Source organism: Mya arenaria, chromosome 3 (genome assembly GCF_026914265.1).
Source record: "Mya arenaria isolate MELC-2E11 chromosome 3, ASM2691426v1".
Lineage (NCBI taxonomy): Eukaryota > Metazoa > Mollusca > Bivalvia > Myida > Myidae > Mya > Mya arenaria.
Genome location: NC_069124.1, coordinates 57942239 through 58014327, shown reverse-complemented (window position 1 = coordinate 58014327; position 72089 = coordinate 57942239). Strand labels below are relative to the sequence as shown.

Genomic DNA, 72089 nt, shown 5'->3' with positions numbered 1-72089 from the left:
AATGTTGCAGAATAAATTAGCCACACAAGTATCAGGTAACATGGACCAAGGCATCTACTATGTTGCAGAATAAATCAGCACACACAAGTACCAAGTAACATTGACCATGGTATTTACCTGTTGCAATCATGTCTTCTTGAAATGTTGTTTGTTGGCCAAATTTCACAGCACATGCATGTGCTATTGTTGAAGAATAAATCAACACACACAAATACCAGGTAGCATTAAACACTGCAGCTACCTGTTACAATCATGGCTTCTCCAAATGTTGTTTGATGGCCATATTTCCCAGCACAGGCATGTGCTTATGTTGCAGAATAAATCAGCACACACAAGTTCCTGGTAACATGAACCACTTCCTGTACCTGTTACAATCATATCGTCTTAAAATGTTGTTTGATGGCCATATTTCCCAGCACAGGCATGTGCTAATGTTGCATAATAAATCAGCACACACAAGTACCAGGTAACATGGACCACTGCATCTACCTGTTACAATCATGTCGTCTTGAATTGTTGTTTGATGGCCACATTTCCCAGCACAGGCATGTGCTAATGTCGCATAATAAGTCAGCACACACAAGTACCAGGTAACATGAACCACTGTACATGTATACAGCATTAATTTCTTACACAAGTGTCCTAGCCACAATTGGAAGATATAAATTTTAGCTGTCTTTAAAGCTGCACTCTCAAAGATCACAGCTTTGCATATTTCCGCCCCTAAATTGATGTTTTATGCATTTTTCTTAAACCGTTAGAAACGGTTTGAGGCATGCAACATTAATTTGGAATGGAAATATGAAGATTTGCGATCTGATCTTTTGTCAGCAGTCTTTTATCATTAGTTAGCAGATATTTACGCAAAAAATTTATAATTCCAAGACAAAAAATAAAAAATTAGGAAAAACGGTATATATGTGAGAGTGCAGCTTCAACTTGCTAATATTTTAGTGTAAAGCATTTGAGGTAATGGCAAATTATGCTGTAGTTTTGTTATTTGAATACGTTCAACTTTAACCAATTGTTTATCTCTTTTTCACTTTTTTCACAAAGTGTGCTTAAACATGAATATTGATAAAACATTCTTTGTGTAATACATCTTTATAATCTACATGTTATGTTTATTACATAAATCTAATTATTCTCTGACCTTTTTGCTTGATTCCTTTGACTTGACTTGATGTTTGATGAAAAATTAATATTTGGGGTAGACTTTTATAAGAATGTATTGTCATATTGATTAATACTCGCTTCTCATGCTGTTTAGCAATGCTCCAATGCTATTAGTTATCATTAACAGTAATTAGGAAGCTCATTTCATGAAACTGAGGCCCTAATTGGGTCTTGGTAATTAAGGAGTACCATTTTGATAAATGATTTCACAGTTTGAGCTAGAGTTATTAGTTAATTTGGATGGCTTTTTAAAATTAAATAATGAGTTTGATATCGGCAAATAAGATGGTAGTGAATATTGCGTAACATTACATTTTTTTTTAGATATTATTGTATTAAAATTATTACGTAATATAATAATGTTAACATGTGCAACTGATATAAAGCTTTATAAACGTATTTGCGGCTCAGTGACATGGGTTGAATTAGTTAAACAATTCATTTTAACGTTTTAAGTAAAATATTTTTGAGAAGAAATGTAGGATATTTGTGGTATTAGCATTTCCTGCAAATAAATAGTCATCGCAAAAAACTAGATTTTTATAATTAAATACATTGTTAAGTTTATTTGATAGTAATACTGCTATGAAAACATGACGTTTTACTGTAATCTGGCATACACAGTAACTCGATACAAAGTTCGTGTCATTTACGGAAAAATATTTCTATATTATTTCATAGTTTATTTCAGTCTCGTCAATACATATATAATACATTTCTAATGTAAAAACGGTAATAAAAAGTATTGCCACTCACATAGGAGTTATAAGAGACTATTATCTTTCTTTTACATAAAATAAAGCTACGTTCTTTTACACTATATACAAATGTATAACATCAGTAATGTGGTGGATATGTGAACGTATGGCTGAAAATAGTTATTTGTTCTATTATATGCAGCCCGATAGTTGTTCATGGTAATAAATAAATAACAGTTATACCAATGAGATAAAACAATACATCTTCAGGTTGAAAGATGAAAATAAAAAGAACTCATCAGTCCTATGTTCACATATACAAAATATTAGATCTAAGATTTAGAATATTAAAACAGGTTTTGGCAGTTACTTTCACTATATCCTTGTTGGAGAATATAAACAATAACTTACTATCATCAGTTTTTTAACTAAATGTACTGTCTAATAGATTTGCTGCGGAAAATAATTCTTGTCTTAAGGTCTGGTATACATGGCATTGGAACAACACATGCTGTTCCGTTTCAACAGTGATATTACAAATAGGGCATATTCGAGATTCTTCTGGAATATTTTCGTATCTGCCTGTCTCCAATCTGAGAGGGGCAACACCACATCTGAACTTTGCAAATGCTGCTCTGTGCTTAAATGGGATAAAACTTGTTACATAATTTTCAACTTCATATTGTAATTTAAAAAGTCTGTAAGATCTGAGTTTGTTTCTAGCAACTCCAGAAGAACCATAAATACAGTGTATATTATGAATCCATTCATTTATAAAAATATCCATACATTGCTCAAAAATCTTATTGCAATATGATTTAGAAGACATATGTGTACATGAATTTGACAGATTATTTAAATTAAGTTCTATCATTTTCTTGATGTATATATACTGCCAATTTCTAACATTACCATTTCTTTTATTACAACAATAATTAAATACTTTATAATTAACTCTATCATGTTTCATTTTCATAAATCTAGACCACTGTTGCCCTATAGATCTCCATTGTTTTACATGTGTGGGTTCCCAGGATAATTCTCCATACAATGCATTATTTGGCGTGTATTTGCCAACACCCAGAAAGAAGCGCATAGCTCTAGTTTGGACAGCTTCAATACATGTATATGATCTAGTGCCCCATATGGAGCAACCGTATGCTATTACCGGCCAAACAGTACTATCATATAGTTTCTTGAACACATTGTATGGGACACCACCAACTGATTTGCATTTTGCTATCAATAAACCTAGTGCTCTGCTCGCACTTTGAGCAACACATTTAGCCATAATGTTTAAATCTAGGTACTCATTCAGCAAGATGCCAAGTTACATATATTGATTGACAATTTAAAGCTCATTTTCCCCACATGTAAAACTAAATGAAGTACTATTTACAGATTGTGGTCTAAAATGTACTATATTACTCTTTGTAGGATTTACTACCATGTGATTAGATGTACACCATGTGTTTCATATATTTAACATACTTTGTAGATCATTTTCATTATCTGCCATGAGTACAATATCATCTGCATAGAGCAATATACACAGTTTCTCATTATCAACACAAATGCCTTTATCTAGTGCTTTAATCTTAATAGCTAAATCATTCACAAACAGATTAAAAAGTAGAGGCGATAAACTACAGCCTTGTCTCAAACCAGATTCTACATCAAACCAGTCAGTATATTTTCCATTAACCCTAACAGAGGATTGTACATTCCCATATAGAGACTTTAAAGCATTTAAGATTTTACCATTAACACAGACTGGTGGGTTCATTAGTTTTTCCCATAAAATACTACGGTTAATAAAATCATCCGCTTTCTTGAAATCAATAAACACACATAAGGTAGATTTCTTCTGTTTCTTTCTTGTATCAATGATATTAGTTAAAGAGGAGACATGATCTATCGTACTCCGTTTTTTACGAAATCCATTTTGTTCATCCACTAAAATGTTGTTTCTTTCAGCCCAGGCCGATAGCCTTTCATTTAAAATAGAGCAATATATTTTATACATACCACATGAAAGTGAAATACCCCTGTAAGACATAGAGTCTCTAGGGTCTAACATATTTGATTTTGGAATTGGACTAATAATAACTTTACCCCAAATACTGGTTCTCTCAAAACATACATTATATAATATGTGTAAAAAAGATACAGCACAATCATTTCTAAATATATCAACAGGTATATCATCTTTTCCAAAAGCTTTTCCTTGTTTTGCTTTGAAAATTGATTTTCTAACTTCATCTATGGTAATATATTTATTAAGTTCTTCATTATAGACATCATTATTTTCAGTAGAATTTGGCATAGCCTGAAAATTATTTAATCTATCATTTGAGAATAACATGCTAAAATCTTTTTTCCATTTATCTAAGACAACATGTATATCTTTTGAAACATTGCCCTTATTACATATAACGTCCATGGGTATAGTTTTTCTTTTGGACTGAGAAATTCCCATCCTACCGATAGTCTTCCAGAACTCAGTACTATTACTTTTACAGTCTGCAGCTAAATCGTTTTGAAAAGATATCCAGTATGCGCGCTTAGAGCGCTGAACCTCCTTATCAAATATTTTACGTGTAGAAATGAACGCAGCTTTCAGCTGTCTTTTATGATTAGTTTCGTTACATTTCAACCAAGTTCGTTCTGCATCACATTGACTATTCCATAAGCTAGATAATTTCTCAGTCCACCAAACCTTATCAAATTTTCTTTTCTTATTACACAATGAGTCTTTGAGAATAATTTTATGGGATAGTTTTGAAAACATAACATCTTTCAGTTCAGAACATAAATCATTATATGCTAGATCAACATCGTTTTGACTTCTATAACTTAGTTCTAACTTAAACATAGTATTATGTAATGCAGTGTTAATGTCATCATCAAACAAATCATCTGGAATATTTTTTAAATCAAATTTTGTATAACGTGACTGTATATTTTCCATATCACTTGTATTGTTACACTCATCAATTAATGTACTAGTTTCTATATGACATTCCAATGTGATGATAGTAACAGCAGGTAGGTTTGAGTTTTATTTTATTGTTGGTTAGGTAATTACATTATTAATAAGGAAAACTGCAAATTTGGCTTCATTAGTCAAAACCGTGTTAAAATAGTTATTAAGAAGCTCTGCGAATTTAATTATATTTGGATTTTGTCTATAATATCTCAGGATCAGTGCTTTCCGTTTGGTGCGAAATTCGGAACATTCTCGTATAAAATGAAAACTGTCTCCTATGGTGTTCGGACAAAAAAGGACTATGTCTTTCGTTGTATGAAATACCTCGCCACGCAATAGGCAATTTAAAATTACAACTCCTTAATTAATTGTAGATTTCCAACGCTGTATTCCGTGGAAATTTCAGTTAATAACTTTCAACTTTAATTTCTTCTTTAAAACTACTGTTTAAATACACCTTTGTGCGATTCGTTCATTTTCTCTCGCCAGACTTGCACATTTTTGTCTTTAAGGTTTGTATAACTAAACTAAAGATATTTTTGCTTGTCATCGTTTTTTGGTTATCATATAGATAGGTAAATCCGGTGTTGTTCAACAACGTCTTGACATAATTTAGCCAATTGTAATTTAAGCCACTTTGAGCCATTGTTCTAAATGCAAATGCTGCATCTGAATCCTTATTAACGACAAGAAAGAATTTCCAAATATTTCGTTTAAATGATGATCTGACAGTTTTATCGAAGCGTAGGACGCAATAGACTGGGCAATGATACCGGACTTACTGTTCGAGGAATGGTTCACCTACACCGCACTCGAGAACAATATCGTTTAAAGAGATAAGCAAAAGGTCAACGAGAGACTCAGAAGATTCAGTAAGATGGGTAGGGTCTCGTATGACTTGGGTCTAGTTGAACTGTTGACAGACAGAATCAATCTTTAATCGGGTTGAGGGTTTATTTAAATATAGGTTTGAATCCCCTGTAATAAGAATGTCTTCAATACCAGTATGAACAGCCAATGAAATTGAGTTGTTAATACATTCAAGGACATACGTTTTGCAGTTAGGATGTCAATAGAAGGTTCCAAGTAGAAGGCGTCTATTTTTAATGCGCAGTTCAAGCCAAATACATCCAATGTCGTTTATCTCGAGGTCATGTCTTTCTAATGCAAACACATCTGTGCATCAGAAGTCGATATCTTCTGTAAGGAACATGGAATGTTGGAAATAACAAATCGGATGTTGCTGATGGAGTGAGCTATGTTTCGGTGAAGGCTAAAATGTCAAAATTGTGTAAGTCAGCGTAAAAGATATCCTTTTTGCTACTGAAGCTCTGAAAATTATAGTGGACGATACTAAGGCATCCAGTTACGTCAACTGGGATTTCAGAAGAGTAGAGAGATGGAGAATGTGCAAGGCCAGGATTGGACGTCTCCAGAACAGAGTTTGAGCATTGCTAGCCAGTAAATTAGTTCGAAGGGAATGAGGCATTTGATTCCCTTAGCACGAGATTGATAGTAGCAGAACAAACCTACGCTCATTCGAAATGTACCTAATTCAATAGATATTGAATACAAGTAACGGCGCTAAGAACGAGGGGTATCCACAAACCGTGTGACTAGAACCGCCATGAGACAGAAAAATGAAAAAAATAGGGAGAAAAGTAAGTAAGTGAATAGAAGTTAGATTAAATGTAAGAAATATTCGTGATGAGTTCCCTTTGTAAGGGCAAGTGTATATTTCATATTGAACCGTAAGGTGGATAAAAAGAGTTGTGCTCGATGTATGTGTATTTAACGTTTTCATGCATTTGCAAAAAGTTGTCTTCTATAACATTCAAATTAATCTGATCGGAAATATGCTGGATACCGTAATATTGCGACTGAAAAAAACGTTAGTAGGTAGAATAAAATATGAATAACCGATTAGAATAATTCATCAGTTAATGTAATTATTTACCGCTTGACTAGCCACCACTCTGACCGACCAGAATAGAAATGAAATGTTCAAGCAACAGCGACAGTTAAAGTTTTGAATATTCATGTGTCAGTAATTAAGAAAAAATAAGCAATGTTCCAGAGTAAGTCACACCTGCTTCATATTGGAACACTGCATCTAGCAATTTTTATTATGTCTTCTTGGTTTTGTTTGATGGCCATATTTCTCAGCCAATCAGAATAAATCAGCACACACTATTTCCATGAAACATGAAACGCTGTATATTGCTGTAAGACATATACTATATCATCTAGTAGAATTGTTTCAGGGCCGTTTTCGCTAGAAGGGTCAAGATAATGGCAGAATATGCCAAAGTTACTTTCCGTTATTCTTCCTTTTTTAATATCTGATCTTATTTGTTTGAAGCAGTTTACAAATTGTGCTTATGCATTTATATAGATAAAAAATATGTTTTGAAGCCTCTTCATTATTTATATTGCAAACACCTTGTTCATCTCGTACCTCTTTGCTTATTTCCATTCAATGATTATAAAGTTTTATGGAAAGTTAATATTCGGCTGAAATGTTGTTTGATGGCCATATTTCCCAGTGTAGGCATGTGCTAATGTTGCATAAAAAATCAGCACACACAAGTACCCGGTAACATTAACCACTGCATCTACCTGTTACAATCATGTCTTCTTGAAATGTTGTTTGATGGCCATATTTCCCAGCACAGGCATGTGCTAATGTTGCAGAATAAATTAGCACACACAAGTACCAAGTTACACGGACCAAGGTATCTGCCTGTTACAATCATGTCTTCTTGGAATGTTGTTTGAAGGCGATATTTCCCAGCACAGCCATGTGCTAATGTTGCATAATAAATCAGCACACACAAGTACAAGGTAACATTAACCACTGCATCTACCTGTTACAATCATGTCTTCTTGAAATGTTGTTTGATGGCCATATTTCACAGCACAGGCATGTGCTAATGTTGCATAATAAATCAGCACACACAAATACCAGGTAACATGAACCACTGCATCTACCTGTTACCAATCATGTCTTCTTGAAATGTTGTTTGATGGCCATATTTCCAGCACAGGCATTTGCTAATGCTGCAGAATAAATCAGCACACACAAGTACCAGGTAACATAAAAGAGTGCATCTACCTATTACAATCATATCGTCGTGAAATGGAGTTTGATGGCCAAATTTCCCAGCACAGGCATGTGCTAATGTTGCAGAATAAATCAGCACGCACAAGTACCAGGTAACATGGACCACTACATCTACCTGTTACAATCATGTCTTCTTGAAATAGTGTTTGATGGCAATATTTCCCATTACAGGCATGTGCTAATGTTGCATAATAAATCAGCACACACAAGTACCAGGTAACATAAACCACTGCATCTACCTGTTACAATCATGTCGTCTTGAAATAGTCTTTGATGACCATATTTCCCAGCACAGGCATGTGCTAATGTTGCAGAATAAATCAGCACACACAAGTACCCGGTAACATGAACCACTGCATCTACCTGTTACCAATCATGTCTTCTTGAAATGTTGTTTGATGGCCATATTTCCAGCACAGGCATGTGCTAATGCTGCAGAATAAATCAGCACACACAAGTACCAGGTAACATAAAAGAGTGCATCTACCTGTTACAATCATATCGTCGTGAAATAGAGTTTGATGGCCAAATTTCCCAGCACAGGCATGTGCTAATGTTGCAGAATAAATCAGCACGCACAAGTACCAAGTAACATGGGCCACTACATCTACCTGTTACAATCATGTCTTCTTGAAATAGTGTTTGATGGCAATATTTCCCATTACAGGCATGTGCTAATGTTGCATAATAAATCAGCACACACAAGTACCAGGTAACATAAACCACTGCATCTACCTGTTACAATCATGTCGTCTTGAAATAGTCTTTGATGGCCAACTTTCCCAGCACAGGTATGTGCAATTGTTGCAGAATAAATCAGCACACACAAGCACCAGGTAACATAGACAAAGGCATCAATGATTATTAAGTTTTATGGAAAGTTAATATTCGGCTGAAATGTTGTTTGATGGCCATATTTCCCAGTACAGGCATGTGCTAATGTTGCATAATAAATCAGCACACACAAGTACCCGGTAACATTAACCACTGCATATACCTGTTACAATCCTGTCTTCTTGAAATGTTGTTTGATGGCCAAATTACCAGCACAGGCATGTGCTAATGTTGCAGAATAAATCAGCACACACAAGTACGAAGTAACTTTGTCCATGGTATTAACTTGTTACAATCATGTCTTCTTGAAATGTTGTTTGTTGGCCAAATTTCACAGAACATACATGTGCTATTGTTGAAGAATAAGTCAACACACACAAATACCAGGTAGCATTAAACACTGCAGCTACCTGTTACATTCATGGCTTCTCGAAATGTTGTTTGATGGCCATATTTCCCAGCACAGGCATGTGCTTATGTTGCAGAATAAATCATCACACACAATTACCAGGTAACCCGAACCACTGCATCTACCTGTCACAATCATATCGTCTTGAAATATTGTTTGATGGCCATATTTCCCAGCACAGGCATGTGCTAATGTTGCAGAATAAATCAGCACACACAAGTTCCAGGTAACATGGACCACTGCATCAACCTGTTGAAAATTATGTCGTCTTGAATTGTTGTTTGATGGCCATATTTCCCAGCACAGGCATGTGCTAATGTCGCATAATAAATCAGCACACACAAGTACCAGGTAACATAAACAACTGCATCTACCTGTTACAATCATGTCTTCTTGAAATGTTGTTTGATGGCCATATTTCCCAGCACAGGCATGTGCTAATGTTGCATAATAAATCAGCACACACAAGTACCAGGTAACATGAAACACTGCATCTACCTGTTACAATCATGTCTTCTTGAAATGTTGTTTCATGGCCATATTTCCCAGCACAGGCATGTGGTAATGTTGCATAATAAATCGGCAAACGCAAGTACCAGGTAACATGAACCACTGCATGTACCGGTTACAATCATGTCGTCTTGAAATGCTGTTTATTGGCCATATTTCCAAGCACAGGCATGTGCTAATGTTGCAGAATAATGAAGCACACACAAGTACCAGGTAACATGGACTAAGGCATCTTGCTGCTTCAATCATGTATTTTTGTAATGTTGTTTGATGGCCATATTTCCCAGCACAGGCATGTGCTAATGTTGCAGAATAAATCAGCACACACAAGTACCAGGTAAACTGGACCAAGGCATCTACCTGTTACAATCCTGTCTTCTTGAAATGTTGTTTGATGGCCATATTTCCCAGCACAGGCATGTGCTAATGTTGCATAATAAATCAGCACACATAAGTACCAGGTAACATGGACCAAGGCATCTACCTGTTACAATCCTGTCTTCTTGAAATGTTGTTTGATGGCCATATTTCACAGCACAGGCATGTGCTAATGTTGAAGAATAAATCAGCACACACAAGTACCAGGCAACATTGTCCATGGTATCTACCTGTTACAATCATGTATTCTTGAAATGCTGTTTGGTGGCCAAAGTTTCAGCACATACATGTGCTAATGCTGTAGAATAAATCAGCACACACAAGTACCAGGTAACCTTAACCACTGCATCTACCTGTTACAATCATGTCTTTTTAAAATGTTGTTTGATGGCCATTTTTCCCAGCATAGGCATGTGCTTATGTTGCAGAATAAATCAGCACACACAATTACCAGGTAACATGGACTAAGGCATCTTGCTGCTGCAATCATGTATTTTTGTAATGTTGTTTGGTGGCCATATTTCCCAGCACAGGCATGTGCTAATGTTGCAGAATAAATCAGCACACACAAGTACCAGGTAACATGGACCAAGGCATCTACCTGTTACAATCCTGTCGTCTTAAATAGTGTTTGATGGCCATATTTCCCAAAACAGGCATGTGCTAATGTTGCATAATAAATCAGCACACACAAGTACCAGGTAACATGGACCAAGGCATCTACCTGTTACAATCATGTCGTCTTAAATAGTGTTTGATGGCCAAATTTCCCAGCACAGCATGTGCTAATGTTGCAGAATAAATCAGCACACACAAGAACCAAGTAACATTGTCCATGGTATTTACTTGTTACAATCATGTCTTCTTGAAATGTTGTTTGTTGGCCAAATTTCACAGCACATGCATGTGCTATTGTTGAAGAATAAATCAGCACACACAAGTACCAGGTAACATGGGCCACTGCATCTACATGTTACAATCATGTCGTCTTGAATTGTTGTTTGATGGCCATATTTCCCAGCACAGGCATGTGCTAATGTCGCATAATAAATCAGCACACACAAGTACCAGGTAACATAAACAACTGCATCTACCTGTTACAATCATGTCTTCTTGAAATGTTGTTTGATGGCCATATTTCCCAGCACAGGCATGTGCTAATATTGCAGAATAAATCATCACACACAAGTACCAGGTAACATGAAACACTGCATCTACCTGTTACAATCAAGTCTTCTTGAAATGTTGTTTCATGGCCATATTTCCCAGCACAGGCATGTGCTAATGTTGCATAATAAATCAGCAAACGCAAGTACAAGGTAACATGAACCACTGCATGTACCGGTTACAATCATGTCGTCTTGAAATGCTGTTTATTGGCCATTTTTCCAAGCACAGGCATGTGCTAATGTTGCAGAATAATGAAGCACACACAAGTACCAGGTAACATGGACTAAGGCATCTTGCTGCTGCAATCATGTATTTTTGTAATGTTGTTTGATGGCCATATTTCCCAGCACAGGCATGTGCTAATGTTGCAGAATAAATCAGCACACACAAGTACCCGGTGACATGGACCAAGGCATCTACCTGTTACCAATCATGTTTTCTTGAAATGTTGTTTGATGGCCATATTTCCCAGCACAGGCATGTGCTAATGTTGCAGAATATATCAGCACACTCAAGTACCAGGTAACATGAAACTCTGCATCTACCTGTTACAATCATGTCTTCTTGAAATGTTGTTTGATGGCCATATTTCCCAGCACAGGCATGTGCTAATGTTGCATAATAAATTAGCATACTCAAGTACCAGGTAACATGGACCAAGGCATCTACCTGTTACAATCCTGTCTTCTTGAAATGTTGTTTGATGGCCATATTTCCCAGCACAGGCATGTGCTAATGTTGCAGAATAAATCAGCACACACAAGTACCAGGTAACATTGTCCATGGTATCTACCTGTTAAAATCATGTATTCTTGAAATGCTGTTTGGTGGCCAAATTTCCAACACATACATGTGCTAATGTTGTAGAATAAATCAGCACACACAAGTACCAGGTAACATTAACCACTGCATCTACCTGTTAAAATCATGTCTTTTTAAAATGTTGTTTGATGGCCATATTTCCCAGCATAGGCATGAGCTAATGTTGCATAATAAATCAGCACACACAAGTACCAGGTAACTTGAACCACTGCATCTACCTGTTACAATCATGTCTTATTGAAATGTTGTTTGATGGCCATATTTCCCAGCACAGGCATGTGCTAATGTTGCATAACAAATCAGCACATACAAGTACCAGGTAACATGAACCACTGTACATGTATACAGCATTAATTTCTTACACAAGTGTCCTAGCCACAATTGGATGATATAAATTTTAGCTGTCTTTAAAGCTGTACTCTCAAAGATCACAGCTTTACATATTTCCGTCCCTAAATTGATGTTTTATGCATTTTTCTTAAACCGTTAGAAACGATTTAAGGCATACAACACTAAATTTGGAATGGAAATATGAAGATCTGCGATCTGATCTTTTGTCAGCAGTCTTTTATCATTGGTTAGCAGATATTTACGCAAAAAAAATATAATTCCTAGACAAAAAAATAAACAAAGTAGGAAAAACGGTATATATGGCAAATTATGCTGTAGTTTTGTTATTTGAATACGTTCAACTTTAACCAATTGTTCATCTCTTTTTCACTTTTTTCACAAAGTGTGCTTAAACATGAATATTGATTAAACATTCTTTGTGTTATACCTCTTTATAATCTACATGTTATGTTTATTACATAAATCTTATTATTCTCTGACCTCTTTGCTTGATTCCTTTGACTTGACTTGATGTTTGATAAAAAAATTAATATTTGGGGTAGACTTTTATAAGAATGTTTTATCATATTGATTAATACTCGCTTCTCATGCTGTTTAGCATTGCTCCAATGCTATTAGTTATCATTAACAGTAATTAGGAAGCTCATTTCATGAAACTGAGGCCCTAATTGGGTCATGGTAATTAAGGAGTACCATTTTGAGAAATGATTTCACAGTTTGAGCTAGAGGAATTAGTTAATTTGGATGGGTTTTTAAAATTAAATAATGCGTTTGGTATCGGCAAATAAGATGGTAGTGAATATTGCGTAACATTACATTTGTTTTAGATATTATTGTATTAAAATTATTACGTAATATAATAATGTTAACATGTGCAACTGATATAAAGCTTTATAAACGTATTTGCGGCTCAGTGACCTGGGTTGAATAAGTTCAACAATTCATTTTAACGTTTTAAGTAAAATATTTTTGAGAAGAAATGTAGGATATTTGTGGTATTAGCATTTCCTGTAAATAAATAGTCTTGCAAAAAACTAGATTTTTATAATTAAATACATTGTTCAGTTTAATTGATAGTAATACTGCTATGAAAACATGACGTTTTACTGTAATCTGGCATACACAGTAACTCGATGCAAAGTTCGTGTCATTTACGGAAAAATATTTCTATATGACATTCCAATGTGATGATAGTAACAGCAGGTAGGTTTGAGTTTTATTTTATTGTTGGTTAGGTAATTACATTATTAATAAGGAAAACTGCAAATTTGGCTTCATTACTCAAAACCGTGTTAATTTAGTTATTAAGAAGCTCTGCGAATTTAATTATATTTGGATTTTGTCTATAATATCTCGGGATCAGTGCTTCCCGTTTGGTGCGAAATTCGGAACATTCTCGTATAAAATGAAAACTGTCTCCTATGGTGTTCGGACAAAAAAGGACTATGTCTTTCGTTGTATGAAATACCTCGCCACGCAATAGGCAATTTAAAATTACAACTCCTTAATTAATTGTAGATTTCCAACGCTGTATTCCGTGGAAATTTCAGTTAATAACTTTCAACTTTAATTTCTTCTTTAAAACTACTGTTTAATACACCTTTGTGCGATTCGTTCATTTTCTCTCGCCAGACTTGCACATTTTTGTCTTTAAGGTTTGTATAACTAAACTAAAGATATTTTTGCTTGTCATCGTGTTTTGGTTATCATATAGATAGGTAAATCCGGTGTTGTTCAACAACGTCTTGACATAATTTAGCCAATTGTAATTTAAGCCACTTTGAGCCATTGTTCTAAATGCAAATGCTGCATCTGAATCCTAATTAACGACAAGAAAGAATTTCCAAATATTTCGTTTAAATGATGATCTGACAGTTTTATCGAAGCGTAGGACGCAATAGACTGGGCAATGATACCGGACTTACTGTTCGAGGAATAATTCACCTACACCGCACTCGAGAACAATATCGTTTAAAGAGATAAGCAAAAGGTCAATGAGAGACTCAGAAGATTCAGTAAGATGGGTAGGGTCTCGTATGACTTGGGTCTAGTTGAACTGTTGACAGACAGAATCAATCTTTAATCGGGTTGAGGGTTTATTTAAATATAGGTTGGAATCCCCTGTAATAAGAATGTCTTCAGTACCAGTATGAGCAGCCAATGAAATTGAGTTGTTAATACATTCAAGGACATACGTATTGCAGTTAGGATGTCTATAGAAGGTTCCAAGTAGAAGGCGTCTATTTTTATTGCGCAGTTCATGCCAAATACATCCAATGTCGTTTATCTCGAGGTCATGTCTTTCTAATGCAAACACATCTGTGCATCAGAAGTCGATATCTTCTGTAAGGAACATCGAATGTTGGAAATAACAAATCGGATGTTGCTGATGGAGTGAGCCATGTTTCGGTGAAGGCTAAAATGTCAAAATTGTGTAAGTCAGCGTAAAAGATATCCTTTTCGCTACTGAAGCTCTGAACATTATAGTGGACGATACTAAGGCATCCAGTTACGTCAACTGGGATTTCAGAAGAGTAGAGAGATGGAGAATGTGCGGGGCCAGGATTGGACGTCTCCAGAACAGAGTTTGAGCATTGCTAGCCAGCAAATTAGTTCGAAGGGAATGAGGCATTTGATTCCCTTAGCACGAGATTGAGAGTAGCAGAACAAACCTACGCTCATTCGAAATGTACCTAATTCAATATATATTGAATACAAGTAACGGCGCTAAGAACGAGGGGTATCCACAAACCGTCTGACCAGAACCGCCATGAGACAGAAAAATGAAAAAAATAGGGAGAAAAGTAAGTAAATGAATAGAAGTTAGATTAAATGTAAGAAATATTCGTGATGAGTTCCCTTTGTAAGGGCAAGTGTATATTTCATATTGAACCGTAAGGTGGAAAAAAAGAGTTGTACTCGATGTATGTGTATTTAACGTTTTCATGCATTTGCAAAAAGTTGTCTTCTTTAACATTCAAATTGATCTGATCGGAAATATGCTGGATACCGTAATATTGCGACTGAAAAAAACGTTAGTAGGTAGAATAAAATATGAATAACCGATTAGAATAATTCATCAGTTAATGTAATTATTTACCGCTTGACTAGCCACCACTCTGACCGACCAGAATAGAAATGAAATGTTCAAGCAACAGCGACAGTTAAAGTTTTGAATATTCATGTGTCAGTAATTAAGAAAAAATAAGCAATGTTCCAGAGTAAGTCACACCTGCTTCATATTGGAACACTGCATCTAGCAATTTTTATTATGTCTTCTTGGTTTTGTTTGATGGCCATATTTCTCAGCCAATCAGAATAAATCAGCACACACTATTTCCATGAAACATGAAACGCTGTATCTTGCTGTAAGACATATACTATATCATCTAGTAGAAATGTGTCAGGGTCGTTTTCGCTAGAAGGGTCAAGATAATGGCAAAATATGCCAAAGTTACTTTCCGTTATTCTTCCTTTTTTAATATCTGATCTTATTTGTTTCAAGCAGTTTACAAATTGTGCTTATGCATATATATAGATAAAAAATATGTTTTGAAGCCTCTTCATTATTTATATTGCAAACACCTTGTTCATCTCGTACCCCTATGCTTATTTCCATTCAATGATTATAAAGTTTTATGGAAAGTTAATATTCGTCTGAAATGTTGTTTGATGGCCATATTTCCCAGTGCAGGCATGTGCTAATGTTGCATAAAAAATCAGCACACACAAGTACCCGGTAACATTAACCACTGCATCTACCTGTTACAATCATGTCTTATTGAAATGTTGTTTCATGGCCATATTTCCCAGCACAGGCATGTGCTAATGTTGCAGAATAAATCAGCACACACAAGTACCAGGTTACACGGACCAAGGTATCTACCTGTTACAATCATATCTTCTTGGAATGTTGTTTGAAGGCGATACTTCCCAGCACAGGCATGTGCTAATGTTAAGGAATTAATCAGCACACACAAGTACCAGGTAACATTAACCACTGCATCTACCTGTTACAATCATGTCTTCTTGAAATGTTGTTTGATGGCCATATTTCCCAGCACAGGCATGTGCTAATGTTGCATAATAAATCAGCACACACAAGTACCAGGTCACATGAACCACTGCATCTACCTGTTACCAATCATGTCTTCTTGAAATGTTGTTTGATGGCCATATTTCCAGCACAGGCATGTGCTAATGCTGCAGAATAAATCAGCACACACAAGTACCAGGTAACATAAAAGAGTGCATCTACCTGTTAAAATCATATCGTCGTGAAATAGAGTTTGATGGCCAAATTTCCCAGCACAGGCATGTGCTAATGTTGCAGAATAAATCAGCACGCACAAGTACCAAGTAACATGGACCACTACATCTACCTGTTAAAATCATGTCTTCTTGAAATAGTGTTTGATGGCAATATTTCCCATTACAGGCATGTGCTAATGTTGCATAATAAATCAGCACACAAAATTACCAGGTGACATGAACCACTGCATCTACCTGTTACAATCATGTCGTCTTGAAATAGTCTTTGATGGCCAACTTTCCCGGCACACACAAGCACCAGGTAACATAGACCAAGGCATTAATGATTATAAAGTTTTATGGAAAATTAATATTCGGCTGAAATGTTGTTTGATGGCCATATTTCCCAGTACAGGCATGTGCTAATGTTGCATAAAAAATCAGCACACACAAGTACCCGGTAACATTAACCACTGCATATACCTGTTACAATCCTGTCTTCTTGAAATGTTGTTTGATATCCATATTACCAGCACAGGCATGTGCTAATGTTGTACAATAAATCAGCACACACAAGTACAAGGTAACATGAACCACTGCATGTACCGGTTACAATCATGTCGTCTTGAAATGCTGTTTATTGGCAATATTTCCAAGCACAGGCATGTGCTAATGTTGCAGAACAATGAAGCACACACAAGTACCAGGTAACATGGACTAAGGCATCTTGCTGCTGCAATCATATATTTTTGTAATGTTGTTCGATGGCCATATTTCCCAGCACAGGCATGTGCTAATGTTGCAGAATAAATCAGCACACACAAGTACAAGGTTACATGAACCATTGCATCTACCTCTTACAATCATGTCGTCTTGAAATGTTGTTTGATGGCCAAATTTCCCAGCACAGGCATGTGCTAATGTTGCATAATAAATCAGCAAACGCAAGTACCAACTAACATGGACTAAGGCATCTACCTCTTCCAAATTATGTCTTCTTTAAATGTTGTTTGATCGCCATATTTCCCAGCACATGCATGTGCTAATGTTAAAGAATTAATCAGCACACACAAGTACCAGGTAACATGAACCACTGCATCTACCTGTTACAATCATGTCTTCATGAAAAAGGGTTTGATGGCCAAATTTCCCAGCACAGGCTTGTGCTTATGTTGCATAATAAATCAGCACACATAAGTACCAGGTAACATCAACCACTGCATCTACCTGTTACAATCATGTCGTCTTATATAGTGTTTGATGGCCAAATTTCCCAGCACAGGCATGTGCTAATGTTGCAGAAAAAATCAGCACACACAAGTACCAGGTAACATGGACCAAGGCATCTACCTGTTACAATCCTGTCTTCTTGAAATGTTGTTTGATGGCCATATTTCCAAGCACAGGCATGTGCTAATGTTGCAAAATAAATCAGCACACACAAGTACCAAGTAACATTGTCCATTGTATTTACCTGTTACAATCATGTCTTCTTGAAATGTTGTTTGTTGGCCAAATTTCACAGCACATGCATGTGCTATTGTTGAAGATTAAATCAACACACACAAATACCAGGTAGCATTAACACTGCAGCTACCTGTTACAATCATGGCTTCTCGAAACCTTGTTTGATGGCCATATTTCCCAGCACAGGCATGTGCTTATGTTGCAGAATAAATCAGTACACACAAGTACCAGGTAACCTGAACTATTTCCTCTACCTGTCACAATCATATCGTCTTGAAATGTTGTTTGATGGCCATATTTCCCTGTGCTAATGTTGCAGAATAAATCAGCACACACAAGTACCATGTAACATGGACCACTGCATCTACCTGTTACAATCATGTCGTCTTGAATTGTTGATTGATGGCCATATTTCCCAGCACAGGCATGTGCTAATGTCGCAGAATAAATCATCACACACAAGTACCAGGTAACATGAAACACTGCATCTACCTGTTACAATCATGTCTTCTTGAAATGTTGTTTGATGGCCATATTTCCAAGCACAGGCATGTGCTAATGTTGCGTAATAAATCAGCACACACAAGTACGAAGTAACATTGTCCATGGTATTTACTTGTTACAATCATGTCTTCTTGAAATGTTGTTTGTTGGCCAAATTTCACAGCACATGCATGTGCTATTGTTGAAGAATAAATCAACACACACAAATACCAGGTAGCATTAAACACTGCAGCTACCTGTTACAATCATGGCTTCTCGAAATGTTGTTTGATGTCCATATTTCCCAGCACAGGCATGTGCTTATGTTGCAGAATAAATCATCACACACAAGTACCAGGTAACATAAACCACTTCCTCTACCTGTCACAATCATATCTTCTTAAATTGTTGTTTGAAGGCCGTATTTCCAAGCACAGGCATGTGCTAATGTTGCAGAATTAATCAGCACACACAAGTACCAGGTAACATGGACCAAGGCATCTACCTGTTACAATCCTGTCTTCTTGAAATGTTGTTTGATGGCCATGTTTCCCAGCACAGGCATGTGCTAATGTTGCAGAATAAATCAGCACACACAAGTACCAGGTTACATAAACAACTGCATCTACCTGTTACAATCATGTCTTCTTGAAATGTTGTTTGATGGCCATATTTCCCAGCACAGGCATGTGCTAATGTTGCAGAATAAATCTGCACACACAAGTACCAGGTAAAATGAAACACTGCATCTACCTGTTACAATCATGTCTTCTTGAAATGTTGTTTCATGGCCATATTTCCCAGCACAGGCATGTGCTAATGTTGCATAATAAATCGGCAAACGCAAGTACAAGGTAACATGAACCACTGCATGTACCGGTTACAATCATGTCGTCTTGAATTGCTTTTTATTGGCCATATTTGCAAGCACATGCATGTGCTAATGTTGCAGAATAATGAAGCACACAAAAGTACCAGGTAACATGGACTAAGGCATCTTGCTGCTGCAATCATGTATTTTTGTAATGTTGTTTGGAGGCCATATTTCCAAGCACAGGCATGTGCTAATATTGCAGAATAAATCAGCACACACAAGTACCAGGTAACATCAATGACTGCATCTACCTCTTACAATCATGTCGTCTTGAAATATTGTTTGATGGCCAAATTTCCCAGCACAGGCATGTGCTAATGTTGCAAAATAAATCAGCACACGCATGTACCAAGTAACATGGACTAAGGCATCTACCTGTTCCAAATCATGTCTTCTTTAAATGTTGTTTTATCGCCATATTTCCCAGCACATGCATGTGCTAATGTTGAAGAATTAATCAGCACACACAAGTACCAGGTAATATGAACCACTGCATCTACCTGTTACAATCATGTCTTCTTGAAATAGTGTTTGATGGCCAAATTTCCCAGCACAGGCAAGTACCAGGTAACATCAACCACTGCATCTTCCTGTTACAATCATGTCGTCTTAAATAGTGTTTGATGGCCAAATTTCCCAGCACAGGCAAGTACCAGGTAACATCAACCACTGCATCTTCCTGTTACAATCATGTCGTCTTAAATAGTGTTTGATGGCCAAATTTCCCAGCGCAGCATGTGCTAATGTTGCAGAAAAAATCAGCACACACAAGTACCAGGTAACATGTACCACTGCATCTACCTGTTACAATCATGTCGTCTTGAATTGTTGATTGATGGCCAAATTTCCCAGCACAGGCATGTGCTAATGTCGCAGAATAAATCATCACACACAAGTACCAGGTAACATGAAACACTGCATCTACCTGTTACAATCCTGTCTTCGTGAAATGTTGTTTAATGGCCATATTACCAGCACAGGCATGTGCTAATGTTGCATTATAAACCAGCACACACAAGTACCAAGTAACATTGTCCATGGTATTTACTTGTTGCAATCATGTCTTCTTGAAATGTTGTTTTTTGGCCAAATTTCACAGCACATGCATGTGCTATTGTTGAAGAATAAATCAACACACACAAATACCAGGTAGCATAAACACTGCAGCTACCTATTACAATCATGGCTTCTCGAAATGTTGTTTGATGGCCATATTTCCCAGCACAGGCATGTGCTTATGTTGCAGAATAAATCATCACACACAAGTACCAGGTAACCTGAACCACTGCATCTACCTGTCACAATCATATCGTCTTTAAATGTTGTTTGATGGCCATATTTCCCAGCACAGGCATGTGCTAATGTTGCAGAATAAATCAGCACACACAAGTACCAGGTAACATGGACCAAGGCATCTACCTGTTACAATTCTGTCTTCTTGAAATGTTGTTTGATGGCCATATTTCCCAGCACAGGCATGTGCTAATGTCGCATAATAAATCAGCACACACAAGTACCAGGTAACATAAACAACTGCATCTACCTGTTACAATCATGTCTTTTTGAAATGTTGTTTGATGGCCATATTTCCCAGCACAGGCATGTGCTAATGTCGCAGAATAAATCATCACACACAAGTACCAGGTAACATGAAACACTGCATCTACCTGTTACAATCATGTCTTCTTGAAATGTTGTTTGATGGCCATATTTCCCAGTGCAGGCATGTGCTAATGTTGCATAATAAATCAGCAAACGCAAGTACAAGGTAACATGAACCACTGCATGTACCGGTTACAATCATGTCGTCTTGAAATGCTGTTTATTGGCCATATTTCCAAGCACAGGCTTGTGCTAATGTTGAAGAATAATGAAGCACACACAAGTACCAGGTAACATGGACTAAGGCATCTTGCTGCTGCAATCATGTATTTTTGTAATGTTGTTTGATGTCCATATTTCCCAGCACAGGCATGTGCCAATGTTGCAGAATAAATCAGCACACACAAGTACCAGGTAACATGGACCAAGGCATCTACCTGTTACAATCCTGTCTTCTTGAAATGTTGTTTGATGGCCATGTTTCCCAGCACAGGCATGTGCTAATGTTGCATAATAAATCAGCACACACAAGTACCAGGTAACATCTACCACTGCATCTACCTGTTACAATCATGTCGTCTTAAATAGTGTTTGATGGCCAAATTTCCCAGCACAGCATGTGTTAATGTTGCAGAATAAATCAGCACACACAAGTACCAGGTAACATGGACCAAGGCATCTACCTGTTACAATCCTGTCTTCTTGAAATGTTGTTTGATGGCCATATTTCCCAGCAAAGGCATGTGCTTATGTTGAAGAATAAATCAGCACACACAAGTACCAGGTAACATTGTCCATGGTATATACCTGTTACAATCATGTATTCTTGAAATGCTGTTTGGAGGCCAAAATTTCAGCACATACATGTGCTAATGTTGTAGAATAAATCAGCACACACAAGTTCCAGGTAACATTAACCACTGCATCTACCTGTTACAATCATGTCTTTTTTAAAATGTTGTTTTATGGCCATATTTCCCAGCATAGGCATGTGCTTATGTTGCATAATAAATCAGCACACACAAGTACCAGGTAACTTGAACCACTGCATCTACCTGTTACAATCATGTCTTATTGAAATGTTGTTTGATGGCCATATTTCCAAGCACATGCATGTGCTAATGTTGCATAACAAATCAGCACACACAAGTACCAGGTATCATGAACCACTGTACATGTATACAGCATTAATTTCTTACACAAGTGTCCTAGCCACAATTGGATGATATAAATTTTAGCTGTCTTTAAAGCTGCACTCTCAAAGATCACAGCTTTACATATTTCCGTCCCTAAATTGATGTTTTATGCATTTTTCTTAAACCGTTAGAAACGGTTTAAGGCATACAACACTAAATTTGGAATGGAAATATGAAGATCTGCGATCTGATCTTTTGTCAGCAGTCTTTTATCATTGGTTAGCAGATATTTACGCAAAAAATTTATAATTCCAAGACAAAAAAATAAAAAAGAAGGAAAAACGGTATATATGTGAGAGTGCAGCTTCAACTTGCTAATATTTTAGTGTAAAGCATTTGAGGTAATGGCAAATCATGCTGTAGTTTTGTTATTTGAATACGTTCAACTTTAACCAATTGTTCATCTCTTTTTCACTTTTTTCACAAAGTGTGCTTAAACATGAATATTGATTAAACATTCTTTGTCTTATACCTCTTTATAATCTACATGTTATGTTTATTACATAAATCTAATTATTCTCTGACCTCTTTGCTTGATTCCTTTGACTTGACTTGATGTTTGATGAAAAATTAATATTTGGGGTAGACTTTTATAAGAATGTATTATCATATTGATTAATACTCGCTTCTCATGCTGTTTAGCATTGCTCCAATGCTATTAGTTATCATTAACAGTAATTAGGAAGCCCATTTCATGAAACTGAGGCCCTAATTGGGTCTTGGTAATTAAGGAGTACCATTTTGATAAATGATTTCACAGTTTGAGCTAGAGTAATTAGTTAATTTGGATGGGTTTTTAAAATTAAATAATGAGTTTGGTATCGGCAAATAAGATGGTAGTGAATATTGCGTAACCTTACATTTGTTTTAGATATTATTGTATTAAAATTATTACGTAATATAATAATGTTAACATGTGCAACTGATATAAAGTTTTATAAACGTATTTGCGGCTCAGTGACCTGGGTTGAATAAGTTAAACAATTCATTTTAACGTTTTAAGTAAAATATTTTTGAGAAGAAATGTAGGATATTTGTGGTATTAGCATTTCCTGCAAATAAATAGTCTTGCAAAAAACTAGATTTTTGTTATTAAATACATTGTTCAGTTTATTTGATAGTAACACTGCTATGAAAACATGACGTTTTACTGTAATCTGGCATACACAGTAACTCGATGCAAAGTTCGTGTCATTTACGGAAAAATATTTCTATATGACATTCCAATGTGATGATAGTAACAGCAGGTAGGTTTGAGTTTTATTTTATTGTTGGTTAGGTAATTACATTATTAATAAGGAAAACTGCAAATTTGGCTTCATTACTCAAAACCGTGTTAATTTAGTTATTAAGAAGCTCTGCGAATTTAATTATATTTGGATTTTGTCTATAATATCTCAGGATCAGTGCTTCCCGTTGGGTGCGAAATTCGGAACATTCTCGTATAAAATGAAAACTGTCTCCTATGGTGTTCGGACAAAAAAGGACTATGTCTTTCGTTGTATGAAATACCTCGCCACGCAATAGGCAATTTAAAATTACAACTCCTTAATTAATTGTAGATTTCCAACGCTGTATTCCGTGGAAATTTCAGTTAATAACTTTCAACTTTAATTTCTTTTTTAAAACTACTGTTTAATACACCTTTGTGCGATTCGTTCATTTTCTCTCGCCAGACTTGTACATTTTTGTCTTTAAGGTTTGTATAACTAAACTAAAGATATTTTTGCTTGTCATCGTTTTTTGGTTACCATATAGATAGGTAAATCCGGTGTTGTTCAACAACGTCTTGACATAATTTAGCCAATTGTAATTTAAGCCACTTTGAGCCATTGTTCTAAATGCAAATGCTGCATCTGAATCCTAATTAACGACAAGAAAGAATTTCCAAATATTTCGTTTAAATGATGATCTGACAGTTTTATCGAAGCGTAGGACGCAATAGACTGGGCAATGATACCGGACTTACTGTTCGAGGAATGGTTCACCTACACCGCACTCGAGAACAATATCGTTTAAAGAGATAAGCAAAAGGTCAATGAGAGACTCAGAAGATTCAGTAAGATGGGTAGGGTCTCGTATGACTTGGGTCTAGTTGAACTGTTGACAGACAGAATCAATCTTTAATCGGGTTGAGGGTTTATTTAAATATAGGTTGGAATCCCCTGTGATAAGAATGTCTTCAATACCAGTATGAACAGCCAATGAAATTGAGTTGTTAATACATTCAAGGACATACGTATTGCAGTTAGAAGGTCTATAGAAGGTTCCAAGTAGAAGGCGTCTATTTTTAATGCGCAGTTCAAGCCAAATACATCCAATGTCGTTTATCTCGAGGTCATGTCTTTCTAATGCAAACACATCCGTGCGTCAGAAGTCTATATCTTCTGTAAGGAACATGGAATGTTGGAAATATCAAATCGGATGTTGCTGATGGAGTGAGCCATGTTTCGGTGAAGGCTAAAATGTCAAAATTGTGTAAGTCAGCGTAAAAGATATCCTTTTCGCTACTGAAGCTCTGAACATTATAGTAGACGATACTAAGGCATCCAGTTACGTCAACTGAGATTTCAAAAGAGTAGAGAGATGGAGAATGTGCGGGGCCAGGATTGGACGTCTCCAGAACAGAGTTTGAGCATTGCTAGCCAGCAAATTAGTTCGAAGGGAATGAGGCATTTGATTCCCTAAGCACGAGATTGATAGTAGCAGAACAAACCTACGCTCATTCGAAATGTACCTAATTCAATAGATATTGAATACAAGTAACGGCGCTAAGAACGAGGGGTATCCACAAACCGTCTGATCAGAACCGCCATGAGACAGAAAAATGAAAAAAATAGGTAGAAAAGTAAGTAAGTGAATAGAAGTTAGATTAAATGTAAGAAATATTCGTGATGAGTTCCCTTTGTAAGGGCAAGTGTATATTTCATATTGAACCGTAAGGTGGAAAAAAAAGAGTTGTGCTCGATGTATGTGTATTTAACGGTTTCATGCATTTGCAAAAAGTTGTCTTCTATAACATTCAAATTAATCTGATCGGAAATATGCTGGATACCGTAATATTGCGACTGAAAAAACGTTAGTAGGTAGAATAAAATATGAATAACCGATTAGAATAATTCATCAGTTAATGTAATAATATACCGCTTGACTAGCCACGACTCTGACCGACCAGAATAGAAATGAAATGTTCAAGCAACAGCGACAGTTAAAGTTTTGAATATTCATGTGTCAGTAATTAAGAAAAAAATAAGCAATGTTCCAGAGTAAGTCCCACCTGCTTCATATTGGAACACTGCATCTAGCAATTTTACATTTTTATTATGTCTTTTTGATTTTGTTTGATGGCCATATTTCTCAGCCAATCAGAATAAATCAGCACACACTATTTCCATGAAACATGAAACGCTGTATATAGCTGTAAGACATATACTATATCATCTAGTAGAAATGTGTCAGGGTCGTTTTCGCTAGAAGGGTCAAGATAATGGCAGAATATGCCAAAGTTACTTTCCGTTATTCTTCCTTTTTTAATATCTGATCTTATTTGTTTCAAGCAGTTTACAAATTGTGCTTATGCATTTATATAGATAAATTTTTTGAAGCCTCTTCATTATTTATATTGCAAACACCTTGTTCATCTCGTACCTCTATGTTTATTTCTATTCAATGATTATAAAGTTTTATGGAATGTTAATATTCGTCTGAAATGTTGTTTGATGGCCATATTTCCCAGTACAGGCATGTGCTAATGTTGCATAAAAAATCAGAACACACAAGTACCCGGTAACATGAAACACTGCATCTACCTGTTACAATCATGTCTTCTTGAAATGTTGTTTGATGGCCATATTTCCCAGCAAAGGCATGTGCTAATGTTGCAGAATAAATCAGCACACACAAGTACCAGGTTATCGGACCAAGGTATCTACCTGTTACAATCATGTCTTCTTGGAATGTTGTTTGAAGGCGATATTTCCCAGCACAGCCATGTGCTAATGTTAAAGAATTAATCAGCACACACAAGTACCAGGTAACATTAACCACTGCATCTACCTGTTACAATCATGTCTTCTTCAAATGTTGTTTGATGGCCATATTTCCCAGCACAGGCATGTGCTAATGTTGCATAATAAATCAGCACACACAAGTACCAGGTAACATGAACCACTGCATCTACCTGTTACAATCATGTCGTCTTGAAATAGTGTTTGATGGCCATATTTCTCAGCCAATCAGAATAAATCAGCACACACTATTTCCATGAAACATGAAACGCTGTATATAGCTGTAAGACATATACTATATCATCTAGTAGAAATGTGTCAGGGTCGTTTTCGCTAGAAGGGTCAAGATAATGGCAGAATATGCCAAAGTTACTTTCCGTTATTCTTCCTTTTTTAATATCTGATCTTATTTGTTTCAAGCAGTTTACAAATTGTGCTTATGCATTTATATAGATAAATTTTTTGAAGCCTCTTCATTATTTATATTGCAAACACCTTGTTCATCTCGTACCTCTATGTTTATTTCTATTCAATGATTATAAAGTTTTATGGAATGTTAATATTCGTCTGAAATGTTGTTTGATGGCCATATTTCCCAGTACAGGCATGTGCTAATGTTGCATAACAAATCAGAACACACAAGTACCCGGTAACATGAAACACTGCATCTACCTGTTACAATCATGTCTTCTTGAAATGTTGTTTGATGGCCATATTTCCCAGCAAAGGCATGTGCTAATGTTGCAGAATAAATCAGCACACACAAGTACCAGGTTATCGGACCAAGGTATCTACCTGTTACAATCATGTCTTCTTGGAATGTTGTTTGATGGCCATATTTCCCAGCAAAGGCATGTGCTAATGTTGCAGAATAAATCAGCACACACAAGTACCAGGTTATCGGACCAAGGTATCTACCTGTTACAATCATGTCTTCTTGGAATGTTGTTTGAAGGCGATATTTCCCAGCACAGCCATGTGCTAATGTTAAAGAATTAATCAGCACACACAAGTACCAGGTAACATTAACCACTGCATCTACCTGTTACAATCATGTCTTCTTCAAATGTTGTTTGATGGCCATATTTCCCAGCACAGGCATGTGCTAATGTTGCATAATAAATCAGCACACACAAGTACCAGGTAACATGAACCACTGCATCTACCTGTTACAATCATGTCGTCTTGAAATAGTGTTTGATGGTCATATTTCCCAGCACAGGCATGTGCTTATGTTGCAGAATAAATCAGCACACACAAGTACCAGGTTATTGGACCAAGGTATCTACCTGTTACAATCATGTCTTCTTGGAATGTTGTTTGAAGGCGATATTTCCCAGCACAGCCATGTGCTAATGTTAAAGAATTAATCAGCACACACAAGTACCAGGTAACATGAAACACTGCATTTACCTGTTACAATCATGTCTTCTTCAAATTTTGTTTGATGGCCATATTTCCCAGCACAGGCATGTGCTAATGTTGCAGAATAAATCAGCACACACAAGTACCAGGTAACATGAAACACTGCATCTACCTGTTACAATCATGTCTTCTTGAAATGTTGTTTCATGGCCATATTTCCCAGCACAGGCATGTGCTATTGTTGCATAATAAATCAGCAAACGCAAGTACAAGGTAACATGAACCACTGCATGTACCGGTTACAATCATGTCGTCTTGAAATGCTGTTTATTGGCCATATTTCCAAGCACAGGCATGTGCTAATGTTGCAGAATAATGAAGCACACACAAGTACCAGGTAACATGGACTAAGGCATCTTGCTGCTGCAATCATGTATTTTTGTAATGTTGTTTGATGGCCATATTTCCCAGCACAGGCATGTGCTAATGTTGCAGAATAAATCAGCACACACAAGTACAAGGTAACATTAACATCTGCATCTACCTGTTACAATCATGTCTTCTTGAAATGTTGTTTGATGCCATATTTCCCAGCACAGGCATGTGCTAATGTTGCATAATAAATCAGCACACACAAGTACCAGGTAACATGAACCACTGCATCTACCTCTTACAATCATGTCTTCTTGAAATGTTGTTTGATGGCCATATTTCCCAGCACAGGCATGTGCTAATGTTGCATAATAAATCAGCACACACAAGTACCAGGTAACATAAACAACTGCATCTACCTGTTACAATCATGTCTTCTTGAAATGTTGTTTGATGACCATATTTCCCAGTACAGGCATGTGCTAATGTTGCATAATAAATCAGCACACACAAGTACCCGGTAACATTAACCACTGCATATACCTGTTACAATCCTGTCTTCTTGAAATGTTGTTTGATGGCCATATTCCAGCACAGGCATGTGCTAATAATGCAGAATAAATCAGCACACACAAGTACCAAGTAACATTGTCCATGGTATTTACCTGTTACAATCATGTCTTCTTGAAATGTTGTTTGTTGGCCAAATTTCACAGCACATTCATGTGCTATTGTTGAAGAATAAATCAACACACACAAATACCAGGTAGCATTAAACACTGCAGCTACCTGTTACAATCATGGCTTCTCGAAATGTTGTTTGATGGCCATATTTCCCAGCACAGGCATGTGCTTATGTTGCAGAATAAATCAGCACACACAAGTACCAGGTAACCTGAACCACTTCCTCTACCTGTCACAATCATATCGTCTTGAAATTTTGGTTGATGGCCATATTTCCCAGCACAGGCATGTGCTAATGTTGCAGAATAAATCAGCACACACAAGTACCAGGTAACATGGACCACTGCATATACCTGTTACAATCATGTAGTCTTAAATTGTTGTTTGATGGCCATATTTCCCAGCACAGGCATGTGCTAATGTCGCATAATAAATCAGCACACACAAGTACCAGGTAACATAAACAACTGCATCAACCTGTTACAATCATGTCTTCTTGAAATGTTGTTTGATGGCCATATTTCCAAGCACAGGCATCTGCTAATGTTGCAGAATAAATCAGCACACACAAGTACCAGGTAACATGAAACACTGCATCTACCTGTTACAATCATGTCTTCTTGAAATGTTGTTTCATGGCCATATTTCCCAGCACAGGCATGTGCTAATGTTACATAATAAATCAGCAAACGCAAGTACCAGGTAACATGAACCACTGCATGTACCGGTTACAATCATGTTGTCTTGAAATGCTGTTTATTGGCCATATTTCCAAGCACAGGCATGTGCTAATGTTGCAGATTAATGAAGCAAACACAAGTACCAGGTAACATGGACTAAGGCATCTTGCTGCTGCAATCATGTATTTTTGTAATGTTGTTTGGAGGCCATATTTCCCAGCACAGGCATGTGCTAATGTTGCAGAATAAATCAGCACACACAAGTACAAGGTAACATCAACATCTGCATCTACCTGTTACAATCATGGCTTCTTGAAATGTTGTTTGATGGCCATATTTCCCAGCACAGGCATGTGCTAATGTTGCATAATAAATCAGCACACGCAAGTACCAAGTAACATGGACTAAGGCATCTACCTGTTACAAATCATGTCTTCTTTAAATGTTGTTTGATCGCCATATTTCCCAGCACATGCATGTGCTAATGTTGAAGAATTAATCAGCACACACAAGTACCAGGTAACATGAACCACTGCATCTGCCTGTTACAATCATGTCTTCTTGAAATGTTGTTTGATGGCCAAATTTCCCAGCACAGGCTTGTGCTAATGTTGCATAATAAATCAGCACACAGAAATACCAGGTAACATCAACCACTGCATCTACCTGTTACAATCATGTCGTCTTAAATAGTGTTTGATGGCCAAATTTCCCAGCTCAGCATGTGCTAATGTTGCAGAATAAATCAGCACACACAAGTACCAGGTAACATGGACCAAGGCATCTACCTGTTACAATCCTGTCTTCTTGAAATGTTGTTTCATGGCCATATTTCCCAGCACAGGCATGTGCTAATGTTGAAGAATAAATCAGCACACACAAGTACCAGGTAATATTGTACATGGTATCTATCTGTTACAATCATGTATTCTTGAAATGCTGTTTGGTGGCCAAATTTACAGCACATACATGTGCTAATGTTGTAGAATAAATCAGCACACACAAATACCAGGTAACATTAACCACTGCATCTACCTGTTACAATCATGTCTTATTGAAATGTTGTTTGATGGCCATATTTCCAAGCACAGACATGTGCTAATGTTGCATAATAAATCAGCATACTCAAGTACCAGGTAACATGAACCACTGCATCTACCTGTTACAATCATGTCTTATTGAAATGTTGTTTGATGGCCATATTTCCAAGCACAGGCATGTGCTAATGTTGCATAATAAATCAGCATACTCAAGTACCAGGTAACATGGACCAAGGCATCTACCTGTTACAATCCTGTCTTCTTGAAATGTTGTTTGATGTCCATATTTCCCAGCACAGGCATGTGCTAATGTTGAAGAATAAATCAGCACACACAAGTACCAGGTAACATTGTCTATGGTATCTACCTTTTACAATCATGTATTCTTGAAATGCTGTTTGGTGGCCAAATTTCCAGCAAATACATGTGCTATTGTTGTAGAATAAATCAGCACACACAAGTACCAGGTAACATTAACCACTGCATCTACCTGTTACAATCATGTCTTTTTAAAATGTTGTTTGATGGCCATATTTCCAAGCACAGGCATGTGCTAATGTTGCATAATAAATCAGCATACTCAAGTACCAGGTAACATTAACAACTGCATCTACCTGTTGCAATCATGTCTTATTGAAATGTTGTTTTGATGGCCATATTTCCAAGCACAGGCATGTGCTAATGTTGCATTACAAATCAGCACATACAAGTACCAGGTAACATGAACCACTGTACATGTATACAGCATTAATTTCTTACACAAGTGTCCTAGCCACAATTGGATGATATAAATTTTAGCTGTCTTTAAAGCTGCACTCTCAAAGATCACAGCTTTACATATTTCCGTCCCTAAATTGATGTTTTATGCATTTTTCTTAAACCGTTAGAAACGGTTTAAGGCATACAACACTAAATTTGGAATGGAAATATGAAGATCTGCGATCTGATCTTTTGTCAGCAGTCTTTTATCATTGGTTAGCAGATATTTACGCAAAAAATTCATAATTCCAAGACAAAAAAATAAAAAAGAAGGAAAAACGGTATATATGTGAGAGTGCAGCTTCATCTTGCTAATATTTTAGTGTAAAGCATTTGAGGTAATGGCAAATTATGCTGTAGTTTTGTTATTTGAATACGTTCAACTTTAACCAAATGTTCATCTCTTTTTCACTTTGTTCACAAAGTGTGCTTAAACATGAATATTGATTAAACATTCTTTGTGTTATACCTCTTTATAATCTACATGTTATGTTTATTACATAAATCTAATTATTCTCTGACCTCTTTGCTTGATTCCTTTGACTTGACTTGATGTTTGATGAAAAATTAATATTTGGGGTAGACTTTTATAAGAATGTTTTATCATATTGATTAATACTCGCTTCTCATGCTGTTTAGCAATGCTCCAATGCTATTAGTTATCATTAACAGTAATAAGGAAGCTCATTTCATGAAACTGAGGCCCTAATTGGGTCTTGGTAATTAAGGAGTACCATTTTGATAAATGATTTCACAGTTTGAGCTAGAGTAATTAGTTAATTTGGATGGGTTTTTAAAATTAAATAATGAGTTTGGTATCGGCAAATAAGATGGTAGTGAATATTGCGTAACATTACATTTGTTTTAGATATTATTGTATTAAAATTATTACGTAATATAATAATGTTAACATGTGCAACTGATATAAAGTTTTATAAACGTATTTGCGGCTCAGTGACCTGGGTTGAATAAGTTAAACAATTCATTTTAACGTTTCAAGTAAAATATTTTTGAGAAGAAATGTAGGATATTTGTGGTATTAGCATTTCCTGCAAATAAATAGTCATCGCAAAAAACTAGATTTTTATAATTAGATACATTGTTCAGTTTATTTGATAGTAATACTGCTATGAAAACATGACGTTTTACTGTAATCTGGCATACACAGTAACTCGATGCAAAGTTTGTGTCATTTACGGAAAAATATTTCTATATGACATTCCAATGTCATGATAGTAACAGCAGGTAGGTTTGAGTTTTATTTTATTGTTGGTTTGGTAATTACAGTTTTAATAAGGAAAACTGCAAATTTGGCTTCATTACTCAAAACCGTGTTAATTTAGTTATTAAGAAGCTCTGCGAATTTAATTATATTTGAATTTTGTCTATAATATCTCGGGATCAGTGCTTCCCGTTGGGTGCGAAATTCGGAACATTCTCGTATAAAATGAAAACTGTCTCCTATGGTGTTCGGACAAAAAAGGACTATGTCTTTCGTTGTATGAAATACCTCGCCACGCAATAGGCAATTTAAAATTACAACTCCTTAATTAATTGTAGATTTCCAACGCTGTATTCCGTGGAAATTTCAGTTAATAACTTTCAACTTTTATTTCTTCTTTAAAACTACTGTTTAATACACCTTTGTGCGATTCGTTCATTTTCTCTCGCCAGACTTGCACATTTTTGTCTTTAAGGTTTGTATAACTAAACTAAAGATATTTTTGCTTGTCATCGTATTTTGGTTACCATATAGATAGGTAAATCCGGTGTTGTTCAACAACGTCTTGACATAATTTAGCCAATTGTAATTTAAGCCACTTTGAGCCATTGTTCTAAATGCAAATGCTGCATCTGAATCCTAATTAACGACAAGAAAGAATTTCCAAATATTTCGTTTAAATGATGATCTGACAGTTTTATCGAAGCGTAGGACGCAATAGACTGGGCAATGATACCGGACTTACTGTTCGAGGAATAATTCACCTACACCGCACTCGAGAACAATATCGTTTAAAGAGATAAGCAAAAGGTCAATGAGAGACTCAGAAGATTCAGTAAGATGGGTAGGGTCTCGTATGACTTGGGTCTAGTTGAACTGTTGACAGACAGAATCAATCTTTAATCGGGTTGAGGGTTTATTTAAATATAGGTTGGAATCCCCTGTGATAAGAATGTCTTCAATACCAGTATGAACAGCCCATGAAATTGAGTTGTTAATACATTCAAGGACATACGTATTGCAGTTAGGATGTCTATAGAAGGTTCCAAGTAGAAGGCGTCTATTTTTAATGCGCAGTTCAAGCCAAATACATCCAATGTCGTTTATCTCGAGGTCATGTCTTTTTTAATGCAAACACATCTGTGCGTCAGAAGTCTATATCTTCTGTAAGGAACATGGAATGTTGGAAATATCAAATCGGATGTTGCTGATGGAGTGAGCCATGTTTCGGTGAAGGCTAAAATGTCAAAATTGTGTAAGTCAGCGTAAAAGATATCCTTTTCGCTACTGAAGCTCTGAACATTATAGTAGACGATACTAAGGCATCCAGTTACGTCAACTGAGATTTCAAAAGAGTAGAGAGATGGAGAATGTGCGGGGCCAGGATTGGACGTCTCCAGAACAGAGTTTGAGCATTGCTAGCCAGCAAATTAGTTCGAAGGGAATGAGGCATTTGATTCCCTTAGCACGAGATTGATAGTAGCAGAACAAACCTACGCTCATTCGAAATGTACCTAATTCAATAGATATTGAATACAAGTAACGGCGCTAAGAACGAGGGGTATCCACAAACCGTCTGATCAGAACCGCCATGAGACAGAAAAATGAAAAAAATAGGTAGAAAAGTAAGTAAGTGAATAGAAGTTAGATTAAATGTAAGAAATATTCGTGATGAGTTCCCTTTGTAAGGGCAAGTGTATATTTCATATTGAACCGTAAGGTGGAAAAAAAAGAGTTGTGCTCGATGTATGTGTATTTAACGGTTTCATGCATTTGCAAAAAGTTGTCTTCTATAACATTCAAATTAATCTGATCGGAAATATCCTGGATACCGTAATATTGCGACTGAAAAAAACGTTAGTAGGTAGAATAAAATATGAATAACCGATTAGAATAATTCATCAGTTAATGTAATAATATACCGCTTGACTAGCCACGACTCTGACCGACCAGAATAGAAATGAAATGTTCAAGCAACAGCGACAGTTAAAGTTTTGAATATTCATGTGTCAATAATTAAGAAAAAAATAAGCAATGTTCCAGAGTAAGTCCCACCTGCTTCATATTGGAACACTGCATCTAGCAATTTTTCATTTTTATTATGTTTTCTTGATTTTGTTTGATGGCCATATTTCTCAGCCAATCAGAATAAATCAGCACACACTATTTCCATGAAACATGAAACGCTGTATATAGCTGTAAGACATATACTATATCATCTAGTAGAAATGTGTCAGGGTCGTTTTCGCTAGAAGGGTCAAGATAATGGCAGAATATGCAAAAGTTACTTTCCGTTATTTTTCCTTTTTTAATATCTGATCTTATTTGTTTCAAACAGTTTACAAATTGTGCTTATGCATTTATATAGATAAAATTTTTGAAGCCTCTTCATTATTTATATTGCAAACACCTTGTTCATCTCGTACCTCTATGTTTATTTCTATTCAATGATTATAAAGTTTTATGGAAAATTAATATTCGGCTGAAATGTTGTTTGATGGCCATATTTCCCAGTACAGGCATGTGCTAATGTTGCATAAAAAATCAGAACACACAAGTACCCGGTAACATTAACCGCTGCATCTACCTGTTACAATCATGTCTTCTTGAAATGTTGTTTGATGGCCATATTTCCCAGCACAGGCATGTGCTAATGTTGCATAATAAATCAGCACACACAAGTACCAGGTTATCGGACCAAGGTATCTACCTGTTACAATCATGTCTTCTTGGAATGTTGTTTGAAGGCGATATTTCCCAGCACAGCCATGTGCTAATGTTGCATAATAAATCAGCACACACAAGTACCAGGTAACATGAACCACTGCATCTACCTGTTACCAATCATGTCTTCTTGAAATGTTGTTTGATGGCCATATTTCCAGCACAGGCATGTGCTAATGCTGCAGAATAAATCAGCACACACAAGTACCAGGTAACATAAAAGAGTGCATCTACCTGTTACAATCATATCGTCGTGAAAAAGAGTTTGATGGCCAAATTTCCCAGCACAGGCATGTGCTAATGTTGCAGAAAAAATCAGCACCGACAAGTACCAAGTAACATGGACCACTACATCTACCTGTTACAATCATGTCTTTTTGAAATAGTGTTTGATGGCAATATTTGCCATTACAGGCATGTGCTAATGTTGCATAATAAATCAGCACACACAAGTACCAGGTAACATGAACCACTGCATCTACCTGTTACAATCATGTCGTCTTGAAATAGTCTTTGATGGCCATATTTCCCAGCACAGGCATGTGCTTATGTTGCAGAATAAATCAGCACACACAAGTACCAGGTTATCGGACCAAGGTATCTACCTGTTACAATCATGTCTTCTTGGAATGTTGTTTGAAGGCGATATTTCCCAGCACAGCCATGTGCTAATGTTAAAGAATTAATCAGCACACACAAGTACCAGATAACATGAACCACTGCATCTACATGTTACAATCATGTCTTCTTCAAATGTTGTTTGATGGCCATATTTCCCAGCACAGGCATGTGCTAATGTTGCATAATAAATCAGCACACACAAGTACCAGGTAACATGAACCACTGCATCTACCTGTTACCAATCATGTCTTCTTGAAATGTTGTTTGATGGCCATATTTCCAGCACAGGCATGTGCTAATGCTGCAGAATAAATCAGCACACACAAGTACCAGGTAACATAAAAGAGTGCATCTACCTGTTACAATCATATCGTCGTGAAAAAGAGTTTGATGGCCAAATTTCCCAGCACAGGCATGTGCTAATGTTGCAGAAAAAATCAGCACCGACAAGTACCAGGTAACATGGACCACTACATCTACCTGTTACAATCATGTCTTTTTGAAATAGTGTTTGATGGCAATATTTCCCATTACAGGCATGTGCTAATGTTGCATAATAAATCAGCACACACAAGTACCAGGTAACATGAACCACTGCATCTACCTGTTACAATCATGTTGTCTTGAAATAGTCTTTGATGGCCAAATTTCCCAGCACGGGTGTGTGCTAATGTTGCAGAATAAATCAGCACACACAAGCACCAGGTAACATAGACCAAGCCATCAATGATTATAAAGTTTTATGGAAAATTAATATTCGGCTGAAATGTTGTTTGATGACCATATTTCCCAGTACAGGCATATGCTAATGTTGCATAATAAATCAGCACACACAAGTACCCGGTAACATTAACCACTGCATATACCTGTTACAATCCTGTCTTCTTGATATGTTGTTTGATGGCCATATTCCCAGCACAGGCATGTGCTAATGTTGCAAAATAAATCAGCACACACAAGTACCAAGTAACATTGTCCATGGTATTTAACTGTTACAATCATGTCTTCTTGAAATGTTGTTTGTTGGCCAAATTTCACAGCACATGCATGTGCTATTGTCGAAGAATAAATCAACACACACAAATACCAGGTAGCATTAAACAATGCAGCTACCTGTTACAATCATGGCTTCTCGAAATGTTGTTTGATGGCCATATTTCCCAGCACAGGCATGTGCTTATGTTGCAGAATAAATCAGCACACACAAGTACCAGGTAACCTGAACCACTTCCTCTACCTGTCACAATCATATCGTCTTGAAATTTTGTTTGATGGCCATATTGCCCAGTACAGGCATGTGCTAATGTTGCAGAATAAATCAGCATACACAAGTACCAGATAACATGGACTACTGCATCTACCTGTTACAATCATGTCGTCTTGAATTGTTGTTTGATGGCCATATTTCCCAGCACAGGCATGTGCTAATGTCGCATAATAAATCAGCACACACAAGTACCAGGTAACATAAACAACTGCATCTACCTGTTACAATCATGTCTTCTTGAAATGTTGTTTGATGGCCATATTTCCCAGCACAGGCATGTGCTAATGTTGCAGAATAAATCAGCACACACAAGTACCAGGTAACATGAAACACTGCATCTACCTGTTACAATCATGTCTTCTTGAAATGTTGTTTCATGGCCATATTTCCCAGCACAGGCATGTGCTAATGTTGCATAATAAATCAGCAAACGCAAGTACAAGGTAACATGAACCACTGCATGTACCGGTTACAATCATGTCGTCTTGAAATGCTGTTTATTGGCCATATTTCCAAGCACAGGCATGTGCTAATGTTGCAGAATAATGAAGCACACACAAGTACCAGGTAACATGGACTAAGGCATCTTGCTGCTGCAATCATGTATTTTTGTAATGTTGTTTGATGGCCATATTTCCCAACAAAGGCATGTGCTAATGATGCAGAATAAATCAGCACACATAAGTACAAGGTAACATTAACATCTGCATCTACCTGTTACAATCATGTCTTCTTGAAATGTTGTTTGATGGCCATATTTCCCAGCACAGGCATGTGCTAATGTTGCATAATAAATCAGCACACACAAGTACCAGGTAACATGAACCACTGCATCTACCTCTTACAATCATGTCTTCTTGAAATGTTGTTTGATGGCCATATTTCCCAGCACAGGCATGTGCTAATGTTGCATAATAAATCAGCACACACAAGTACCAGGTAACATAAACAACTGCATCTACCTGTTACAATCCTGTATCTTGAAATGTTTTTTGATGACCATATTTCCCAGTACAGGCATGTGCTAATGTTGCATAATAAATCAGCACACACAAGTACCCGGTAACATTAACCACTGCATATACCTGTTACAATCCTGTCTTCTTGAAATGTTGTTTGATGGCCATATTCCCAGCACAGGCATGTGCTAATAATGCAGACTAAATCAGCACACACAAGTACCAAGTAACATTGTCCATGGTATTTACCTGTTACAATCATGTCTTCTTGAAATGTTGTTTGTTGGCCAAATATCACAGCACATGCATGTGCTATTGTTGAAGAATAAATCAACACACACAAATACCAGGTAGCATTAGATACTGCAGCTACCTGTTACAATCATGGCTTCTCGAAATGTTGTATGATGGCCATATTTCCCAGCACAGGCATGTGCTAATGTTGAAGAATAAATCAGCACACACAAGTACCAGGTAACATGGACCACTGCATCTACCTGTTACAATCATGTAGTCTTAAATTGTTGTTTGATGGCCATATTTCCCAGCACAGGCATGTGCTAATGTCGCATAATAAATCAGCACACACAAGTACCAGGTAACATAAACAACTGCATCAACCTGTTACAATCATGTCTTCTTGAAATGTTGTTTGATGGCCATATTTCCCAGCACAGGCATGTGCTAATGTTGCAGAATAAATCAGCACACACAAGTACCAGGTAACATGAAACACTGCATCTACCTGTTACAATCATGTCTTCTTGAAATGTTGTTTCATGGCCATATTTCCCAGCACAGGCATGTGCTAATGTTACATAATAAATCAGCAAACGCAAGTACCAGGTAACATGAACCACTGCATGTACCAGTTACAATCATGTCGTCTTGAAATGCTGTTTATTGGCCATATTTCCAAGCACAGGCACGTGCTAATGTTGCAGAATAATGAAGCAAACACAAGTACCAGGTAACATGGACAAAGGCATCTTGCTGCTGCAATCTTGTATTTTTGTAATGTTGTTTGGAGGCCATATTTCCCAGCACAGGCATGTGCTAATGATGCAGAATAAATCAGCACACACAAGTACAAGGTAACATCAACATCTGCATCTACCTGTTACAATCATGGCTTCTTGAAATGTTGTTTGATGGCCATATTTCCCAGCACAGGCATGTGCTAATGTTGCATAATAAATCAGCACACACAAGTACGAGGTAACATGAACCACTGCATCTACCTCTTACAATCATGTCTTCTTGAAATGTTGTTTGATGGCCAAATTTCCCAGCACAGGCATGTGCTAATGTTGCATAATAAATCAGCACACGCAAGTACCAAGTAACTTGGACTAAGGCATCTACCTGTTACAAATCATGTCTTCTTTAAATGTTGTTTGATCGCCATATTTCCCAGCACATGCATGTGCTAATGTTGAAGAATTAATCAGCGCACACAAGTACCAGTTAACATGAACCACTGCATCTACCTGTTACAATCATGTCTTCTTGAAATAGTGTTTGATGGCCAAATTTCCCAGCACAGGCTTGTGCTAATGTTGCATAATAAATCAGCACACAGAAATACCAGGTAACATCAACCACTGCATCTACCTGTTACAATCATGTCGTCTTAAATAGTGTTTGATGGCCAAATTTCCCAGCTCAGCATGTGCTAATGTTGCAGAATAAATCAGCACACACAAGTACCAGGTAACATGAACCAAGGCATCTACCTGTTACAATCCTGTCTTCTTGAAATGTTGTTTGATGGCCATATTTCCCAGCACAGGCATGTGCTAATGTTGAAGAATAAATCAGCACACACAAGTACCAGGTAATATTGTACATGGTATCTACCTGTTACAATCATGTATTCTTGAAATGCTGTTTGGTGGCCAAATTTACAGCACATACATGTGCTAATGTTGTAGAATAAATCAGCACACACAAATACCAGGTAACATTAACCACTGCATCTACCTGTTACAATCATGTCTTATTGAAATGTTGTTTGATGGCCATATTTCCAAGCACAGACATGTGCTAATGTTGCATAATAAATCAGCATACTCAAGTACCAGGTAACATGAACCACTGCATCTACCTGTTACAATCATGTCTTATTGAAATGTTGTTTGATGGCCATATTTCCAAGCACAGGCATGTGCTAATGTTGCATAATAAATCAGCATACTCAAGTACCAGGTAACATGGACCAAGGCATCTACCTGTTACAATCCTGTCTTCTTGAAATGTTGTTTGATGGCCATATTTCCCAGCACAGGCATGTGCTAATGTTGAAGAATAAATCAGCACACACAAGTACCAGGTAACATTGTCCATGGTATCTACCTTTTACAATCATGTATTCTTGAAATGCTGTTTGGTGGCCAAATTTCCAGCAAATACATGTGCTATTGTTTTAGAATAAATCAGCACACACAAGTAGCAGGTAACATTAACCACTGCATCTACCTGTTACAATCATGTCTTTTTAAAATGTTGTTTGATGGCCATATTTCCAAGCACAGGCATGTGCTAATGTTGCATAATAAATCAGCATACTCAAGTACCAGGGAACATGAACAACTGCATCTACCTGTTACAATCATGTCTTATTGAAATGTTGTTTTGATGGCCATATTTCCAAGCACAGGCATGTGCTAATGTTGCATAACAAATCAGCACACACAAGTACCAGGTAACATGAACCACTGTACATGTATACAGCATTAATTTCTTACACAAGTGTCCTAGCCACAATTGGATGATATAAATTTTAGCTGTCTTTAAAGCTGCACTCTCAAAGATCACAGCTTTACATATTTCCGTCCCTAAATTGATGTTTTATGCATTTTTCTTAAACCGTTAGAAACGGTTTAAGGCATACAACACTAAATTTGGAATGGAAATATGAAGATCTGCGATCTGATCTTTTGTCAGCAGTCTTTTATCATTGGTTAGCAGATATTTACGCAAAAAATTTATAATTTCAAGACAAAAAAATAAAAAAGAAGGAAAAAACGGTATATATGTGAGAGTGCAGCTTCAACTTGCTAATATTTTAGTGTAAAGCATTTGAGGTAATGGCAAATTATGCTGTAGTTTTGTTATTTGAATACGTTCAACTTTAACCAAATGTTCATCTCTTTTTCACTTTGTTCACAAAGTGTGCTTAAACATGAATATTGATTAAACATTCTTTGTGTTATACCTCTTTATAATCTACATGTTATGTTTATTACATAAATCTAATTATTCTCTGACCTCTTTGCTTGATTCCTTTGACTTGACTTGATGTTTGATGAAAAATTAATATTTGGGGTAGACTTTTATAAGAATGTATTATCATATTGATTAATACTCGCTTCTCATGCTGTTTAGCATTGCTCCAATGCTATTAGTTATCATTAACAGTAATTAGGAAGCTCATTTCATGAAACTGAGGCCCTAATTGGGTCTTGGTAATTAAGGAGTACCATTTTGATAAATGATTTCACAGTTTGAGCTAGAGTAATTAGTTAATTTGGATGGCTTTTTAAAATTAAATAATGAGTTTGGTATCGGCAAATAAGATGGTAGTGAATATTGCGTAACATTACATTTGTTTTAGATATTATTGTATTAAAATTATTACGTAATATAATAATGTTAACATGTGTAACTGATATAAAGTTTTATAAACGTATTTGCGGCTCAGTGACCTGGGTTGAATAAGTTAAACAATTCATTTTAACGTTTCAAGTAAAATATTTTTGAGAAGAAATGTAGGATATTTGTGGTATTAGCATTTCCTGCAAATAAATAGTCATCGCAAAAAACTAGATTTTTATAATTAGATATATTGTTCAGTTTATTTGATAGTAATACTGCTATGAAAACATGACGTTTTACTGTAATCTGGCATACACAGTAACTCGATGCAAAGTTCGTGTCATTTACTGAAAAATATTTCTATATGACATTCCAATGTCATGATAGTAACAGCAGGTAGGTTTGAGTTTTATTTTATTGTTGGTTAGGTAATTACAGTATTAATAAGAAAAACTGCAAATTTGGATTCATTACTCAAAACCGTGTTAATTTAGTTATTAAGAAGCTCTGCGAATTTAATTATATTTGAATTTTGTCTATAATATCTCGGGATCAGTGCTTCCCGTTTGGTGCGAAATTCGGAATATTCTCGTATAAAATGAAAACTGTCTCCTATGGTGTTCGGACAAAAAAGGACTATGTCTTTCGTTGTATGAAATACCTCGCCACGCAATAGGCAATTTAAAATTACAACTCCTTAATTAATTGTAGATTTCCAACGCTGTATTCCGTGAAAATTTCAGTTAATAACTTTCAACTTTTATTTCTTCTTTAAAACTACTGTTTAATACACCTTTGTGCGATTCGTTCATTTTCTCTCGCCAGACTTGCACATTTTTGTCTTTAAGGTTTGTATAACTAAACCAAAGATATTTTTGCTTGTCATCGTTTTTTGGTTATCATATAGATAGGTAAATCCGGTGTTGTTCAACAACGTCTTGACATAATTTAGCCAATTGTTATTTAAGCCACTTTGAGCCATTGTTCTTAATGCAAATGCTGCATCTGAATCCTTATTAACGACAAGAAAGAATTTCCAAATATTTCGTTTAAATGATGATCTGACAGTTTTATCGAAGCGTAGGACGCAATAGACTGGGCAATGATACCGGACTTACTGTTCGAGGAATAATTCACCTACACCGCACTCGAGAACAATATCGTTTAAAGAGATAAGCAAAAGGTCAATGAGAGACTCAGAAGATTCAGTAAGATGGGTAGGGTCTCGTATGACTTGGGTCTAGTTGAACTGTTGACAGACATAATCAATCTTTAATCGGGTTGAGGGTTTAGAGGGCGTCTATTTTTAATGCGCAGTTCAAGCCAAAAACATTCAATGTCGTTTATCTCGAGGTCATGTATCACTTAAAACAAACACATCTGACTGAATTTAAACAATTATACCACCATGTGCATCGGAAGTCTATCTCTTCTGTTAGGAGCATCGAATTTGGATATATCAAATCGGAAGTTGCTGATGGATTGAGCCATGCTTCGGTGAAGGCTAAAATGTCAAAATTGTGTAAGTCAGCGAACAAGATATCCTTTTCGCTACTGAAGCTCTGAACATTATAGTGGACGATACTAAGGCATCCAGTTACGTCAACTAGGATTTCAGAAGAGGATTTTCACGAACGTCTCCAGAACGGAGTTCGAGCATAGTTAGATAACATGTAAGAACAATTCGTGATAAGTTCCCTTTCCGAAAGAATTGTAAGAACAAGTGTATATTTCATATTGAACCGTAAGGTGGAAAAAAGAGTTGTGCTCGATGTATGTATATTCAACGTTTACATGTATTTGCGAAAAGTTGTCTTCTATAACTTCTATAGTTAATAATCTGATTGGAAATATATATATATATGTTGGATATCGTAATATTGCGGCTGAATAAAACGTTAGTAGGTAGAATTAAATATGAATAATCGATTAGAATAATTCATCAGTTTATGTGATTATTTACCGCTTGACTAGCCACGACTATGACCGGCCAAAATTGAATGAAATGTTAAAGCAACAGCTACAGTTAAAGTTTTTAATATTCATGTGTCAGTTACTATGAAAAAATAAGCAATGTTGCAGAGTAAGCCTGCTTCTTATTGGAACACTGCATCCAGCAATTTTACAATTCTACTATGTCTTCTTGTATTTTGTTTGATGGCCATAATTCTCAGCCAATCAGAATAAATCAGCACACACTATTTCCATGAAACATGAAACGCTGTATCTTGCTGTAAGACATATACTATATCATCTAGTAGAATTGTGTCAGGGCCGTTTTCGCTAGAAGGGTCAAGATAATGGCAGAATATGCCAAAGTTACTTTCCGTTATTCTTCCTTTTTTAATATCTGATCTTATTTGTTTCAAGCAGTTTACAAATTGTGCTTAAGCATTTATATAGATAAAAAATATGTTTTGAAGCCTCTTATTATTTTCATTGCACACACCTTGTTCATCTCGTACCCCTATGCTTATTTCCATTAAATGATTATAAAGTTTTATGGAGCGTTAATTTTCTGCTTAGACTTTTATAAGAATTTATTGAAGTGCCTTATTTTCTTGACGTTAAGCATTTCTTTAATAATGTAGTTGTAATTACCATCAACAGTAATTATGTATAAATTAAGTAGCGCCTTTCATAAAACTGAGGCCCTAAAATTATGCAGCTTGATAAATAAGAGGTGTCATTTCGATGATGATGTCACAGTTGTTATAGTATGTAAGTGGGATTGTTCTCAATTAAATGATACGTTTGCACGAGTTTTGATAAACGCGTCAAGAGTTCTAATATAGTTAAACTGGGTTTTATTATTTCGAAACGATACGACACGTTGTGTTTATTGCATAAAATAATATATATAATTTTCATAAAATATAAACATACACTGAACAATGAATGGTGGTAGTCACAAACAAGGTTTTCTTTTCTCTTTTTTTTTTTGGGGGGGGGGGAATACATTATGCGTATAGTTGCTAGATGTGGTAAATACTTGTATAAAATTGAAAGTAGGTTTTCAGACGGAATGACAATACTTGAAACATAAATACAAATATCCAGTTCAGTTAAAGAAGAAGTAAAGATTATTTTAACACATACTATAAGGATATGATTAGCATAATATGTTATAATAAGAATTGATAATTGTTAATTAATTATTATTTGCTTTTCAATCAATTTTTTGTTTGAACATATTCCTTGTAACATAACATGAGTGAAGTATAGAAATATTTTATCTTATTTTGATGACCATGTATGGGTTTTATAATAATAATCTTGCTTCATTTTATGTTTGTTGTATTTTTAGAATATTATTAAATTCAATGTATCTTTATTATCATAACTTGTCATAATCTTTTACAACATAATAAGCTGAAATTAAACATCAAATATGTCATATTGTTGTACATCCTTTTTGTGGTAATCTTATACTTGAGTTTTTGTTTTAAAGCTGCACTGTCACAGATGTACCATTTTTACAACTTATGGCTTACACCTAACGGTTTAAGAAAAATGCATAAATCATTAATTTTTTAACTAAATATATAAATCTGCGATCTATTTTTTTGTCAGCAGTCTTATATAACTGGTTTCCATGGATTTTTGCAAATATTTGCTCGTTCCAAGACAAAAAATAAAAGAGTTGTCAAAACGTTCAATCTTTGCAGCTTTAATTCATTACAAAAACGTCTTGGGTTTGTTGTGTTCCTGCTAGTTTCGTACATCTGTTGAGAACTTAAAATCTAGCGTTTCTATATTTCAATAAATTGTCTCCACCTATTTTTTATAATCTAATTCTCTAAATCAATAAAAGAAGGGTGTGAGGTTCTCTGTGTGTTTAATGATACGTTTCTATAGTAACATAGGTAACCTTATAATCTACTCTTGTAATATATCAGTTAAAGCAGCGTGTGTGGTTCGGTGTGTGCTTGTTGTTATGCATGTTCGGGTATCCGTGGTAACCTTATAAGCGTGTGTGGTTCGGTGTGTGCTTGTTGTTATGTTTGTTCGGGTATCCGTGGTAACCTTATAAGCGTGTGTGGTTCGGTGTGTGCTTGTTGTTATGTTTGTTCGGGTATCCGTGGTAACCTTATAAGCGTGTGTGGTTCGGTGTGTGATTGTTGTTATGTTTGTTCGGGTATCCGTGGTAACCTTATAAGCGTGTGTGGTTCGGTGTGTGCTTGTTGTTATGTTTGTTCGGTTATCCGTGGTAACCTTATGAGCGTGTGTGGTTCGGTGTGTGATTGTTGTTATGTTTGTTCGGTTATCCGTGGTAACCTTATAAGCGTGTGGTGTTCGGTGTGTGCTTGTTGTTATGTTTGTTCGGGTATCCGTGGTAACCTTATAAGCGTGTGGTGTTCGGTGTGTGCTTGTTGTTGTAATGTCTGTTCGTGTATCCGTGGTATCCTTATAAGCGTGTGGTGTTCGGTGTGTGCTTGTTGTTGTAATGTCTGTTCGTGTATCCGTGGTAACCTTATAAGCGTGTGGTGTTCGGTGTGTGCTTGTTGTTATGTTTGTTCGGGTATCCGTGGTAACCTTATAAGCGTGTGGTGTTCGGTGTGTGCTTGTTGTTATGCTTGTTCGGGTATCCGTGGTAACCTTATAAGCGTGTGTGGTTCGGTGTGTGATTGTTGTTATGTTTGTTCGGGTATCCGTGGTAACCTTATAAGCGTGTGGTGTTCGGTGTGTGCTTGTTGTTGTAATGTCTGTTCGTGTATCCGTGGTATCCTTATATTCTTATTGTGAGATATTTCAGTACAAGCAGCGTGTGTGGTTCGGTTTGATTTTGTTGTTGTAATGTTTGTTCGGGTATCCGTGGTAACCTTATATTCTTATTCACATTGAAGGTTGTTTAACTTACAATATCCAGTATTCTATCAATGTCTTGGTATTTTTTTCATCTCATTTGTTGGACAAAAGTAAATGTAAATTTTGTCAAGAGGTTGGAATGTTTTTTGTCTTGTTTAAAAACTATAGTGGCACTTTGACCATAATCAGGTGTAGTTTTGCCATATATTACATCATATTCACGCTAGTTTTTTTTATAGATGTTTGTCGGGTCTTCGCTACTATTGTGGGATATTTTAGGAAATATCGTTGACATTGAAATTCATATACGGTACATTCATGCGAGTAATATCGTGATTACATATGCAATGTACAGAAAATAGGTATGCAGATGGTGTGCAAATTTTAGGTAAGTTATCCTGTTGATATAATAAAGGTAACCATCCTAAAGGCTAACCTTACCCGTACCATAGCAATGACCTTCTTACCTTCCTATTCATGTTGGCCCTCTATCAGCAGTATGTTCCACCCGATCTTCATGAAACGTGAGAACGAGTGTCCCAATGTCAACTTCAACTCGTATGTACAAAAGGCATGTTAGTTAATGTAGGCTTATTGTTAAAAATCAATTTAACGTTGATGAACTCGCTTTAAATGTTTGTCTGTTCAAGTTCCTTGTCGATTTCAATCATAGGTAATTTGATGATGTCAGGTCAAAAGGGGGGTAATTAGCTCTAATTAGAACAAAATACCAAGATACAACCTTTAACCCCACTCCTGATTGAGATGAAGTCAGGACAATTGCTGTATAATTGTAATATAAAACTAACCGTTTATGGGCCATGTTAGGAAGTTCATTTAACTATATGTTCAATCAATTATTTCCTTCCAAATTTCCATGAAACTTCATTTAGTATGTGTTTTTTTCCAAATTTGATGTCATATTGGAATAAAGGACACACCAGTCACACAACAGGTCAACTTTTTTACCCTATTGTCATCACACTTGGTAAGAATGTTTGTCAATATATTTTGAAGACTTAATTAACATTGAAAGACAATTGTATTTATGTGAGCGATATAATAGGATTTGTTAAGTCCCCTTACTATGGGGAGTTAAATAATTATTTACTTTTATTCTATATTAATATTTTTTTTCATTTATTTCAAGTTAAATAATAATACAAACAAAACAAATATATCATGTTAAGAAATAAACATAATGTGTACTTATCCCTGAAACAAAAAATGTAAAACATCGACTGTATGCCATAAGTTCACTGGCCAATAACCGTCTGACGTTCTCAGAACGCAAACACTGCATTTATATAATTACAACATGTACATGTACAATCTCCACTTCCTCGGTCCCTGTTGAGCTGTTTGCAACCATTGAGATCAATAACACTGTGTTTGAGACACATCCCCAGTTCGTACTTTCAAATCATATTCACTATGTTCAGCTAGGGTCCGTTTTGCATGCACATTCAAACACGCGGTCCACGACATAAATGACGCCATTTGTGGCAAAAATGGGCGAGTCCAATATGTCAGAATATGTGTTCAGCATGTATTTGTCTTTTGCTCGCTGAAACAATAGTCTCTCCCCCTGCATTGATTCTATCAACAGAACTGAGTCCTCGGCGATGGATCGATGTTCAACGTATCTGTTTACAATATGATTTTGGATGTGCTGAAAACAGAAAAAATAGATACGACTATCATTCAATCAGTTTAACATTTCAACCCCACCTTTGACTGACCATATGTCAATCATTATATTATTGTACAAAATCCTAAACGTTTGAAAAATAATCATATGATTTAGAACTTTATACGAATAGTAAACTATTTAATCTATTAAAAATAAAATACGGAGATGCTACAAAGTAAGGATTTATTTTATGTTTAGGGTTTGTGTACCATTTTTAACTTTTTACTATCGTCGAAAAGCTCGTCAAGATGCCACTGGGGAAGTTTAGCAAACGCCTGGTCAGTAGGCACGAACACGGTTAGGGATCGGTCTGAGTCTGACAGTAACCCATCTAGACCCGCTACCTCTACTCCTTTTCTGAATATGCTGAAAATAGTATATTACAGTAGTGAGAAATGGGGTCATGAACACACAACACTAGTTGATTGCGGTCATTTTATTGATTTTAATTTTTCTATAAATATAGGACAGAAAATATAATACATAATAATAATAATAATAATAATACTTTGCAATTTTAACAACGCTTCATTTAGAACCATTTACACATCGCGCTGGATTAAATGTTCTATTAATATTTTATAAAAAAAACCCCTAGATCTCAGAGTATATGTATTTCCATAGGCAGGTGACATACACTTGGACAACTAAACGTTTGACTAATTAAAAAAATGAGGAGTTAAGCTACCTGAATCTGAGCTCATCCATCGTGTGTAGGATGTTGTAGATGTTGTCGGTTGGTGGGTAAAGGACCTTGTCAATCACATGGACAACCCCGTTACTACACTCATGGTCGGGTGAGGTAATGGCTGCGTCGTCTACCAAAATACCCTGCAAAAGTTAGATTTGGGTTTAAATTGTTTCTAGGGAATGACATTTTTTCCAGTCACTATTAATTGACACAATCGTCATGGCACAAACACTAGCCAGCAGACAATGGTCGTTTTCTGAGTAATGGATTTTCCTTGTTTTTATTGCAATATTCATGCAAGAAAACGTAAAATACGAAATTATGTGTTTTGACAGGATAAAAACACAATATTTTACTGGATTAGCTTCAACCCCTGCTTCACTGCTCTAGGTTTCTAGTACAGATCGCTTAAAAGAAAATCTTGTTTTTCATTTAATACTAGAAGATTTTCTGATAGATTTTTTTTTTAGATCGGCTGTTGTTGATTACCGAAGATGCAATATTACGAACACTTTAATGTGGCTTACGTCTATAATAGCAATACTTACATCTTTATGAATTGCTAGTTTAAGAACACTCCCGGAGTTCATAATGATTCCGCTATCTCCAACAAAATTTTCCGTTCTTATTTTTCCAATGGTTAACGCATAGTCGAATATTGTGGTGAAAAGTAGAGGGTCGGAAAACAGTTCCCTTCGTTTGTTCTTTGGCATATCTGTAACGTAGAATGACAACGTCAGTAAATGTAACATTTTAATTGTAAGACCGCGATATTTTCACCGCTATATTTAATGATCTTTCACAGCTATACCTCATTCACAATCACAAAAGGATGCCATATCCTACCCATGTTAAAGGATGCCATATCCTACCCATGTTAAAGGATGCCATATCCTACCCATGTTAAAGGCTGCCATATCCTACCCATGTTAAAGGCTGCCATATCCTACCCATGTTAAAGGATGCCATATCCTACCATCCTACCCATGTTAAAGGATGCCATATCCTACCCATGTTAAAGGCTGCCATATCCTACCCATGTTAAAGGATGCCATATCCTACCCATGTTAAAGGATGCCATATCCTACCCATGTTAAAGGATGCCATATCCTACCCATGTTAAAGGCTGCCATATCCTACCCATGTTAAAGGATGCCATATCCTACCCATGTTAAAGGATGCCATATCTTACCCATGTTAAAGGATGCCATATCCTACCCATGTTAAAGGATGCCATATCCTACCCATGTTAAAGGATGCCATATCATATCCATGTTAAAGGATGCCATATCCTACCCATGTTAAAGGCTGCCATATCATATCCATGTTAAAGGATGCCATATCCTACCCATGTTAAAGGATGCCATATCATATCCATTAAAGAATGCCATATCCTACCCATGTTAAAGGCTGCCATATCCTACCCATGTTAAAGGATGCCATATCTTACCCATGTTAAAGGATGCCATATCATATCCATGTTAAAGGATGCAATATCCTACCCATGTTAAAGGATGCCATATCTTATCCATGATAAGTGTTTGAGCATTGGATGCCAAACACGAGCGCCACAACCGTATGTAAATACACAACCGTTCTTTTCTAAGTGAATTAAGGGGCTTAACTCCACAAATAGTTTAACTAGAGTTGGAGTTCTGCACACATGTACTTGAACGTGTCATCACCATATACTTATACCTGTACATATTTTCTTTATACTTTCTCAAACGCTTTTTGAATGACAGACAACGGTTAACGTTTCTGCGTGCCGCAAAAATGCAAACTCGCCCTTTTTAAAAAAAACAACAACAAGAACAACACAAGAGTTAAAATGAAAACGCAGCTAGCGTACCTCCAAACGCCTTATCTGACGGAGCAAAGAGCGTCATCTCTGTGTCCGTCTGTAGCTTGTCCAGCAGACCCATCTCATATGCCAGCTGCAGGAACTTGGTCACGTGCAGGTCACGTGCCGCCACGTCCAACGTCTTAACTGCAATTTGGAATTATAATATTTCTTTCAGAAACAAAGCAACGGATGTAGTTTTATTTTTTATCAACCGTTAGGTCATGAAATGACGTATGTTAAACATAGGTTTTACGTTTGCTTTATTCTTCTGTTTTGCATTTCCTAATTAAGTATAACACTTACTGATGTACGCACAAACCGCGCACATACATCAGAACAAATACATAATAGTTGACGTATGCGCGAACAGCGTCCTCAAATCAGAAGAAATACATATTTATTTTTACATGGTTATTTGCAGATAAACTAAACAAATGTAATAGAAAAACTGTACTCGAATAAAGAAGTACCAAAGTTAGGTAACTGTATTTTATTGATGATGTGTACTACGCCATTTCCGGCGAGGAGGTCCGCCTTGACGATCTGTGAGTTGTGGAGAAACTGTCCACTCTTTTTGCACGACATCTTTTGTTTTGAGCCGTCCAGCATGGTGACTGACGTCTTGTCCACGTTGGCGGAGGCGCAGTAGATCCTCGGCGCTGTGTGATGCATAATAACCGCTGGTAGGAATAAATGATAGCATTATAGCATTAGTCTCAGACGTAGTAAAAACGTATGTCATACATGATAATCTTGAAATCATTTACTATAGTAAGCTGAAATACTATACATAGTAGTCACGAGAAAAGATCAAGTTGATTTCAGCGGATATAATTTAGTAACTTAACCATTTGAGTGTACTGCATTTTCGATAGAAATGAAAGAATGAGACCTCATTGTTTTAAGTAGTCAGCGAACGCTGCATTCGGAGCTATTCGGCCATTTCTATCAAAAACATCCTCGGATGTATGCCGATACATTAGTTGAAGTAGTTCGTAAATTTTTGAATTATACCATAAATTAAATGTAGTGTTTTAGAGTTGTATTAATTGATCTAAGTTTAAATTGATTGCCAGTGAAGGGTATTATTGCAAACATAATTAAGATTCCCAAGTCATAAAGTTTAACTGCTAAATAAAATTACTACGCGATCTATTTGCGGCGGACTTAAACGTACCGCTTTTTGAGTATGTAAACCGTCCAAATACATCCGAGAATGTTTTTGATAAAAATGGCCGAGGAGTTCCGAATGTGAACGCTGATCATTATATAAGGTAACGCTATGTTATCTTAGGAGAGCTTCTAGCCAAAAGACTTTATGTTTACCTTCAGCAGTCTTCTGCTCACGAAGTACCCTCTCCAGCACAAGCTTTGGGAGGCGGGAGAAGGCGTAGTTGCTGGGTGCGAACACTGTGAAGGGGCCGTCGGCGCGCAGCATGGGGAACATTTCCGCCGTGTAGAGAACCTGGATGAACTGCGAGAACTGTTCGGTCTGACGGAACATAACGTCCGTAATGTTTCCGAACAGGTCAAACGTCTGCAAAACCTGGAACAGACGACACCAGAGACGCTGCATTTATGAGGGGTTGAACATATTCACAATTAATCATTAGCACCATTTATTGTACAGTTTACATGTAAATAATCGGATAGTCGGATAGAGACCAAGATGTGACTTTTTTATCATTCGGAATTCCTCGGCCATTTTCAATCAAATACAAACTCAGATGTATACCGGTTTATCAGTAGAATTAGTTCGTATTTATTTATATTTTATTTATTTCGTAAATAATAGTAAAAATTAATTGTAATGTTTTAACGTGTAGTTTTATAACTAAGTTTAAATTAATTGCCAGTAAAGTGTAACTTTGCATAAATAATAAGGTTTTCAAGAGTAAAGTCATTAAGTATAACTGCTCTATGGAAATTACTACGCGATTTACTTGTAGCGTAATTAAATTAATTGTAAAGATTTCTGGCATTGAAAACCATTTATATACATCCGAGGTTGTTTTCGATGGAAAATGGCCGAGGAGTTCCGAATGCATTTGATGTTCAAATCAAACAATGTAAGACAATCATTGTACTTTGCCCTATAGAAGCGTTCCATTTGTTCACAGAGGGACCGTTGCCAACATCGTCTCAATCTCCAGAAAGGCCTTTAGCATTTGTTTGACATAGTGTACCACTCTGGCAACCTTTCATTATCGGTGTACGGTAACATGAACAGCTGGGTCGACTTCAGATTAATGATATGCAAATCATTACATAAGAAGATCATCGCGAAGATCTACAACTATTTAAAAGTAACTAAAAATACCAATTGTATACCATACCCGCCAAGCACAATTTAATACCTCTCCATTTAAATTAATAAAGTTTAAGCCAAATGTTAAGTAAAGTATTTAAATACCTGATCAATGAGATGTATGACACCATTTGAGGCAAGGATGTTCCCTTTGATCAGCCGGGCACAGTTGACAGTGTGCATCTGAAATCAGCAATTGTGATAAGCGGTTAATGGCGCGAACTTTGATGTCTTATTAAACCCAGTAAGCACTGTAATCATGTTTTTATATTTATGTATTAAACTATTTCGCATGCAAGACATATCAAAGAGAGCTTGCAAAATGTTAAGCTTTTTAAATATTTAAATGATATTAAAATAAATAAATCGTTATGGTAATGAATGTGATCCACACAAGTGATAGAGTCATCGTTCTACTGGATAAATTGCTGAATTGCGAAGTTGTATATGCCAAAATTCGCTTAATAAACATGGAACTAGATCATGGTAGAATGTCATCAATTTTATCAGTTTTGGCCACATATCCAATAGGAAATAATATCTACATGACCACAGAAGGCGTCCATGTTTTATATGACGTATACGGTTGGATCAGAAATGTTATTAAAAGCTAGTAATATATATAATTATAATGAGTTGATGTGCATTTGTACAGGGCTTTGCAGCTCTAAATAATGTAAAATTGTAAAGCTCTAACTATAATGTAATTGCTAGAATAAAGTTATTTTCGAAGGAACGTAATCTGTCTTCTGCAAAATTACAAAAGTGTTTTAATATGAACACATCCAAAACAATTCAAGTGTAGAGTAGTGTCGTACATGCTTACATCCTGTTTTGAGCGGCCGGAAATGCTGAGTGGTTTGAGACCGTAATAGAGGGACGGCAGCAGCTGCAATCCCCGGAAGTGGTCTGAGTGGTGCCAACCGGGCGCAACGTGGTAGTGCAAGAGTGATAGTGCGTTGTACGTCCACGGAAACACGCGTTGTCTGTGAAAAAAAGATGCAAATATCAGACGACATGATACTGGATTCGTACAACCGGTGAGGAAAGTAAACTGTGTATAAAATGATTTTCAATTTGGAACTTTCTATTCTTTAGTCAAAACATTGTCAATTACTAGTGACACACCCGTTAAATAAACAATTGTTTTTTTTTCTAAATCAAGGTTTTATTCTCAATTTTCTTAATTCAAAGGTATAATAAAAATAACAAGGTGCATCAATATATTGTACCAATGTTGCGGAGTTCTGCTTACCGCTGATCCTGCGTGATACTTTCGAACGCCTTATCAATGGGCGCAAACACTGTAAAAGCGCCTGTCTCCCTCAGTTTGTACTCCAGCTCAGTGTTCTTGAGAAGCTTGGTGAACTCGGTCACCCCTAGGTCCGTCAGCGTCTCCCGGATGTTCTTAGTTGGCTGCACTGAAAAAAAAGCATCGGTGAGCGAACAAGCCCTCTGCTGGTGCTCTTAAATTTAACACGAACCCACACACACTCTCACAGAGGGGTTTGTTCATGTAGAATCATGAATGATCGCTCGTCTGGTCTAAAGTTATGGTATAAGAATTAGCAAAACAATTCTATGATAGAAAACTATACTCGGCAAAGGTAATAAAGGCAAATAGGTTGACCGTGTACTTGACTCTGATGATGTTTATTGTACCAAATATCCTACTGTTGTCTTGCATACTTACAGGCAGGGCAGCCCTCGTGACCGTCCATGGCTCCAAACCCACAACAGCACTCGTATCGTACAAACCTGCGACGTATTAAACAAAAACACACAGATAAAACCTAAACATATTCACTTAGGCAAAGGGATCCCAAACAACTGTTTACCATTGATCAGTTCCATGAAGGGATTTAACTTGGGGATGGTTTTGTAAGAGAGATTTGTAACTGACAAAGATTCTCATGAAAGCGTATTGTCGCTCAACGGTGTGTAGAAGATATCATAGACATGTAATTTAGGTACAAATCTTAAGGATATATTATGATAAAGGGAAGATGTCACACTAGTGTACTCAAACGACACACTAAATACGTACGTTGCTGTGTTCTAAAGATTACAGACTGTATGTACGCTGGTGTTCTTAATATGACAGATTTTTCGTACCTTGCTGTTCTTTACTTAAAAGACAGAATGTTCTTCGCGGTTCTAAATATGACAAATTGAACGAAAGTTGGTGTTCTGAAGATGGCAGTCTGTACATACGTTAGTGTTCTTAAGATGTCAGATGTACATTTGTGTTCTAGAGATGACAGACTAAACGTACGTTGTTGTTGTTTTTGTTGTTGCAAGGATGATAGATTGTACCTATGTTGTTGTGGTCTAACGAATGCAGACTTTACGTTCGTTTTTTTATTTTAAGATTCTAAAGATGACAGATTGTACGTACGTTGGTGTTCCGCAGACTTTCTTGATGCGTTTCCTAACACAGTCCGGGTAGAACTTCTCGCCCGTCTTGAACACTTCCTGCACCGCACACACGTTAGGTCTGGAGTTAGAAGCAATACATTAGCAAGAGAACTAAAACATTCAACCTCAACTCCTTATTGCCAAAGGCCTTGGAAAAACATGCAAAACCGTCATAGTCCAGGAAAGCTGATTTTCCCATAGTAAGGGACCTTGAGGATGTAAAGAACTGGAATTATGCCATAGTTATAGGAACTAAAATAAAAAAACGCGATTATGACCTTGTTGCAGAACATCTTTACATTTTAATTCCAGAGAATCTAATGCAAATGTGATGGCTTATTTTCCATTTAGTTCTGTCCACATCCATCCAACCGCCGCCCACACCCTTCCCTACACCTTTATCCCACTGCCTCTTACACCCTTTCCCCACATCCATTCCACCGCCATCCATACCCGTCATCCACATCTATCCCATCGCCGCTTACACCCTTCCGCCACATCCATTCCACCGCCGACCATACCCGTCCTCCACATCTATCCCACCTCCGGTTACACTTCATTACACATCCATTCCACCGACGACCATACCCGTCCTCCACATCTATCCCAACTCCGCTTACACTTCATTACACATCCATTCCACCGTCGACCATACCCGTCCTCCACATCTATCCCACCTCCGGTTACACTTCTTTACACATCCATTCCACCGCCGATCACACCCTTCCCCCACATCCATCCCACCGCCGACCATATCCTTCTCTCCCCTTCCCCCGAAGTCCGTCCCAACGCCGACCGCACCCTCCCCCCATATCCATCCCACCGCTGACCATACCTCCCACACACACATCTGTTCCAACAAGCCATTACGCCAGAATGACCAAATGTGTTCTTACCGTTCTGACTTGTTGGCGGGCTTTCGCTAAGCATACGCAGACGTATTACACATATATGGATAATGCAGATTTTCAACTATGTTCGACAAGAATGTGCGCATTATATATGTCTTTCATACGCCAAAACGACAAATACACCACAAATACACTGGCAACCGTCGTAAAAACTGTGACTGGATAAGTAATCCACAGGTTATCGTTTGGCTAGTTTGCTATTAAAAAATCAAACAATATGATTGGTCAACAGTATTTTTTGGATAAATATTGACCAATCAATAAATAAGTTCGCAAACTTTAACCAAATCAAAACTTAAAAAGTTCTGTAAAATTGGCTGCTAATGCTGATATAAAAAATAAAGAATACGGCGTTCTGGCATAAAAAAACGACATGGCATAAATCATACATCATGAATACCATTTGTACAATCACAGACATCTGATTTGTAAAAAAACACATCGGAAGGTTAGGAGAAAAATATAATAAAATGTCTACAAAAAATGCATGATTCATTTCATTTTATTCCAATATTGAACTTGCAATGTATATTAACAAAACTGATATGATTTACATGTCAACCAGGTTTGATTTATGAGGTATTTCCTTCAATATAAATTAGTATTGCAACAATTATAACCGTAATGGTTCTTGTTGGATTCCATAATTGTGGTAGCCTTTGTACGCAGGTGAGGCATTTCATAAAGTTCAGCCGGCGGAAAATATGACAAATAATTGTTGTGTTAAATAATTTCAGCGAGCTAATTATCGTTCGGTTTTGAATAGATATGTCCGGCAGATATAATCTCTAAAAGAGTATACTTGTCGTAAATAATGATGAATTGACAGTAAATGGGGAAGGCAGAATTTGATCCTGCAATCAACTCAAGACAATATCTCTTGCCATATGACTCCTTACGTTCATGAACTTCCACTGTCCTTTAAGGCACGTTAACTTGTGAATATGAGATACCAAATTTTGATTGGTTTCGTAAAACTTTGTAATGCCATTTATTTTACAGTTTACGTAATATAAACGTTTTTCATCTGAGGCGATCGTTTTCCCTCAAAGAAATAAAATAAAATGATTTTAACATTTAAAGTAGATTTATTATTATAAGAGGTGTTACACCTGCTAGACCGTTGAAAACGCGGTATCCTATTCTTATTCTAGACACGCAAATATAAATACGGTTGAGTTAAAGACAAAAATACTCGTCAATATATAACTAGAGCTGTCACAGGAGTGACGAATACCCCCAAATGCCGCCTGGACACAGGAATGGCAAACCATTCCTTTGGAAAGAGGCCATAACTCCAAGGTTACTGCACACTGCATCTTCTTTTATCATGCATGTATTGTTTGTCCGGACACCGTTTTTCTATTTTCGTAACAGTGCACAAAAACCTTTACTCCACTGGCCCCATTTTCAATCACAAGCATTGTCTTCACAGAGGCTGCCTATACAGCAAGTTTCACCACAATATCTCATGCCCAATTAAAGTTATGAAGCAGAAACCATGTTTCTATTTTTAGTAACAGTGACTTTGACCTTGGCCCCACCAGCCCCAATATCGAACTTGACCTGTATCTTCTGATGTTACACCTGTGTACCAAAAAATGTTCAAATCTGTCAAGCCTTTCATGAGTTATCGTCTGGAAACCATTTTTCTATTTTTAGTAACAGTGACCTTGACCCCACCAGCCCCAATATTGAACTTGATCTGTATCTTCTGATGTTACACCTGTATACCAAAAATTGTTCAAATCCGTTTAGCCTCTCATGAGTTATCGTCAAAAAACCGTTTTTATTTTTTTAGAAACAGTGACCTTGACCTTGGTCCCACCAGCCCCAATATCGAACTTGACCTGTTTCTTCTGATGCTACACCTGTGTACCAAATTGTTTTTCAAATTTGTCAAGCCTTTCATGAGTTATCGTTTGGAAACAGTTTTTCTATTTTTAGTAACAGTGACCTTGACCTTGGCCCCACCAGCCCCAATATCGAACTTGACCTGTATCTTTTGATGTTACACCTGTGTACCAAACATTTTTCAAATCTGGCAAGCCTTTCATGAGTTATCGTCCGGAAACCGTTTTTCTATTTTTAGTAACAGTGACCTTGACCTTGGTCCCACCAGCCCCAATATCGAACTTGACCAGTATCTTCTGATGTTACACCTGTGTACCAATTTTTTTTCAAATCTGTCAAGCCTTTCATGAGTTATCGTCCAAAAACCGTTTTTCTATTTTAAGTAACAGTGACCTTGACCTTGGCCCCACCAGCCCCAATATCGAACTTGACCTGTATCTTCTGATGTTACACCTGTGTACCAAATTTTTTTTCAAATCTGTCTAGCCTTTCATGAGTTATCGTCCGGAAACCATGGAAACCGACAGACCGACCGACCGACCGACCGACCGACCGACCGACAAGCTCACTCCTATATACCCCTTCAAACTTCGTTTGTGGGGGTATAATTATGTTTTCAGCATTCAGAAAGGTGCTTAGGATCCTATACATCAACCACATGTATCTGTCAACATTCAGTTGGACATAATAATGTCTTCATGATTGCTAATGTTGTTAACTTCCCTACAAACAATAAAGGAAAACTTAAACATTGTTCTATGAAAACACGCTAATTGGTAAACGACGAAAACGACGACGAAAATAATGCTGTTGCTACTACTGCTGCTGCTGATGCTGCTGCTGATGATGATTGTGGTGATGATGGTGGCGATGATGTCGACGACGAAAATACGGCGGCGACGACGATGATGATGATGATGATGATGATGATGAAGATGACATCTTCTGCTTATGGTTACTTTTGATAGTGGCATCTCTCATATTATGTTGAACCTCAAACGATATCTCGTACAACGTGTGTTTACAGTGGTTGACATCGACCGGAACAAAGATCATTAATTTCTGTTCTTTGACGAGTAATTTGTCCTAAATACACCGGTGACTGACTAACAGGTGCGTTGAAATAGTCATTTGTTGGACAAATCGGTGTATAATACGCTGGTAGCATGCAACTTCGTAATAACACTCTCGTTTGTAAGCACTGTTTGTTGCTGACATGACAATCAAGTTACGTTAATCATAAAAGAAAACATTCCGCATGATAATATCTCATAAAACCGTAATAAAAGCTCTCCCTATCATATATTTATCTCCAATCTCATAGCATGGTAACATGTTCGTGCGAGCAAAACCCCGCAAATGCAACAAAAAGTTGATATCCTTCATAGTTGTGCAGAATGTGAAAGTAATTCGCCTTTCAATACAGCGTTGATATACAGTTTGACATTAATAATGTGTTTTCCTAAAAATAAATCACATTTGTCCGTGAATGATTTTCAAATGAGGAACAATGTCGAGAGTCTGCGCACTGTGGTCTGCGGTACAGTTGACTGATGCACTTAAAATTGCTTCATGTTAAAATAAATTCAAGTTATAATAGATACAGAAAAACACACTTAAAATCTGTGCATTACTTAAACCCATCTTTTCAAATCGGGCAGTTTTAATTTAATGTGTGCAGGATGTATTTTTTTGTCTTAATATGCCAAAACCGGATGAGAAAACTTTTGTTCATTCAATGAGCGAATTCAACAACCATATCAAAATGTATTGCAGCATGTGTTGAGCGAATGGAGGTAACTGACAATAAATGAACAATGAAAGTGTCAGAAAAATCATGTATATTTGATCAATTCTGAACTCCAACAAATATCTGGAGAATTTCCCGCCGCGAATTACAGTAGAATTTTTGATTACACATCTAATTCACCCTCAATCTTAAATCGAAATTCAATTTGCATTCCTGTCTGCGAGAAACAAATCCCCGACTCAAAGTCAGAAAGACGTAGACATCCAATAGGTTGAACTTCTAGGATTCATATATCGCAGCTCGTATTTTTGGGAATCAGGGGTGGTTCTTCAATATTTTTAACGTATGTCAATCTTATGGTCATACATCACTGACTTCATTCGTAATATTAGTTTGTTATTTATAGCAAGAAGTCTACACCTTTCTTAGATCCAATTAAGACCAACATTGAATACCAGCCCTGGCCCTTTAAAACCTACTTGTCCCGAAAGCTGTTAATCATATTCTAGCGTCATTGGTACCTATTCATTTATGGGGACAGTGCGAAAAAATGTGCAAACGTTCAACGCTCTTGTTTTTGTTTTGATGGAGGTTTGAAGACCTCAAGATTGTTGTATCCTTTAAAACGCATGAAACTTACAGTGAATATACTGTGAATAAATGTCCACAATTAAACAATTAAATTACATTAAACCATGCACACACACTGCAGGTTGCCAACATGTGCGATATAAATCTGCAGAAACACTCAAACGCTTAACCACGGTGACAAATGATTGGAAAAAACACGGTTCCAAGTTCGTATCAGATCTAGACTAATCAATTCTAAATTTCGCAGAAATTCACGCTATTCCTTTGAAGCTTTGAAAGTTTAATTTGCTGGGAAAACTTAGCTGGGTGGTAAAATAAAGTTGAACATATTTGAGATAACTGTTATTCGACTCAGGGTTTTTTTCGACTATGCACCATTCACTTTTGAATACATTTAAATATAACCATAAATAAAAAAAAATCGAAATAAAGAGGTGTCGAATGAATACACATCATAACCATTTCGAGAGAATGCCAATCAATTACTTTGTAAGTTGATAAAGGGGCATAACTCTAAAACTATTTAAGGCAGAGTTATACTCATGAGGATAAGCATATTGATACCAATACTGAAATACTTAAGCTGATTTTAACTGGAGAAGTTGTGGCCACGTAGGCAAAAAGCCCATGTATACAGGCTAATATGTATACAGGCTAATATGTATACAGGCTAATATGGTGCATCTGTAAACAAATCATATGCTTTTTTGTTTAAGTCATTAAAAGTCAAATGAGTTCAACAAAATTATGCATTATAACTTATTATAATTTCTTTTGTGCATCTATCTAGTATGAAACTATATTGCTCCTTTAATGTCTGTTCGCTTCGAAATGCAGACAATTTATGGGGACTTGAACAGGTATCTCAGCTATAGAAACAAAACAGTATTTCTTCTGGAAACTTTGCCGAACTACAAATTTGCTTTAGATTTACGCTACAACACCTTTTTGCAATTCTCTCGTAACCCACTCTGAGGGGTTATCCAAACAATCTTCCTCTCATTATCTGGGTGTTATTGGCGCATTCTGAACATTATAAGACAAAAAGGATATGGGATTTAGTAACAAAGAGGACTCATTAAAAACACATGAGAACAAAGCCTGACTCGCCGGGTCAAATAGCTTCTGTCAATCACTTGTTTATATACCAGCCACTGCCAGGCACATCGTACTTCGAGCGCTGAATGGTGCTTTAGGCCTTTACAGCGTTTCAAACGTAATGCTGGTGACAATTAAGGACATTTTATGTATTTTGGTGACAAATGAGCCAAACATTCCGCGTCACCCGCACAACAGAATGGCTTAGGACAGCGTTACGTTGACAGACACTGAGAATGATATATGTTTACATCTAAAAGCTCACTTCTGGGCATGGCTGCGATTATTTGGTACAAAACGCATCGAAAGACTCTCAATTATCACAATTACAAGTCACTATCCAAAATTATACATATACAACAAGTGTTGTATGGACACTGTTAGCTGAACCAATCTCAGACTTTATCTGTCTAGTACGTATTTTACTGCTAGACTAAATACCGCCTAGTGGCCATAAAAACTAGCTGCCTACCTATTTCTTACTCACAGTTGCTAAATCAACTCCTTGCTTGTACTTTAACGATTGTTTTCATACCGTGCACTTGCTTGTACTTTAACGATTGTTTTCATACCGTGCACGGCTACATTTGCATGGTTCACATTGCCGCACTGTTTAGAGGCGAGTTTGTTTGAAAAGGCCATTTTGACACTAAATAGAATTAGGCCTGATGTCAGCAATGTGTGTGGCTGGAAATGGGTTTCATTGACGAGGTTTGCTTGTGGTGGATTTTTTTTTTCAGCATTAACGTTGAAAGATCTTGACATGTTGCATGCATATCGCATTTTTTTACAGAAATGAGACACTGCACAATTGTCTGACTTTAAAAGAATCTTGCACGCATATTTTCTGAATAAAAGTACATGTACATCTTCGCTTTTATTTGAATGTACAGTGGATACTTGCTATGTCGAACTCTGTTATCTCGATGTTCTGGTTATGTCGAACAGTTTTCGAATGTTTATGGATAAGTTTTACACATTTTGTTTGTCGGTTATATCGAATGTTCATTATCTCGGAGTATTTCCAAAGTACCAAGGACATCGAGATAGCGGGTTTCGACGGTAATATTTTTTTACTAAACAATGCCACTGTTTATAGTCAGGCGAGTCCTGTCAGTCAAAACCCTTGTATAAGACGCCAAAAAGAAATTATTTTTTTACTAAGAAACAATATTGTATATCAATTTTACCAACACCAGCACCGGGTAACGTCCGAAAATCAAGATACATTTCTATTAAGTTTATGAATATTTTCATTTAGTTAGAAGAAGTTTAGTCTTGAAAAAAGAGAGCCGAATACTGAAATCTGCCGCATATAAAAGAACATACCCGTATGCCGCAGCGTCGTTCTGGTACTGAGCGCTGGGACCTTTCCGCGTTTTCCGGGAGTACTTCCAGGCGCCATGGACGTTTACGGGCGAGAGCAGCCACAACAAACAAGCCACCATCCACACTGCCCCGGACATTCTGAAATTTATATTTTCATTTTAATAAGTACTGATTTGCAGACCAACAGGACTTCGCGCGATCTTTATTTACCGCTACAATGAGTCCCCGTGCCATCCCAAACACAAACGCTCCATTAGAATCCAACCTTCATTTTCTGTCAATGAGATTGCAGATACGCAATCACGAAGTACTAGATTTGACCATTAAGAATTTCAATTTTCGTGGGTGTTTAAAGGTTCCCATACTGCCACTCATCCGATACATCTCTCAATGGTTCAGCCAGTGAGGTTGTACTCCAAGTCAGTAAGATGAACGGGAGTAATATCTTAATGATCAAGAAGAGCACGTTCCCTACGCTTACTCCGCCCATTTTTTATCATTAAGAATTTACTTCATGTCATCTTACTATTACTTCTTCTTGTGAACTGAATGACATATCAAGAGGTCCCATGCTGAGAGCAGTAGGCGATAACCAGTGATCCATCATGGAATCATGGGTCACTTCTTAATTACATAATGGCCGATACAGTTCATGGTCTAAACACAGAGTTCCTCTATCATACCACCTTCTACCAAATTTTCCAGTTCAAATAAAAAAACAAAAACAATTTCACTAATTCACCGATACAGTAAATTGCAAACATTTGTAATGAAAAACTGTTTAAAACCCCATTAGATTAAGAAAACATGAGCTATCTGGCAATTGACTTGAAATGATCAAAGAAGTTGAAAGGTGCTGAACTAATTTGCCGACGATATAAAGATCAGCTTGATATGTATGTATTGCCGCCTCGTTTATCAACATCAAGCACCTGCATATTACATACGAACTGTTTTTGCGATTTAATTACTTCTGTTAAATCTACCTGGGTGTTTGTAGTTTCGTGATATAATACCTAAACTCACTTTGAATTAATTTCCTTATACAAATTTAAATAGTAAAATGGTATTCTCGTATTTTATGAGTGGGTATTAATTTACTGTCAAGGTACAACAAAGCTTAATTTGCACTGCTTTCATGAAATCAGCTTGTTTTATATTCTTCTTTTTTACCAGTGGTTATAAATCTTAAAGGAACTTCACACCAGATGGCCCTAACATCGGCAATAACAGTATTTCCCCAAAACAAGCTTAAAATTGTCAATGCAAGCAAGTAGGAGGCCGATAATACATCATTTTACATGATAGAAGGCGGAATAAACGCAACTATCATGTTGCTGTATCATCTGATGTTTCCCGTTTAAAAATGGCGCATACTGGTTTCCCAGTAAAAACTATTTCTGTTCATGAGTACCAGTAAATATCCCGACGCTATTTTCGAACTTACTGGGATGAACGTGGTAGACAAACCCGTTCTTCGAACCGGAAAAATGCGTAAAAACTACGAAAGATGCATGAGTCGTAAGCGATGTTATGCACCAGTAAGCAATGTTCAATGCGTTGTACACAACAATGTCAATTTTATGTATGTTATTGACCAAAAAAAATTCTTGCATTATCATCTGGTGTCTAGTCCCTTTAATACAGAAAATGTTCAGTATATCTTTGTTTCTTTCAATAATTGTTCCCTTGTAAAATACGTGAACCTGAGTACAAATAAAACGCGGAAACAAATTGTAAATTTTTGTTCGGATTTATGCGTACGAAACTGCAGACGTGAGAATGCCAGACATAAACCAGGAGACGAAATGGAATATTAATTTTACGGGAAAACTTTTGCCCCTTTTTTCATTCAACTCAATAAGTTTTGTAATGTCTACTTAATATGACGTTTATGAAAAACGTGCATGCTGCCAAGATTATACAGATGAGTACTCTAAACAGAATAAGACAAAAACAAGGAAATAAAAAGTATAGATATATAAATATTAAGTGGTCTGTGGCAATAACAATTCTTTATAGAACTTCTACATAAATCTGTATGGTGTTTTTATTGTTGTAATAAAGATCTATCTTATCAGTGCCTGCATTCTTGTTATTATTATTGTTATTATAATTAATCAATTAAATCTTGCAAGTTCGCTATTTTGAAGTATAAAAGTACAAGATACCTAACTGTATGATATGACTGCTTCAACTATTTTCTTCTGAATAAAGTTGTACTTTTACAATTTAATCAGCTGTTTTTAAGTTTTCTTTTGACTTTCCTCTCATTAAGGTTGACTTTAGATGCAAAAAGCAAAATGAAAATGCAAGTACTTTACTGCCGATGTACCCACTGCCCGACGACACAAACGCTATTTTTGTTTAAGACGAAGACAAGGTATTGACGGATCGAATTGCAGTGTTTTCAATAGTGCATTGCTGCAACATGCGCTTTGATACTTTAAATATCTTGAATTAAAAGCTGATTTGAAACATAAGTTAAGCTATAGTCTACCATGCATGTTCTCCCTGCCCTAGGTTTACTCGTATTTTGTAAAAAGGGCAAAGACTGGAACACAGTGACCCCAATGTCAATCATGAATTGACTGCGTTCCAATTATATTTTAATTATTGGTCATACATCATGTTTATCTTTATATTATGAATAGACTTTCAGCATGAATACACACCTTGCTCGGAGCTTGCAGATGTCTTTAAGATAATATCCTCATCGCAGGCTTTATTTATTATACCAGTTATCATTTTATAAATGAGTTCCGTGTTCTCAAGTAGAAAATAATACGATACACCTCTATGCGTTGGGCTCATACCATTAATATAATTAAAGCTGCACTCTCACAGATTTACCATTTTTACAACTTTTTTATTTTTTGTCTTGGAAAGAGCAAATCTTTGCGTTAATATCTGCAAACCAATGACTGATATAAAATTGTTGACAAAAATCAGATCGTAGATTTTCATATTTCCGTTCGAAAATTAATGTTTTATGGCTTAAACCGTTACTAAAGGTTTGAGAAAAATGCTTAAAACATCATTTTTAAACTTAAATATAAAAATCTGCGATCTAATTTTTTGTCAGCAGTCTTATATAACTAGTTTCCATTGGTGTTCTCAAAAATTGCATCGTTCCAAGACAAAAATTTTTTTGTCAAAACGTTCAATCTGTGAGAGTGCAGCTTTTAAGGGATAACGAGGCTTAAGCTGAAAACCAATGATGGTAAGATTCAAACTTCAAAAGGTTGCCTTCCAAAGTACACTGTAGAACCCTTCCAACACTAGACGGGTTAACCCCCCCTTCTTTAACCCCATCACAAATCATATGACAAGGATTTTGAGGTCAGGTAAAGGTGTTATCGTTGTGTTTTGTCCACGCCAACTTATCGTGAAATCAGTTAAAAGAGCTTTTTAAAAAGCCTCTCGGTCATGAAACAAATACCAAGGACAAACTAATAAACGGTCGTTTTGACAAACAAACACGTTGTTGAAGGATACATTGAACCTCTCCTACATGTAGGGCGTGTTTGTTGGTAATTAACTTGTTTTGGCTTTATATTGAATTCACGTACTGTGCATTGTTGTGAAGTTTCAAATAAAATGAAAACCAGTTTTATCGTTTGTTTCACGAAAACCGAAACCAGTTTTTGAAACTATCGAAACGTCCTCATTGATTCATTCCATCTAAAAACTAAACTTCGAACAAAGCCTACGGCGGACAGTGAGTGATCTGTCACACGAGTTGGAACACCATTTAGTTAAAGATGCACTCTTACTCCCAAATAAGATTCACCACAATTAATAATATTGTTTAAATATTCCAACAAAGATGAATAAATGTCGAAAACAATGGTTCTTATGAAGGATACCGAGTTGAATTTGAAAGAAATACGCATAAAATACGGTATTTCTACCTATGAGACTAAAGTAGACCATAGTAAATCTTTTATCATTCACCAATCATTTAATATTTTTGCGCTCTCTGCTATTAAATACACGGTTACAATCTTGTTATCAGTAATTAATATTTTCCATAAATGCATTATTTAGTAAGTAGTTAAAGGTTTATCAGTCAAAATTGATGTTTGTTATACATGTGTATGTATTGAATTAAATAAGAGTGTCGCTTTAACACAGGCAAACGACAATCTGCGGTAAAATTGTTTTAAAGAAATGTAGAAATGAGGCTATATGACGACGCTCCATCATGCTGTTGAGGCTGAACACAAACGTGACCATGCATTAATCGATGGCACCATTTAAATATACTGAACTTACATTTTTGTACTTTTTCAGGAGATACAAAAAACAATATAAAATGTCATATACAATGACATGTAGGTTCGGGGTTTTCTGCACCAGTAAACTCAATTTCTATTGGCTGTTAAGTCCGGTGTTTTCAGAAAAGGCGGCAAACTAAAATGTGTAAATAAAAAGATGAAAACCCCGAAATAGCAAAAAAAGTAGGTTCGGCCTTTTTAAATGGTGCCATCGATTTGTTACTTCAAACCAAACTTTCGACACAGGTTTCCAAACCACTTAAACTCACGAAACCAAAACTAGTTTGGAATTTACAAAAACGCCCTTAGTATGTCATCGTTTGAACTAGACACAGTATTATAACAAATTAAACCAGTTAACATAATCTGATGATCTAGCTTGCAACTAATTAGGATCTGATTAAGATATCATTTCAAGACGTGTACATTTCCTGTGAACTGCAGTTCACATTTACCATTAAATGGAACAATCAAGCATAAATTAAGAACAATGGCTTACCTTCACGGAATATTATTAAATGTTCATAATGTGCACAAAATCTTTCTTGATTCATAAACCACGTCTGAACAAAATGCAACAACACAACCAGATTAAAATGAAAGATTGTGCAAAATCTTGATCAATGCTTTATCATGCTGTGAAGGTTATTTTTCAGTTTCAAACAAGCGCAATTTTTAGAATGTAATCAAGCGCTGGAATTTTTTGTTTACAATACGACATTTTTCATTTCGATGGAAATTGGATCAAATCTATTTTAGAATACAACCTACATTTTAAGCAAATAATATTGCAGAATGGCACTCATAATTACTAGGCTGAATCATTAAGAGTTTCACTTTTAAAGGTCCGCCTACTGCCACTTATCCGATACACAATCCTTGCGAAATTGCCTTGACAATGTATCAGCCAACAAAGTTGTATTCTTAGTCAGTTAGATGACCTGAAGTAATATCTTAGTGATTAAGAAAGGCTCGTTCGCTACGCTTACTCCACCCATTCTTAATTATAAAGAATTTACTTCATGTAATCTAACTGTTAGAATTTACTTCATGTAATCTAACTATTTCATCGCATACAGATGAAGAAATCAATAACTAAAACATTGTAATGGACTGCATGACAACGATCTTCTCCAGTTAAACAATATTTTAAAAGTACATGATGATTTGTCAGTCACCTATACTAGTAGAGTAAACTGAAGGCTTTGGTTTTCTGTATTTTATAAAATGTATCCAACAAACAGCGTTAACCACACGCGCGCATGTCGAAATAACAAGGCAGCTGAATAAACTAAGTAGGCGTACTGCACACTGTATATCAATATTAAGCTTTAAACAATAAACCCACAGGTGACAGTATAAGCCAGAAATGGTAAAAATATAGTTATGGATATAATAAGATTATTTTATCATACATATATAAGTATATCCTAATATAAACATGTGTTCCAAATATTTAACTAGGTTTAGTTTATGCTCAAGTGTGGAGAAAGCTGATAGCTAATAGAATTATTGTCGATTCTGTTTCCCGGGTTTCAATTTTGAGCGGCGGCCATGTGAAATACACAAAGTGGGGATCGAGTCCACAACCTGTTAGTTGGGAGGCGGACACACATACCTCTAGACCACCCTTGTTCTCATCTGTAACTGATACTGCCACCTATGAGTAAACCTCTATGAAAGAGCTAGATTATAACATATACCTTTAACATATCCCTCAATTGCTTAATAAATTATTGTTACAGTTTTGAACAAATACAGCATCTGCTTACAGAATTACAACACCTTGATGCTTCATATAATAATATAATTAGGTTTCCTGGTAAATAGGAACGCAACCGGTCTATCAGACGCATTTTTTTGCTATGTAATTTCTTAGAAGATTATGCTAGGTTTTACAGTTTCTGTTGATTGACACATTTCATTACTGAGGAACAATAAGAAATAAGGAACATTATCTCGTACATATTATGGATTCAAAGGGTGCCTTACAGATTGAAACATAATTATGTTTGGTCGTTAACCCTTCATGCTGTTTTATTTTCAGTATGAAAAGTACTTTTGTACTAGCGCAGAAAAAGGACTTTTTAATGATATGGTTTGCGGGTTATAGCTGGGATCATAGTTGGTGGACCATAGTTGGTGCATAGTTGGTGGACCATAGTTGGTGGACCATAGCTAGTGGACAATAGTTTGTGAACCATAGTTGGTGGACCATAGCTGATGGACCATAGTTGGTGGACCATCGTCCACCGGTAGACCATAGCTGGTGGACCAACTATAGTTGGTGGACCATACTTGGTGGACGACCATAGTTGGTGGACCTTAGTTTCTGGTTTACACCTGGGACATCAGTTTGTAGCTTTAACATGAGACAATATTTTCTGTATATTTTAGAACTTGTTGTGCCAGATTATATAGCATAGGTAATACAGTCGTTGACCAATACAGCAAGCTAGTTAAATAAATACACGTATAACAATCCCACTCTTAAACAGACGTTCTCAATTCTGCAACTTGCTAATACTGGTTTCCTTAACTCATACCAAGAAATATAAACCTCTATACATCATGAGAAAGCGAAAATAAATATTACAGTTTAACATTTCACTGAATGCGAAAGTTTGTGAATACTTCCCAAGATGAATTCTATTATCTTTTAGTAACCTCACATTAATCACCGTCATGCACAAATACACAAATAAGCATTCTCTTTAAAAGAAGACCACTGAAACATATTGCAAAAAATGATCTCGAAACAATGTTATATTGCTCTGAACATAATTTTAATAATACTAAAAGTAATAATAATAATATTAGTAATAATAATAATAATAATAATAATAATAATAATAATAATAATAATAATAATAATAATAATAATAATAAAAATTATAATTATAATAACAACAATAATAATAATAATAATAATAATAATAATAATAATAATAATAATAATAATAATAATAATAATAAATCATAATAATTATAATTACTGAATAACAAATGCATAATTTAAACACTGTTTTTTCAGCTAATCTCCTAAACCATGCTTTGTTTTATTCAACACGTTGTCATGCTACTGAATAATTGCAACAAAACATTTAATATTTAACGTTTTAATACTTCAAATGGTTGCCAGTATTAGTCAGTTCAATATAGAACACATAAAGTCTGATTCAGTTACTCTTTTTAAGAGCTTTTACATATATGTAGTGAGCCAATGCATTTTAACATTTATGATTAATATTACGAAATAATAGTACTTTTTTAAAATTTATAAAATAAAACCAAAGCCGAAGACGAAGCCTGAATTTTATTTAAACATTTATAAACATTAAACGATTATATTTCAAATGATTTCTTAACCTTAAGAAAATTTATTTTCGTCATGCTTAAAACAAAAAAACACACGAGTTATTCAATTATTATTAATGCAATAAAAAATATCGCAATCCCCACCCCAAACTATCAAACCTGTAATAGTTCCAGATGGTAAACCAGTATTCCAAACACAATCTCACAGTTCACAGAGAACGTGCAAGCAGCTCCAACATCACGTACAGAAAGCCACAGAAGTCAGGAGTTGGTTACACTAGCCAACATTTTATATACTTCTCTATAATCCACCTACCCGCCTATCGCATTACATTGTACCGCTCGCAGCTTAACGTCAAAATAGTCTTGCTATCAAAGCGGTAAAAGGATACTTATATTTTATTAGTTTTTTGTTAAATACTGAATTTTAATGAATATCAAATGAAGTTTTTCTCCATGACACCTTGAAATCGCCCTCGCTTAACCTATTAAAAAGTCCATTTCGTGTTTTATGACTCTTTTTGTTAAATAGTTTTTCATTAAATTTAAACTCTATACCTTGCTAATAACCGTTCCAAAAGTACTCTAATGAATGACTGTGTCCGTGAACTCCAGGAGACGGAGAGTTGACGTATGATTAACATGCTTTTGTTACGAGTTTGGATAAGGAGATACCCGTCGATGACCTTTTTATAAATCCTTATCTAACATTTTCTTTATACCCATTGGTCATGGCAGCATCTAGGTCGACCACTCTATAACCGGGCGGAACAAACTATGCACTTTTACACCAAACCAACACTCGACAGCAATTTGGTAGTCACTACGTAAAAGGACTCCTAACACTCTACGAATTTTCAAATTTCCAAATCTCGGTTGATATGGACACACTGACCGAAAAACGGTAGTGCTGTCATTATCACTATCGCTATCATCGTGACGAAGACAACAAGGCCGAAGGCTTCGACGACGGCCACGGCGATGATAATAATGGCCGAATGCTGCTGCTGCTGGTGATGATGTTGTTGTTGATGTTGTTGTTGATGATGATGATGATGATGATGATGATGATGATGATGATGATGATGATGATGATAGTGGTGGTGGTGGTGGTGGTGGTGGTGGTAATGGTGGTGGAGATGATGATGATGATGATGATGATGATGATGATGATGATCAAAAAGATTAACCCAATTGAAGAAATCGTTAGCTAAACGGAATACAGACTATTTTCACCCCAACGTTTATCATGATTGTATTGTTGTTGAATATGTGTGAACGCTTGCAAACATAGGTGAACACGTTGTTATAGGAAGACAAGTCGTTTGTGTGCCATATTGTCATGTTTATTATGACATTCGTAGGTTGCTGGAAAGTCTTACAAATCTGGTATTTCTATCAATTGACATAACGTTCCATCATTTTCTGATTGCTGCAGTGTATGTTTCTAAACCTGATATGATGAATGAATAATTATGTCTGGAAAACTACTCATGTGCAGAAAAGCGCAACATGTACATACCTGTATATACATTTTCTTCAACTTGGCACATATAAATATA

The 72089-nt window shown here is 36.2% G+C and overlaps 1 protein-coding gene across 1 annotated transcript; it reads right to left on the bottom strand.

The window, feature by feature from the left end:
• Positions 1–47569: 47569 nt before the first annotated feature.
• On the bottom strand, positions 47570–70822 carry LOC128228421 (periostin-like). Its single transcript, XM_052939724.1, has 14 exons — positions 70687–70822; positions 62930–63067; positions 55377–55475; positions 54672–54736; positions 54234–54399; positions 53805–53964; positions 53084–53161; positions 51997–52216; positions 51141–51350; positions 50677–50814; positions 49373–49539; positions 48822–48964; positions 48343–48499; positions 47570–48112 (listed from the first exon to the last, which is right to left on the bottom strand). Exons 2-14 carry the CDS (start codon positions 63064–63066, stop codon positions 47879–47881), a joined length of 1974 nt encoding a protein of 657 aa, XP_052795684.1. The 5' UTR covers position 63067; positions 70687–70822; the 3' UTR covers positions 47570–47878.
• Positions 70823–72089: the final 1267 nt, after the last annotated feature.

Bases quoted from the DNA above. Each gene is read 5' to 3' on its own strand.
- LOC128228421 (XM_052939724.1), bottom strand. From the start codon at position 63,066: ATGTCCGGGGCAGTGTGGATGGTGGCTTGTTTGTTGTGGCTGCTCTCG. The intron at 54,400-54,671 runs GTAAGTATGCAA...CTTTTTTTTCAG, and splicing joins TCACGAGGGCTGCCCTGCCT to TGCAGCCAACTAAGAACATC. The intron at 53,162-53,804 runs GTAAGCATGTAC...TGCTGATTTCAG, and splicing joins CCGGCCGCTCAAAACAGGAT to ATGCACACTGTCAACTGTGC.